Source organism: Juglans microcarpa x Juglans regia, chromosome 7S (genome assembly GCF_004785595.1).
Source record: "Juglans microcarpa x Juglans regia isolate MS1-56 chromosome 7S, Jm3101_v1.0, whole genome shotgun sequence".
Taxonomy (NCBI): Eukaryota; Viridiplantae; Streptophyta; class Magnoliopsida; order Fagales; family Juglandaceae; genus Juglans; species Juglans microcarpa x Juglans regia.
This window is the reverse complement of record NC_054607.1, coordinates 20,413,825-20,478,807: the sequence shown is the minus strand read 5'-3', so window position 1 is coordinate 20,478,807 and position 64,983 is coordinate 20,413,825. Positions and strand designations below refer to the sequence as shown.

The 64,983-nt window shown below is 35.4% G+C and overlaps 2 protein-coding genes across 5 annotated transcripts; both read left to right on the top strand.

The window, feature by feature from the left end:
• Positions 1 to 26,037: 26,037 nt before the first annotated feature.
• On the top strand, positions 26,038 to 29,988 carry LOC121241667 (pentatricopeptide repeat-containing protein At2g22410, mitochondrial). 4 transcript variants are annotated; one of them, XM_041139535.1, is made up of 3 exons: positions 26,038 to 28,235; positions 29,303 to 29,439; positions 29,580 to 29,988. In XM_041139535.1, the coding sequence occupies exon 1, from the start codon at positions 26,156 to 26,158 to the stop codon at positions 28,181 to 28,183; it is 2,028 nt and encodes a 675-aa protein (XP_040995469.1). In that variant the 5' UTR covers positions 26,038 to 26,155; the 3' UTR covers positions 28,184 to 28,235; positions 29,303 to 29,439; positions 29,580 to 29,988. The 4 variants fall into 4 exon arrangements, with proteins under 4 accessions (XP_040995469.1, XP_040995471.1, XP_040995470.1 ...); XM_041139537.1 differs by having other exon boundaries at positions 29,178 to 29,439; XM_041139536.1 differs by having other exon boundaries at positions 28,847 to 29,439.
• Positions 29,989 to 31,380: 1,392 nt separating this feature from the next.
• Positions 31,381 to 32,885, top strand: LOC121240931. Its single transcript, XM_041138448.1, has 2 exons — positions 31,381 to 32,801; positions 32,858 to 32,885. The coding sequence occupies exons 1-2, from the start codon at positions 31,381 to 31,383 to the stop codon at positions 32,883 to 32,885; spliced, it is 1,449 nt and encodes a 482-aa protein (XP_040994382.1).
• Positions 32,886 to 64,983: the final 32,098 nt, after the last annotated feature.

The window sequence follows — 64,983 nt, the reverse complement described above, 5'->3', positions numbered from 1 at the left end:
GAAAACCTCGGTCTGAGAGATATCGTTACTAGCAACCAAGATATTATCAACATAAACAAGAACAAAAGTAATGCTGGTAGAGGTGACAAGAGTAAATAAAAAATTATTGGCCCTAGACTGATGAAAATCTGCATCAAGAAGCACATATATTAGTTTAAAAAATCAATTACGGGAGGCTTGTTTGAGGCCATAGAGAGATTTTTAGAACCGACAGACACGTGTCTCCCCTTTTATGCAATATCATGGAGGTGGTGTTATGTAAACTTCTTCATCAAGGTCGCCGTGTATGAAGGCATTGTTGACGTCGAGTTGCTGAATGACCCAATTTTTGGCGACGACTGCCAATAAGCAACAAACAGTGGCCATTTTGGCAACCAGTGCAAATGTTTCATGATAGTCAATGCCTTCAACCTAAGTGTAACCCTTGGCAACCAGCCGAGGCTTGTACCTTTCAATGGAGCCATCTACCTTGAGCTTAGTTTTGAAAACTCATTTACAACCAATGGGATTTTTATCAAGGGGAAGTGTCTCAAGAGTCCAAGTGGAGTTATCCTCCAAAGGACGAATTTTAGCAGACATTACTTCACACCAATGAGAGTGGCGGAAGCATCAGAATAACAGGAGCGATCAACACAACTGGTAAGAGTAGTTAAAAAAGTGAGATGAGATGAAGAAAAACGAGAATATGAAAGAAAAGCAGACAGAGGGTGAGAAGTACCTAAGGCCTGTGTAGTAGGTGAAGATGTTATGGGCTCTGTGTGGAGTGTAAGACAAACATAGTCATGAAGATAGGTGGGCCGAGTGATGGTTCAGCGGGGACTAGATAGGAGGAGACGAAGGTGAGGAGAGAGGAGGCTAGGGTGAGTCGATAAAAGGAGTTTCTAGAGGTGGAGGAGATGGTATAGGAGTTTCAGGGATAGGTAGTGGAAGGACAAGATGAGAAGAAGAGGAAGTAGGAATATGTTGGAAAGGGAAGTGGTGTTAATGGAAGGTGACATCACGAGAATGAAAAATTGAATGAGTGTCGATATTGTAGAGTTTGTAAACTTTATGAGTGCTGGGATAGCCAAGAAAAAAACATTTAGTGGCAATGGGAGAAAATTTGTCACGGTGAGCACTAAGGGTTTATGCATAGCAAAGACACCCGAATACGCGAATATGATCATAACTGGGAGTTTTATTGAAAAGAATTTCAAAATGTGACTTATTCTGAAGAATGCAACTGGGGTATGATTAATGAGATATCAGCAGCGAGGACACAAACTCCCCAAAATTTTAAAGGGCGATGTGCTTGAAAATGAAGACTACGAGCAACATTTAGAAGGTGCCTATGTTTACGTTCTGCAACGCCCTTTTGTTGTGGAGTTTCAACACAGGTACATTCATGAATGATGCCATGATTTTGAAAATAAGTTTGAAATTGATGAGAAATAAATTCTTGACAGGAACAACTTGAGAGAGGGAGAGAGAACAAAGGTTCCCATCCCTTCGACGGGAACAACTTGGCTATTAGGGAGTTGTACGTTGTGCTCGGAAACAATACAACTCAAATCGGCGAAGGCATCACGCTTGTGGCACATATGGTGGCTTGTGCCACTATCCACCACCCAATGGTGGTGCCGATTGAAGGAAAAACTAGAGGAGGAAGGAGAAAGTGTGTTACCGAAGAAGTGGGCTGAAGGATTCGATAAGGTGGTGGAGGATGACGGTGCGAGCAAGGAGTTGGCCATATTGGCAAAGGTAGGGATCGGTTAGGTTGATACCATGTTAAAATTGAGAAATATTCAAACTTTCATTCGCATAACTTGATTTTTACAATGAGGAACGTTATATATATATAGTCACAGAATGCTAATATTGTATGGAAACTTTGTATGTAAGTGAATGATTTTCTAATTACAAAAATTATGGAACTAATTACAAGGATCAGACCTAGTATGGAAACATGTATCAAAGATAAGTAAACTAATTATACAAATTAGACAAATTCTTAGAATTAAGGTGACTAATTTTCTGGAGATAGAAAATCTGAAAAATCTGGCAACTATCAATATATGGCAACTATCAATAGAACATGAGAATCGAGTTCAAAGACAACTACCTAATTGATGGCCAATTATCCAATATATAATGCCCTGTAGAGCTATGTACTTCTTAATTTTTTAGATGGTGTCAAACTAATTTTTGATTTTCTGTCAAGAATTAAAGAGAAATGGTTTAGCATATTATAAAGTAATATAGTACGTTAAATGCAAGGTCTGTGGCCTAATTGACATAACCCACAATCTCCAAAATGGAAGTTTGGAGTTCGAAACCCGACTTCCCGTATAATATATATATATATATATATATATATATATAATACGTTAGATTATAGAACTATTTTTATTATAAAATAAATCTAACATATCATATAAAGTTCTCAGTTTGTAGATTTATTTTTATGAAATTTTTTTGTGGTGTTGTAACATTTTTCATCAAGAAATGACCCGAGCATTATTTGAAGCCATTTTCTAGTATGTTTTTTTTTTTTTTTTCATTTCCTTGAGTTATTGTCATTGAAATCAATTACCATTTGCTGAAGAAAAACCCTTTATAAGGTACATGAAACCTAATTAACAATAGAAAATAACTATTACATGATCCTTCCGAAATGTCTCGGATAATATGATATTTTTCCAATAGCAATAAGTCATATAATTAAAAATCTTATCGAAGAACAGTAGTGAGACTCTCAACGGCGGCCATGTTCCGGCGAAGAGATTATAAGACAAAGTGGATGTGCTGTGGGTATTGATTTCGAAAGGGCATCGACAGGGGGGACAATCAGAGGATCTGAGTACTTAAAAGAGATCTTTGTAATTGTTACCAGTGAATTAGCAATTGGAAATTATCAGACAAAGAGTAAGAAATAGGCCGCTTAATTTATAATTCAGGTCCTCTAGCTATATAAAAGCGAGAACACCTGCGCATTTGCGCTTTGCAGTAGATAGCTAGACACATTCAATGAAATTTTATGGCAAATTAGTCTTTACAAAAAGTGGACCACCTTTCTCTGCAAAACAGTAATAGCTAGCTCAGAGATGCATGAGTCCTCCCAACTTACTGTTGGCAACATCCAGAGATCATTAATTAATATTGACCATGCATATAACTATATATATATATATATAATATATTAGAGAAAAAATTGTCAAGTTTGGAGTGTAGGTATGAATAGTAATTGATGTATAGTAAATTTCTATATATATTGATTATTGCCCAATGATGTAAGTATCCCATGTTTGTTTGAAAAACTTGAAATCAGTAGGAAAAAAATTCTAACATGGAAGGAGAACAATTTCAAAGGACCAAGTTACCTAAGTGTAAGACAACTAGTTTTCTTATACGACTGAATTAAATTTATAAACCGATAGTGAAGATGTATCTTAATTATGTGCTTCGTTTTCTTGTATATTAACTTTTATTCAAAAATTTATAATTGTAGCAACATATTTTGAAGAGAAATATTTTGGCAACAAAAGAATTTCATAAAAGTAAACTTACAAATTATTAATGTGACTTGATGTAATACTTTGAATTATAAAATTATTTTTATTATAAATTAGATATAATGTATCACATGAAATCATGTCAAATTATAAATTTACTTTATTTATAATGATAGCACTTCTCAATTTTGAATCGGTACTTGCAGGATGTACTACCATGTAATATTTTAATAATATTTTAACTTTATAATATTTTTATTCAATTTTTTCTCTTTTATTTTCTAAAACTTCATAAATAATTTTACTATTGTTTAGAGGTATTTCATCTCACCGAGTCCTCCAAAAATCTGTTCATGATGGTTTTGTTCTTTGTTGTTTGGACTCAAGTGAAATTAAGGTTAAGTTACTGACCAACGGGCGGTAAAAATATAAAATTAAAGACGCAAGGCGAGAGGGGAGACAGGAGAAATGGACTTGGTAGTAGTCCCATCCATCGATCATGTCGGACAGAGAAGACACAGGTCGTTTCGGAGAGTTCCGGGCTTTGAATATTATAACACCAAAATTTCAGGAAACACACGATAATCGATGCCCAACGACAAACAACTCTGGAGTCGGGAGAAGGGTTTCTGACGTCCTTTTCAATATTGTCTCATCATCCAGGTGGACACGACAAACTACCACCTTATTTTCCAATGAACCTCGGGATTAATAATTCATGTTTTTATGCGTATATAATATTATGAGCGCACAATATATATGGGTTCATAACCATATTTTAACTAGAATTATTTTATTATCAAATAATTATTTATAATGCATCATTCACATCATTTATAATAAGATTTTGTCTGTAAATTTTAAATTTTAAATTTTATCTTTTAAATAAAATTATATCATGTAAATAATTTAAGTACGTTATACACACCAACTTATAAATAAAAATTTTCTTTGACTAAATAAGTAAAATAAATCTCAAATTTACATAATCTATTTAGAAAACATATTATCAAGTTGAATTATTAAATAAGTATTTTGGAAAAATAGATTGATTTGATATATTTTCATATTTTTCAAACACAATTACATGTGAAAATATATTTTATGAGCATAAGTTATATGGAGTTATACCCAATCATATTATTTATATTATCATAAAATAAATTTGACAATCAATATCCATAATTAACAAGCATAATCCAAATTCTTAGTATATTCAAACATGGGAATATTTGCCATGCTGGTTACTTGATCTTGACTTACAACTGACTGATATATTGATCATTTCTAATTGGATCAACTCGTTTTGATCAGAACTTAATAACATTAAACCCTTATTATTTAATTTCATATGATTTCATATAAGATTCACTGTTCATGTTAAACACTGCTAACCCTAGTTATGCTAGCTTCGTGGCCTGTTTTACAAGAAAATTAGAGAAAAGACTTTTTTTAAACTAACTAATCCACTATGAAAATATAAATCAAAGTATTAAATTCACATAGTTTAAAATAAGCTATCTAGAAATAATGAAAACCTAAAATACATTCAAGCTAGTTATTTGAAATTACATTGACTAATTTGCTTCACATGGGGTCATGGATGAGGAAGAGAGAAAGCATTAATGATGGGTAAAGTTTAAGCAAAATCTAGGACCCTTAATTGGAAGATGACATTGAGAAGAGAGATGTAGGGTTTAGTGGGAATTAATGACATTATTTCATGTGTCATCGAGTATTAATGACATTGTTTGTGTTAGGTCCTTGGAACAGGTAGATCTCATTATATAGCTAGATCTCGTAGTTTTTTCTCTTTTTATTTATTTTCACAATGCTCATGCAGGTACCAGCTTCTGCCCACCTTACTGATCTTACTCTAAGAGAACCATGTGAACGGAGGTAGAAGGGAAGGAAGTTCTCATAAAGAGACACACATGACTAACTTGAGTTGAGCGGTAGATTGAAGAGTACTGAATTAAGTAGACTGCCCTCTCTCTAGAAAACTCATAGACGATGCATTAATTACTAGTCACATGCAAAATTTGCTTTGATTGTTTTTTTTTTTTTTTTTTTTTTTTTTTTTTTTTTTTTTAAGTGAGAAGAGAGATGTAGGGTTTTCAAAATTCGGATTCATCCAAATACTAGCCCGGGTCATAATTCGGGTTAATTAGGCAGCATGACACATCCATGTCCAGGTCGGATATACTCAGATAACCGAACCAAGATCCAAATAATCAACAATGTTAATAAAGGTTAGGAACTTCATGAGTACATTATAGGTGCATGAAAATTGTATTCCTTTATTTGTTAATTTCTCTAAATGAATATAAGAAAAGAGACTTAAAAGGTACTGTTCAACAATATGTACGAAAAAGTCTATTTGAGATTAAAATAAACTCATGTTTAGGTGCTTATAATTCCAAGAGAGCACGAGTGTGTCTTCTGTGAGATCTTCGAGCTTCCCTGTCCATGGATGTTTTGTCTTGACATTTCCAAACATTTACCTCTATGTCCGTAAACCAGCGTCTGAGTACGTTACGACAAGTTTTTTCTTATACATCTTCCATTTTAAATGTTTTGGGATTGGTAGCTGTCGATCATAAGCTTATGTACTGGACCTATGGCGATCGATCATAAGCTTATGTAATGATCAGTCTTTCAATATTTATTGAGTTATGAGGAAATCGATAGAGGCCGTACATTAATATATACACACACACAACTTAATTTACTGCATGCATGTACAAGTTTTTAATAATCATTATTGGTAATGCTACTTGTCCCACATTTGACAACCTTAATAGGAAAAAAAACATCTTGCTTGTTACTTTTCTCAACCATATCTGAAGACATTAATAAAAAAAAATTACTTTGAAAAAATTAAATTTTGAAGTTAAAAATTTTGTAATTGAAGGCAGTTAAAAGAAATTTTGAATAAATAAAATTAAACTGTCACAAGACTCATATATAGCTTGAGTAAATGGGTCTTTTCCACGTTTTCATTCAAAAATTTTTGTTAAAAATATACTGCTATTTTTAATTTCCAATAATAACTTTGACAAGAATTTTGTAGGAAAACATGATTAAGGGAGTTTTATAAGGGATAGAAGAGAAGTGTTACATCCATAAAAAAAATCATATAAAAATAAACTCACAAACTAATATAGTTTGATGGTGTAGCTTCACAATCAATATACCATACCAAACTCTATCTATCAGTTTATAAGTTTATTTTTATATGGTCTCTTTGTAACAAATGTATTTCTTTTTTGCTATTCTCAATTATGTTAGAATATAAAGTATAGATCCATATTTATAAAAAAAATATATATGTATTGAGATGAGATAAATTAAATATATTAATCATTATGAAAATCGATAATTTCATATCAAAATGATTTGGTAATTATGAAAATCAAAAGAAGATAATGAAAATCAAATATAAATTTTTAATTTGATATTTTCTCCCACACGAATGATTCATTCTCAAAATTCTTTTGTTTGTATTTATACGCGCGATTGTTCTTTCTAAGATCAGGTAATATTTTAAAACCAGCATAGAAAGATTGCAGATCATAGCAAGTCTCTTTAGGGAGACAATGATAATTAATTGTAGCCTGCAAAAGGTGAAAGAATCCACTTGACCAAGAAACATAGAGAGAAAAAGCAGCGAAGAAAAAACCAAAACCGAGAGAAAGATCAGATCAAAAGCAGGGGAAAAGGTTAAAAACTTCAAAAGAAACAAATACACTTGCATGCATGAGCTAGCATACACTACATACAGTACAGAGGAAACGTACGTACATGTGGGGTGACACGTGGGGAGCTATGACTTCGACACGTCAAGGAATGTTGGATGGAGTGGGCTGGAAAAAGGTCACGATGGGAAGAACAAGCAATGGCTAGAATGAGAGCTCAGTACAATGATCAAAGTTAGAGCCACTGTTCTCATAAAGAGATGACGTCAACAGTTAAAAACTTTCCTAGTTCTCTCTCTGTCTTTCACACGTACGTATGTACAGAAGTTGTCACTCTCTTTTCTGCTGCTTCTTCTTCAGAAGGTCTGGACTCTGAAAGGGATATATAAATAGACATATAGCTAAATATAATAAATATTACAGGGATGTAGATATATAGGTTTATTATTTATTATTTTGAAGCAATTGACAAAGACAAGACACGGGTTTTAAATCTTTTATGGAAGTTAAAAAAAAAATGGGTTAATTATAAAATTAATATTTGAATTTTCATCTTTTTTCAATTTTTAATTTTGATAAAACTGATATTTGAATTTTAAAAAACTCATAATTTAATATTTTCGTTAATTTTACTGTTTGATAACTAATTATGTCCTGATTGACAATGCATCTGTACTTCATATGTTAATGATTGATCAAACCGCATGAGAATATTAATAACATGCATCAATCAATCAAAATTTAGCACGTGATTTAAAAGAATAATTATTACACTACACATCTTATGAAATAAAAAAATTGTCAAGTATGAGGTATGGAGGTGAATAGTAATAGATGCATAACAAAATCCAATTTAAAAATCCTTTATCAAGCCAATTTCTAGTTATATATTCTCCATAAAAAAGAAAATAAACTACAAGCCAGTGATCTAAAAACCTTTTTTTAAAATCCTTTCTCAAAGTACAAAAAGAATAAAACCCAATTAACCTCAAATTAATCTAAAAACCAAAAGGGAAATAAAACTACCTGAGATATAAAGTTTTACGGCGATTGATAATAATCAGCGCAAAAATTAAGTTGGGAATTTCGCCGCAATAAATCTTTTTCATCATATTCTGTATCCGCATGGGCCGGACGCAAAAGTTACGTTAAAAAAGTCTTTTGCGACGAAACTTAAAAGATGTTGTAAATAGCTTGAAATTACTAACCTTGTCTGTACAGAATTAAATCTGCACAATGAAATGATGATCATGCATGGGAAGCATCCATTATTGGCCATAAAGCTTCACAAAATAGAAAGCCACATTATATATGATCAGGCCCATCTTAAACCTAAATTGGGTTTACAACGAAAATGAATGGGCCGAGTACTGAGCTAATTCAATGAATCCAGAAATTCAGCTTGTTGAATTAAACGATTCATAACAAGTTTTAATATGATATATTAGTGTGAATAACAAAATATATAATTAAATTGAAGCATTTAAAAATAATATATTTATAAAGAAGTTTAAAATATGAATTTACTACAACTTTGTGAGGACAATTTGAATGATTTGAACAGTAGGTACAAGAGGTACGTAGAATGATATTCTTGGGAGGGGGAATTACGTACTAGGTGTAGAGTGTATCGTTGGGAAGCCTACTGTTATGGACTCATCAATGCCTTATCTCTCAGCAAAGACAAATAGGATGATATTAAAATGATTGTGAGCTCAAAGCATGCACTTGTTTTTATAAAGAAATGAGTGCTTGCCATATATAATATATGGGCAAAGGATACCCAATTGCCATGATTATCTTTATAATCTACAAGGTCATGATTATTTTGCCTCTTGAGAGCTAGCAGGTGTTTAAAAGACGATATAAGGGATAAGAGGATGAAGAAGCTGAGGAAATAATGGCATTGGGGATGATAAATGGATAACATTGAAGGTGATAATAATGCTGAGGGGTATCGGCTGGGTATGGGGAGAGAGTGGGAGGTCAAATGCATGAGTGAAGAAGATGACAATTTTTGGGCAAATTCTGTTGCAATGTTGGATAGTACTTGCATACTTTCGAAGCAGTAAAGCTAGGTCTCTCTCTCTCTCTCTGGGCAAGTTTAACTACTTTATAGAGCTTAAAGAAATACAAAGTTGCTTATAGTTTACAACATTACAACATAATAAATTAATAGGGAGGGTCCTTGTCACTATGGAAATTCAGTAGGCTAGGGGGGGATAATGGAGAGGGGTATGCTTCCATAGAGATTTATGGAGGCTACCCATTGCTCTATGTTGTGCGCGCATCAATTTTGGGATCGATGAATTTTCTTCATTGTCCAAGCTTCCAAGGAGTGTAAGAGATGAAGCATATCTGCTGCAATATTCTCTATTTCCCAATCTGAGTTTGGAAGGTCCAGTGAAAGCACATCAACTACCTGTTGGGAATCACCTTCAATATAGATTTTTTTCAAACTCCTACGATGAGCTTCTTGAATACCCTCAAGTGCTGCTGAGGCTTCTCCCACATTTGGATTTGTGTTACATATGAAATTAGTCATCACAGATATGGGTTTATTTTTATCTTCAGTTCTACAAATTGTTGCTATGACACTCCCTTGTTGTCTTACTGCAACTTCAAATTGTAATAGGTGGAAGCCTTTCGTGCTCGTTTGGAAGTTGTTGTGAGGAATCCAAGCTCTTGCTTCTCATGTTGTTTTGTGTTCTAGTAAGAGGTTTTTGATAGTTTTGATAAGACTACAAGGTGAGGGGACAATAGCTTTGTAGATGACCTTGTTTCTTAGATACCATATGTTGTCCATGGCTAGTGCAGCAAAAATTTGAAATTCTTGGGATTCATCTACAAGTATTGAGAGTGTAGTTGCAGGGTTGAGAATGATCTTGATCCATTCATATGGGGTGGCATGCAAATTTTTCAATGTCAATGGGCCATTTTGATTGCCTCCAAAGGATCCGAGAGAAAAAAACAATTTAGAAACAGATGATTAGTGGTTTCAACTTCAGTTTTACAGAGTGAGCAAAGAAAGTGTTCCTCATCCAGATTGACAAAGTTTTTCAACAAAACTTTTGTGAGAAGGATGTTGTGAGTGACTTTCCAAATGAGGAGCTTGAGTTTGTCCTGAATTTTGAGTTTCCACAACTTTTTCTAGTTAATGTCAAGGGTAGAGAAGAATGAGTGATTTTTCATTCTAGCATAGGATGATTTAACTAAAAACCTTCTCGAGTAATGGTGAGTCCATCTTGTCATTGATAGAGGAGGAAGTTGAATCTAGATAATGGAATTCTTGAGATTTTTGTTGCTGATTGTGGAGTGAAAAGAGTTTGCAAAAATATTGTATTCCATCTTATAGGTTCCTCTAGAATGAGCTCTACAACTCTCAAGTTTGGCTGAATGAGATTATTGTGAGGGTTAGGTTCAGGTATATGGGAGGGGATGGAGGGGATCCAAGGATCACTCCAAGCATGAGTGGAGGTACCATTATTGATTTGAAAACAGATTCCAGTTTTGATGAACTCTCTTTGTTTTAGAAGACATTTCCAAAACCATGAGTTAGTCACTTTTTGTTTTACCTCAAACGAACTGAAATTTTTCAAGTATTTGTGGGATATGAAAGACTTCTAGAGACTATTTGACTCATTTAATAGTAGCATGTAAATTTTGAGCTGAGAGCTTGATTGAAAGTGAAGCAAGTTTTGAGTCCCAATCTACCAAGGGATTTAGGCATATAGATGGAGCTCCAAGATTTGGGAGTGAAACTTTTTGAATTGTTTTTATCGTGGCCCCACCAGAATTTTCTGAAAATACCATCAATGTGTGAAGCAATTGTTTTTGGCATTCTGAGAGTGGTCGTGGTGTAAAATGGAATGAAGGTTGCTACTATTCTAATAAGAGAGGTTCTGCTGGCTTGAGAAAGAAGTTTAGTTTTCGAACCCTGAAGTTTATTTTCAATCCTTTCAATGGAGTCCTTGTAAATGTTTTTTTGGGAAGGCTCAATAAAGAGAGGAAGTTCGAGGTATCTAAGTTTTGAGGGATAGCTTTTGAAGTTTGAAAGATCTTTAATCTCTCTTTTGGTGCTGATTGGAATATTGTTGCTGAAGTGGATGGATGATTTGTTGAGGCTTATTTTTTGGCCAGTTTATGTATTTGTTTAAACATTGAGCAAAGGAGGTAGCAGTGGAATTTGAGGCTTTACCAAAAAGGATTAAATCATCTACAAAGAGGATACGGGACAGGGTGGTTCCTCCTCTAGAGATGCTGATTCCATCAAGTCTGTGAAGGTTTTCTTCTCTCAGCATTAAATGACATAACACCTCACTTCCAATAATGAAAAGAAAGGGTGACAGGGGGCCACCTTGTCTAAGACCTCTAGAGGGATTTATATGACCAGTTGGGGGAGCCATTGGGAATGATGGAATAAATAACAATTGAGATGCATTCTTTTATCCATCCTATCTAGGTTTGGCTAAACCCAAGACTGTTGAAGATATTGAGAATGAAAGATCCATGTAGTCAAAGGCATTCTCCATGTCAATTTTAATGGCCATGAACCCATTTTTTCCTTTTTTCTTTTTGAGAGGATGGCAAACTTCTTGGGCAAGGATTGTGTTGTCTTGTATTAGTCTTAGGAGGATTGTTCTTAGTCTGTTTGCAAGAATCTTTCCAATGATTTTGTAGTTTACATTTGCAAGATTGATTGGGCGAAAGTGTTGTATAGAGTTTGGTGATTCAACTTTCGGGACAAGGGTAATGTTGGTATGGTTCATTTCTTTGAGGAGTTTTCCCTGAGTGAAAAAATTGGTGATAGCTGCAATGAGATCCTCTTTTTTTTTTTTTTTATCACATCCCAGTATGATTTGTAGAACAAACCAGTAAATCCATCAGGTCCAGGGGCTTTTGATGAAGGGGTTTGCTTTATGGTCCTGATGATCTCATCTTCGAAAGGAATGTTGTAGAGAAAATCATTTTCTTCTTGAGAGATTTTGTGAGGAAATAGGTCTCTAGGTCAAGGGGTGGTTCAGGATTTGTGGAATTGTAGATGTTTATGAAATGATCCTTGAATTTTTAGGAAATAATCTCAGGATCAGAGGTCCATTCTCTATCACCAGTTTTAAGAGTTTCAATGGACCTTCTTTTGTGTTTGACTGTGATGGAAGCAAAGAAGTATTTGGTATTTAGGTTTGGAGTGGTCAGCCAATTAGTTCTAGACTTTTGGCGCCAAAGAGCTTCTTCTCTAAGAAGTTGTTCATTGAGATTTTCTTTGAGATTATTTTCCAAGATGATAGAGTCAGGAATGGGGGGTCATTTGCTTGTATGATGTGAATGGAATATGTCAAGTTTCTTATGTTAGTCTGAATGTGACCAAAAGATTTTTGTTCCAGCATCTCAAGGCAATTTTTGTGGCATTTAGTTTCTTGACCAAGATTTTACCAAATACTTGAGAATTCCAAGCATTTTGGATTATTTCTACACAAGAGGGATCTCTAGTCCAAAATCCCACAAATTTGAAGGATTTTTTATTATTTCCTGGTCTAGAGGTGACTAAAATGAATGATCAGAGGTTGTTCTTATTAAGTTCATGACAAAGGCATCAGGGAATAGAGAATTCCATTGCAGTGATGGCTCTATCTAGCCTTTCCCTAATATTGCTAGACTCATATCTATTGTTTGACCATGTATGTTTAGGACCAGAAGCTTTAAGGTCAATAAAACCATTATTTTCAATAAAAAGTTTGAGGACACTCGGATTGGAAGGGCTAGCAAAATGTTTGCCACCAAACTTTTCATTTTGACTGAGAATGGAGATAAGTCCCCAATGATGACATTTGGGCTTGGAAAGGTGCCCCAAGTTCATGACAAAAGTTTGGGCAATACCCCAAGTTCAAAAGCCAAGGGCAATGACATGGATCCAAGTACACTAATAGGGACATTATATTACTAGTAATATTTACAACCTCTACATCTAAACCAGTATGCCAGACAAACAAAAGACCTCTCCACTTTCCAGATGGGGGCATATGAACAAAAAGGAAAAAGCCTAGCCTATTCACAATATTAGCAGTTTTACTACAAGCCAGCAGTGTTTCTGAAAGAAATATAGCATAAGGATTGTGATTCCTGATTAATGACCTGAGAGACCTAAGTGCACGGGGATGGGCTAAACGCCGGCAGTTCCATGATATCAGCTTCATGGGGTGCTGTAGAATATATGGAGAGAATATGTGTCTGTTCTTCTTTGCACGCTTTTTATTCTTTTTATTCTTCTTCGTTGCTGGAGTGTTCTGGTTATGAGAGGCATGAAATTTTGTCAAGTGACCTTTGTCGAGATTTAGGGAGTTGCTTGAGTCCATTGAGAAAGACATGTCATTGTCAGCATCCACTGAGATGATGGTTCAAAGAAGATATTTTTTCTGAAGAGGGGTTGGTGCTTTGCTCTCGTAAGGGAGTGATTTCCTCATTCCTAGGGTATGAAGATTTGGTTCCTGTTGTGGTTTGTTCTCAGGGTGGGGATATGGAATGATTGGGATGGGTTCTTCATTGTGGGCTTGGGTTTGGGAAGGGTGGGTTGGGCTTGGGGTGAGGTCTTGAGGAGATGATTGGGATGATTTGGTTTGATGTAGAGGATTAAAGGAAATTTTGGGCTCACCAATAAGGAAATTTCGGGGTTGTTTGATTGATGGTTGATTGGGCCTTGGTTGGAATGGAATTGTGCAATGATCTATTTGAAAACTGATGGAGTGGGGGAATCAGAAGATATTATATGTGGGAGCGGACCGATTGGTCTTTTTCATGGGGATCAAGTGGCTACAGTGACAGAAGGATAGGGGACATTAAATGAGAGGCCACATGTTTTACAGGGGAGATGTTTCTAAAGGGTTTAGGATGGACAGAAAGGGGTTTGGATTGGAAAACCTGAGGTAACTTTTGGCTTCCCATTAATGGTATTGAATACAAAAGCTGGGATGCCGGATGTGTGACAAATGTTCCATTAGATTCACTTGAGGGGGAGAGAGGGTCTATTGGAGACTTTTCCTGTAGATTGCATGAGGCTGAGAAGGAGGTTAGTGCCAAGAATGCACCGCAACCAACTTCTGCATGGAATTTTTTTGGTTTAACGAAATGAATTTCTTCTCCATTTGCATGCTCAACCAATTTTCCTTTGCCATTGGACAAGACTTATGATGGGCCACTGCTTTAGATTGAGGGAGGGGGGGATGATTCTCTAATGTGGATAGGAGGGGGAGACAGTGTTCTTGCTTGGACCAAATGTTTGTGTGTTTCAATAGGGGAAGTATTCTCTACCATTTTTGGAAACTATCTAGGATCATGCCCCTCTGCACGAAGCTTGTGACTGAATTTTGGCTCAATGATTTTTCCATAGTTGAGAGGACAGGATTGTTGGATGTGGCCAAGACTACCACAGATGTAACAAAATTTAGATAGTCTCTCATACCTGAACGAGACTTTTGATGGTGGCATGTGGAGCCTAGGAAGAGTGAAGCCGTCTATCAAAGGTCTAGTTATGTCTACTTCAACCTTAATACGGAGGAATCTTTTGATTGCCATTGAAAGAATAGTGTTTTGGTCTATTTCCAGTGAAGTACCCAGAACTTTCCCAATTTTGATGGCATTTTCTAGTGTCATTAGCTCTAGTGGGAGACCATAGATTTGAATCCAGAAAGCAATGCACTTCAAATCAACTTCCTGCAAACTTTGACCGGGATTCCACTCTTTCAGTACCATATGGAAACCTTTGACATTCTATGGCCGCTGATTATAAACTCTATCTTTGTCTTGGGAGTTTTGGAAAGTAAAGAGGAAGGTGTTTGAGTCAAGGTCTTCTATGGTGAGGCCAGTGACAAAACTCCATACAACTTCTATAGTTGAGTGAAATGTGTTCGTTGAGGGGCTTTGTAGAAATGAGCTTCCCCACTAGTGTACAATTTGTGATTTTTTGAGCTTCCTCAGTTGCGGGTTTAAGGATAAGGTCATCCTAGGATAGGGCTTTGGTTTGTGAAATGAGTTTTTCTATTTCTAGTGTGTTTTAAGTCATGGTTCTTTTTCAAGTGTAGACGCGGAGGAGTAGTTATGATTAGTGACGAGTGGTAATAGTGAGTGTTTTGAGGGAGGGGAGAAAGCTACTGGGGGAGGAAACAGGACTCATATCTTGAGAGAGACTGGCTTTTTTTTTTTTTTTTAGTTTAGATAAAAATTATAAGCTAGGTCTCTCTTATTCATGAGACTGTGTACGTAACTACATGTAATTTTTAAGTTAATTATTTAAGGTGTGCAAAATTTGCGTAATGCTTTTTAAGTAACATTGGGTCTAGGACCGTGAAAAAAGTAAATGTTTTTAAGGAGTAAAACTATATACAGTTTTAAAATATGCAAGACTCGTACAATTATTTTGAAAAAATAAGTGGAATATACCATGAAGAAGTAGATTCTTTAACGTAACTCTCATGAATATCCAAAACATACATACTTTAAAACCGTGAAAAATTTTCCTTTTTTAAATGAATCCCAAATATGCCCCCACATTATTTTGAATTTACATATCCTAAAACTATATCTAACATTAGTTACAACACTAGCATTGCTTTCTCTATATGCATATGCAAAATCACATATTTTGGAGATTGATTTTGCCATTCAAGAAAAACTCCCCCATTAGATCATGCCTCTTTGAGCCAAATAATAAAAAAGTATTATTATTTAGTTTTTCCTAAAATTATTATTATTTATATATTTTGCAATTACAGAGAAATATTGAAGAAGACAGTGAAGGTAGAGTTTTTGAATGTTTAAACAAAGATTCCAAGAAAGGGAAAAAATAAGAAGAAGATAAACCTACCGTTCAAGATATTAGAGAAGAGGAGAGAAAGTAATCGTGTTGATAAAATAAAATAAGATTTTTCATTGGTGTTGAGACAGAGAGGGAGGATGAGAGAGATAAAAGTAATAAAATAAGATTTAGGGAGTGAATAGTGCATCTTCAAGTTTGTAGAAATACTATTCATAGCTATGCAAATTTTTGGATATGCATAATTCAATGTAGTCTAATATAAGGACATATTATGCAAATATGTAGATGCATATGTATAATCCAATGCTAGTGCTCTTAGAGCATTCACATTCGATGTTGCAAACGTCATTTTCCCTTATAATTTAGGGGGAAAGTTTAGGATTTTCACCCCAAACCCTCCTCCGACCGAATCCCTAAAATGAGGATCTTAAAATGGGAATCCCTAAAATGTGATTTTCATTGGTTCCCTGTCGTTGGTCCTGCTTCTCCTTCTCTTCAACCTTTGGGTGCCTTTGTCGTTTTCGCCCCTCCCTTGCACCGCAGCCACTATCGACGACAACCTCTCCATCGGTTCATCACTGTAAGTCTTCCTCATCCCTTCTCTGTTTCCTCCATTGCTGGATTCCCCCATTCTCTCTCACACACACTGATCTGTTCAGCTTCCTCCATGACTGGAATTTCGTCCATTTGGGATCCTCCATGACTGTTTGCATCGAGCTTCTCTATCGTATTTCACTGATTTGGGATCCTCCATGGCTGGATTTTCGAATCCAACACTTTTACTCAAAACCCTACCATATGCTTTGGGTTTTCAGATCTGTTTGTGCTTGTGTTTTTCTCGGATTTTTGTTGCAATGTATACATACATGTGCTAAGATTACCATTTTCTATGCTTCGATTTGGGGCTATTTTCCATTGATCTGTGAATTGCAATTTAAGGGAAAAAACCCTAGATTTTTTTGAGCAATTTATTTATACATGTGTTGAGATTGCCATTTTCTATGCTTAGATTTAGGGCTAGTTTTCACCAATTTGTGAATTGCAATTTAGGGAAAAAAAAACCCTAGATTTTTTTGACCAATTTATTTATACATGTGCTGATATTGCCATTTTCTATACTTAGATTTGGCGCTATTTTGTATTGCTATGTGAATTACATTTTAGGGAAAAATAACCTTATCGTTGTCAAGACTATGCAGTTGTATTGCTTGTGCTGTTGGATTACTCTATGCTGTTTCAATGCTATGTGATGTTGGATTGCTTTGTACTGTTTCATTGCTTTATGCTATTTCATTACTCTATGTCGTTTCATTGCTCTATGTTGTTTCATTGCACTATGATGTTGAATTGCAATTGAGTGTGGATAAATACATTACAATGCAGTTTTTTTTTTTTTTTTTTTTTTTTTTTATAAGTAAGCATAATATGATCAAGATACACATTACAATCACATTAATATATTACAATCACATTAGTACTTCTATGTACGTGTATGTCTTGGCTTCTATCTTCATTTCCTTTAACTCTGAACATTAATATTGAATGTTTTTGAATTATGCCTTACTTAGTTGTACTTGATATTTGTGTGGGTTTTTTTTTTTTTTCATCTATTGTTGTTCATATTCTCTTATGCTACTTGAGTTGTGGCTGAAGAATTAAAATCATGAAGTAGTTGAATTTCTTTGTCATCTAATGGTTAATTGTTGATAACTTTATACCAGGAAATTAGCAATGGTCTGGACTCTGACTTCAAGCCTGTGTTTAACTGTACTGTGTAGTGTTATTACCAAAACTGTTTTGATACTGTATTTGCATATTTTATGCTGATTTCCATGTCGTTTATCACCTTTATATTTCTTTTCATTTTGAATTCCACTATTGTTGGGTCATTTGCAGTGTTTGGTACTGATCAATAATTATTTTTTGGGAGAGGGGGGCTGCATGTCTACTATAAGATTGTGATGATGGTGTTAGTGGGGGATAATTCACAAGTGTTAGTGGGGCTTGATCGATATGACAGGGTAATCCTCACCCAAATGGACATATTATATTTTGTGATTGTGACGCCCCGACTCCCACGTACAAAAACAAGAGAATTGTGACGTCAGGATGATGACAACACGGGTCACGCATCCCAACGAAATGTGCTCAAGTATGTGCAACATGCAAAAATGCACAATAAAAATTGTAGCGGATAATATAAATAAGTCATCTAAGTACCAGAAATTTAAATACAAATATTCAAAACAAATTACCTTTAAAGAGTAATACAGTCATCCCAAATATATTACAAAGGCAACACATAAATTGATAAAAAATGAAACTCGATAAACAGGAGCAATCCCAGATCACTCCACCAACGGAGCCAAGCTAAGGCTCGTCATCCTCATCTGTATCAAAATCTGCGTTACCACAAAATGGTACCACAGGTAAGTATAAACTAAACAACTCTCGAGATAAAAACATATTAATGCAACCAACATGCATTCATACGACAAAATCCACTTAGCCATAAAATATCATTTTTCCCAAAAAATGATTTTTTCCAACACACGCCAAAATCTCATTTTGGCCCAAAAACATAGTTTGTTATTTTCCTAGAAAATGATTCACACAAAACAAACCATTTATCGGACACTGTAGGCAGGAATCGCAGGCGGAACTCTATCACCGTCTCTGCTTACCACCATTCCTACCGCGTGCACCGTAGGCGGGAATCACAGGCGGGACACAACCACCATCCTTGCTTACCACCATCCCTACCTAGTGCACCGTAGGCGGGAATTACAGGCGGGACTCTACCACCATCCCTGCTTACCACCGTCCCTACAGTCTCTTTTCCTTTTTCTCAAACCAGTCAATTTAGTCGTTTCAAACACACTCAAATCATTTCATATGAAAATCTAATTTTCAAATAAACACATGAAAATCCAGTTTTCAATAAATACATGAACATGAATGTATGTACACGAAAACCCAGTTTCATTTACAAACATGATCATGCGTGCAATATGCCATGTACATGAACAATGCCATAACAATAACCAACAATGCAAACCAAACACACAACAACTCCGTCCACAATCCATCCGACTCCCGAACTCCTCGGACTCAGTCCGGCATAACCAACCAGTTCACATATAAAATGTGTTAGTGCAAAAATACATTTAAATCACAAAGTTCTTTAGGAAAATACTTACAGTACTATATAATAATTTCCGAAGGATTACGAAGCTGCAAGAAGTGGCGGCTCAGCAACGTAACAGTGTAAAATACACTGTGGCCATGGGTCTCAAAAACCCACTTTTCAACGGAGACAAACTAAGACCCGAAATTGATAGGGCAGGGCCTAGAGAGGTTTGTGAAGCTAGTGGTGGTGGTGGTTTGCCGTGGGTGGCGGCGCAAATGGTGGTTTTAGGCCAAAAATATCCAAATCGGAAATGGGGTTGGATGTACTTCACCGGTGACAGATCGGAGCTGGGGTTGGGTCCATTGGGTTGCTAGGAGGTCAAGGATGAATTGGTGAAGAAATGGTGGCCGGAGGTGGCGCGAAGGCTGCGCGCGAACGAAGAGAACGTCGCGGCTTGGTGTTACGCGTGGAGGAGAACGACGGAACGAGAGGAGCTGGAATTTGGGAGGTGGGGTCGCTGGCCGATGGAGAATCTAACGGAAGGGGTGGTGTCGCCGGACGGAGGCGCACGGCTGCGGACTGGGCAAGCGACGGAAAGCACGGGGAGAGAGAGGGAAGACGTCGTGCGGGAAGGGGAAGAGCAGAGGAAGAAAAGAAAGAAAAGAAAGAAAAAGAGAGAGAGAAAAAGAAAAGTTGGGAAAAGAAATGAGGTCCAGTCCTCACATCTTGAGTCACAAAAATGATTCAACGAAAACGATTTTAAAACAGCAAATCAATTAAAATAATTTAAACGTAATAATACAATGAAAATAAAATAATTAAATCCCACAATTAATTAATTTAAAATAAAGAACAATTTAAATGCATTACAATAATAAATATTAAGAAAAGATATCAAATTTAATTTTCAAAATTTTAAAAATCATAACATAAACCCACTAAAAATCTACCAATTTTAAAATAAGAGAATAAATTTTTGAATAAATAAAAATAATCATTCAGTAAAAATACACTAAAATACGGGGTGTTACAGTGATAGTTTTCAAAAAAGGCAACTGGGGTTTGGGTAAGGTTTTGCAGCCATTCGATATTGGACTCATGGCTTACACATGCTGTAAATAGAAAAAACCATTCTAAGCCCTATGGAACACACATTCGATATACAGCACTGGATGGGAATGCTCTTATTTAGCATGATGCTTTTTGTGATTTTGCATGGTGTTTGGATTTGCTTTGATTCTTTGTGGATTTTGTCAATTAAATTTATTTGTGTTATATTGTGATATAGAAGTAATGTTGCTCGATTTTCTTTGTTGGATTAAACTCCCTCGACTGTGGTGATGACAAAACCTCATGGGGATACAGGAAATTTAGTACATACCTCCATGGCTAGGTAACCCGGACGGCCAACAAGTAGTGGCAACTGGTTGTTGTAGCTATTCGAGGATGCCAAATTTCCTAGATCTTACCATTCGGATCCTGAGCCGGCTAGCGAAGTCACTTTCTCCATTTGTTTTGTTTGGTATGATATTGGTTATGTATCCCTTAGCTGTGATGATCACACAGTTGAGTTAATGGTTTGGGTATGTTTGAGGGTCTCACAAGAGAAAGTTGAGTGTCAAGAATGGGAATGCTCACTGTTTGTTTACAAACTTGAAGCAAAACCAAAGATAACATCATCCAATGCCTGGGTCAAGTAGTAACACTAGTAAAATCTCACGCTTAGCAAACTATCGTCAGTATAAATACCCAGTATGTTATTGTTATATTAAAGCATCACGACAAACTGCTCATACTGAGGATAATGAAAGCTACCAATTTTTCAGTTAAGTAAACTATGAGGTAATTTTGCAAATTATTGATGGTCTGATTTTTATGAATTATTGTGGTACATGGGTCATTTAAAAATTTCAATATTTGTCAACTGTGTAGACTGGGCAAGCTTGCAGGTTTTTCTGTTAGTATGATCCTGAAATACCAGCATATGACCAAAAGACAATTCACTGATTAAAAACTGAACTTCATAAGGTACAAACTTCAATGGATATCCAAAACGTTAGACATTAAATAGAAATTGATTTAGAGAGGCGTTAGAGAAAACTCGAGAAAACGAGTTTGATTATTGTGATTTCGATGTCGTGGTTATTTGTTTTAACAATTTATTTTAGAAAATTTTGAGCAATCCATGTAATAAACTTTTTGGATTTGGTGTATAGGCATTTTCAGCGTATGTAATTATAACATTGTTTCATTCATGGCACATGCAATTTGTGTTTTGGGGCTACTGTGAATGGACAAGAGTAGTACTTGTATGGTGATATTTATTATTTATACCATTGCAATTCTTGTAATTTATTTATCATTTACAAATATAATAGCATTTGAAAAGGTGAATATTAATTATTTTTAAATTTGTAATACTTTTGTTACTATTCTCATACCAGGATAAAAAATAAGTTTCATGTTCAATAATTAAATTTATGTAGAAGCTGATATTGCTTAACCTAAGAAAAAAACAAAAGAGGTAGTAGTTAACTGTTAAGATTGTAAATGGAAGCGAGAGCAAACATTAATAAAGAAAGAATAGAGAAGAATATTTTAATAGAATAGAGAATTTATAAGGAATGAGATATAGGAGGTTTTTGAAATATTAGTAAAATTTAGGATAAAATTTGTAGAATGGTGTATTTGAGTTAAAATTTATGAAACTTTATAGGGAATGAGATGTTAATGCTCTTAGATTTACAAGTGCATGTAGTCATATTGCTGGTTCCTATGTTTTGCTTCTGAATGAGGAAGCCTAATTTCGGGTTGGGGTCTTTTAAGGCTGTGCATCTGGACTGGATAAAAATTCGGTCCGGTCTGAAAACTGAATATCCGGCAGATCTGGGCGGTTAACCACCTGGATTATTACTATGTGGTTAAATAAATTTGTAACTGCCCCGATCCAGACACGGATCCGGTTTGGCCATGCAGTTACCCGTGATCGCACTATTTAAACAAAATTATGATTAGGTCAAGCTGAAATGTCCCAGACTCCCAACCTCCAGGTGATATCCTCACTCTCTCCCTTGCTCTCTTTGGCCAAAACCCTAAGCCATTTTCTCCCGCTCTTCAGTCTCGATCATCTCTCCTTCTCTTTAGAGTCATTAGCACAGACCCATCATGGCACGGTGTCCAGGTTCGTCAACGACCAACTCATAAAGATGAAGCTTGGAGGGGTTCACGACTACAAGGGTTCTTAGAATAGCGCTAAGATCGACAACCTTGAATGCTTTGCCGTCCTAGTGCACAACAAGAAAGAGTTTGTCTTCTCCTATTTCTTTTCCCCATCTTATTTGATTTCTTTATCTCGGCCCTCTAATTTCTTGTCTAGATTTTGTTTGTGCTGTTAGATTTAGTGGGTATTTCCTCTGTTTCCCACTTTGGGTATATCTAAGTTTATGTCTTTGTAGATTTGAGTTTTTATGCTTATAGATCTAATTTTCTATGTTTATAAATTTGCTGCTTTTTTTTTTTTTTTTTAAATCTTCCAGCAAAAACGTATGTTTGTATATCTACAAGCTTGCAACATTATTAGTCTCTCTTAAATGTCGTGACATTCGATCGGTATGGTCATCTCTCTTTTATTGTTTGCTTAATGAGAATATATATATATACATATATATATATATATATATATATAAATGAGCAGAAAAATTAAATATCGGGATGTTGTTTTGGATGAGTGCTGGATGGATTTTCATTTTCATTTTCATTTTTCATTGTTTGGTTATAGGAAATGAAGGAAGACATTTAACCAAAAATGGGTTTTCGTTTTCTTTTTTAAGTTTCTGTTTGCCTTCATATCATTGTTTTAAATATCGTACCGTACTGGCCTATACGGTCAGTATATGCCGTACAGACCACTGGTCTGGTACATGTATTACATATATTTTGTACCAGGCCAAATATCGGCCATACCAGTTGATATTTCGGCCCGTACTGGCCTGTATCTTGGCCTTTAATTTTTTCTTCTTTTTCTTTTTCATTTTTTCAAACTACAAGTTCATTTTTGACCCACAATTCAGACTATGTTATTTATAATTTTTATATATGTATTTATATATAATTTATTCATATATCAACTATCCTGAAACGGTACACGAAACAATACCGGTATTGAAATATTTCGTTCCAATGTCTTGACCGATACGGCATCTGGTACGATATTGAAAACTTTGCTTCATATCCTAGATAAGCGTTCATCAAGAGTTTTTGAAGTTGCTATTATTTTTTATCTCTCTATGTTGTGGGGGTGTTTGTGTGTTAAATTTGGGCAAAAAAAAATAAATAAAATTGTAAGGTATGTTGTTGTTGTTGCAGTTAAACAGAGTTACTCATAACATATTTGACAAAAGGTTGAAGAGAAAAACTAACTAATCCAAGTTTGTCAATGTCTAAAATATCAACCTAATGCATCGTTATTGATAAAATTTGAAAGGGTTTTCATAACATTTTTTGCTGTGTTATTTTTTTACCTAATCTTTTAATTAACAGTTAGCCCATATTCCAAGGCTGAAATGGCAACTGGGAAGGTACTTTCTTTTTGTATTTATTGTGAAAAATGAGATGAAAACAAAAAAAGGATGGGTCACTTTTTTTTTTTTTTTTTTGAAAGTCTTTTCGTTTGGTTACTCAACATATCTTAACTCATCTCAACTCATCATTACAACTTTTTCAAATTTCAATACAAAATATAATAAACAATTCAACTTTTTCAAATCTCAAAATAATAACACTATTAAAAAATAATATTCTAACAATATTTTATGATCTCAATTCAACTCAACTCAACTCAGTTCAACATCCAAACGCAGCAAACCAAGGCATTAATAGCAAAAACACAAAAACCAACACAAAACTACTTTCAACAAGAAATTTGATACTGCGTTCTTTATATTTGTTATTTTATTCATGTTTAATGAGTAGTATATGTATCTAGCTTGTTGATGAGGGTTTAAGTAGTTTTGTCAAGCTACCAAAACTTATGTCCTATTAATATATCTGCATGCTGGTAATTATTTGTCATGTTTTCTGCTATTATATCGCTGGAGGAAATATCAAAATAAAATGTGAATACAATAAAAATATAATATATAATAAGTTCTTAATGGATTACATTGTAAAAAAAAAAATTAGAAAAAACTATTAATATTTGTGAACGTTGGGTCTTGCTATTCTTAAATATTCTCATATTATTTTATTAATTTTACTACTATTCACTTGAAATAATTTCAATATCTAATAAGAACACTAGTAGTGGAGTCAATTTAGGCCTCGTTTATTTTTAGGAAATATCTCATCATCTCATCTCACCTCATCATTATAATTTTCTTAAATCTCTACACAAAATAAAATAAACAATTCAATTTTTTCAAATTTCAAAACAAAAATAATATTAAAAAAATATATTCTAATAATATTTTATTTAACTTTTTAATTTTAATATCAACTCATCTCATCTTATTTATGAAAAAAACGAACCTTTAGCCAAATTTTGACTAAAGTTTAATTAGGTTACACAATAATTCACTATAACTGACTCAATAAATGAACAATAATTATAACCTAAGATATATTCACTGATCAAATCTGGCCAGCCTCTTGGACTAATTAAATATTATTTTATTCATAAATAATTTATCTTCCCGCTGCCTGCTGTTCTCCCGCACAAAGAAGAAATGAAAAGCTCCGGTTTTCATCCTAAACAATTCATCTAATATCTTGGAAGTTGGACGGCTTAATGAAGTCTCCAATTTTGATAAAGTCAAGAAATGAAAAGCAATTGCAAACTTTTGAACTAATACAACTCCGGTTGGGATGATAAGAGTTTCGGTTGTGAATAAATGATGTTGGAAAATATGATGGTTGAAAAAATATATCAATTGAAAGAATATGATTGTTGTAAAAAAAAAAAAAAAAGATTGTTAGAAAATTATATCCGTTAAAAATAAGAGTCCTGCTAGCGTGCTGCACACAATTATTTTTTTATTTCTATCTTTATTATTTTTTTAATATATTTAAATATTTTTAAAAAATAAAGAAAAAAATATATCAATATATTAAAAATTACTTTCTTTAATCATTAAGTTGAAAAAATTAAATACATGAGCGGTCAAAATGAGAGATAAACTCAGACAGCATACTAGCATTTTCTTAAAAATAACATGAACGTTAGAAAATTAATATGTATTTTTTTAATAATGAATAAATATTTAAATTAGAATTAGAATTAAAATAAATAAAAATGTTAAAATTAATATTTTAATATAATAATGACAAATTTAAAGAGTTTATTATTTGATGTTATTGAAAAATGACTAACTAAATTTATAAAAATAAATTCTCAAACCAAAATTTCCTCAAAGTTGGTTGATTCCACTACTAATCAATGTTTTGAATACCGTACCGGACAGCGTACCGGTCAAGGTACTGGAACGAAATATTTCGGTACCGGTACCGTTTCGGGATAGCGTTTCGGGATAGTCGATCTATAAATAAATTATATATATAAATATATATAAAAATTATATTCTAAAATAATAGTCTATATATAAATAAATTATATACAAATACATATATATATAAATTATAAATAGTCTAGTCTGAATTGAGGGTTAAAAAATAAGTTTGTAGTTTGAAAAAACGAAAAAAAAAAAAAAAAACACAGGCCGAAATATCGGCCGGTACCTGCCGAAATATAGGCCGGTACAGGCCGAAATTGAGGCCGGTATGACCGGTACCGGCCGGTACGGCCGGTATTTTGGCTGGTACGGAACAGGTATAGTACCGGTACCGGCCGGACGGCCGAAACGAAAAATTTCAACCGTACCGGCCGGTACGGTACGAAATTTAAATCTTTGCTACTAATTCCATGAGAGCCTTAAATTCTTCTTTCAATTATTTCGACTTGATCAACGTTGGGAAAAAATCATAATCTTTTTTCCCGCCGCACGCAAACACAAATGTATGCACTCAAACCCTGATGAACCTCATTCACTCTGTAAGTGCTAACCCCGCCCTGCTCAGATCTCTGCGTTGCTTCCTGAACCCGCTCTCATGCTCTCTTCTCTCTACTTCTCTTCTCCACTCTCGCTCCCTTTCACCCCTCAAAGAAAGACCCACCAACTGGAACACAACCCACACTTTTGTTCGAACGAACCCGCTCCTCTCCCTCTTAGAACAATGCCAATCCTTGTCCCAGTTGAAGCAAATCCAATCCCAAATGATCCTCACTGGCTTATTTTCGGATGGGTTCGCCCTTAGCCGGCTCATCGCCTTTTGCGCGATCTCCGAACAGCGAAATCTTGAATATTGCACCAAGATTTTGTACAATGCGCGAGACCCAAATGTTTTTTCGTGGAACGTTGCTATTAGAGGGTATTCGGAAAGCGAAAGCCCTGAAGAAGCGGTTGTGCTGTACAAGGAAATGTTGCGCAATGAAGGGTCGAGACCGGATAATTATACTTACCCTTTGTTGCTTAAAGTTTGTGCTAGTTTATCCTTGCAATTGATGGGAGGTCAGATTATCAGTCATGTATTAAAGTTGGGTTTTGCTTTGGATATATACGTGTACAATTCGGTGATTCATATGTTAGTTTCATGTGGAGAATTGGGTACAGCACGTAAGGTGTTTGATGAAGGCTGTGTTAGAGATTTGGTTTCTTGGAACTCCTTGATTAATGGCTATGTTAGAAGTGGGTTGGCAGGTGAGGCATTAAGTCTCTATCGAGAAATGGAGGTTGAAAGAGTGAAGCCGGATGAGGTTACGATGATTGGGGTGGTTTCTTCATGTTCCCAGCTAGCAGATCTGAATTGTGGGAGAGAATTTCATCGGTATATTGAAAAAAATGGGTTGAATTTTACACTTCAACTTTCTAATGCGCTCATGGATATGTATATGAAATGTGGGAGTCTTGAGGAGGCACAAGCAATATTTGATAGCATGACGAAGAGAACAATTGTCTCTTGGACTACTATGATCGTGGGCTATGCCAAAACTGGGTTTCTGGATATTGCGCGGAAGTTTTTCTATGACATGCCAGAAAAGGATGTTGTTCCATGGAATGCAATAATTGGTGGTTATGTTCAGGCCAAGCGCAGCAAGGAAGCTTTGACTTTGTTTCATGAAATGCAGGCTAGTAATATCAAGCCTGATGAGGTGACCATGGTTAACTGTTTATCTGCATGCTCACAACTTGGAGCGCTTGACGTTGGGATCTGGATTCACCATTACATAGAAAAACACAATCTCTTTTTGAATGTTGCCTTGGGAACTGCGCTAGTTGACATGTATGCCAAGTGTGGGAACATCAAAAAGGCTCTCGAGGTTTTCCAGGAGATGCCACAGAGAAACTCACTGACTTGGACAGCCATTATCTGCGGTTTAGCTCTTCATGGGAGTGCACATGATGCTCTCTCTTTCTTTTTGGAAATGATTGACATTGGGTTGGTTCCAGATGAGATCACCTTTCTTGGGGTCTTATCTGCTTGTTGTCATGGAGGTTTGGTTGAAGAGGGTCGGAAGTATTTTGATCAAATGAGCTCCATATTCAATGTTTTTCCCAAGCTCAAACACTACTCCTGCATGGTGGACCTTCTAGGTCGGGCTGGTTTTCTAGAAGAGGCAGAACAGCTTATTAAATGCATGCCAATGGAGGCAGACGCAGTTGTTTGGGGTGCATTGTTCTTTGCTTGTCACATGCATGGAAATGTTACAATGGGAGAACGGGCAGCTTCGAAGCTTCTTGAGTTGGATCCCGATGACAGTGGAATTTATGTTTTGCTTGCAAATATGTATGGAGAAGCAAATAAGTTTGAAGAGGCTAGGAAGGTGAGGAAGATGATGATAAGGAGAGGAGTAGAGAAGACTCCAGGTTGTAGCTCGATTGAGGTGAATGGCATTGCCTATGAATTTATTGTTCGGGATAAATCACACCCTCAATCTGAACAGATTTATGAATGTTTAGTTCACTTAACAAGACAATCGGAGCTAGTTGGATGCATATCGTGAAACAGTAATTCCTCTGTAGTGCCGAAGTTGGCAAGCAAATCTGAATTAGCAGGTCAGTTCTCCTCTCTTATTGTATGCCTTTCATCAAACCAAAATTATCTTGACGAGAGATCTATAAGAGTTATGTATTGGTATTTAAAGTTTGATTTTTATGATTCATTAAGTTCTCATTTAATGTGAGACAAATATGTGTCTGCTGCATATTCCTGTTTTCAATTTTGCTGGATCTTTATTTTTTCTCTATTTTTTTGTCTTCCACTTTTCTGTGTGGTGGGTGGAGGGAAGGGGGTGCTGAGACTTCTACGACATTGCAACTCTTATGTGACCAATTAAATGATCAGGACTTTGGTTTCTCTTTGCCTTTCCTCATCCGATTCGACAATGTCAATCAACCATGACTTCTGATGTTGTTATATACTGCTGTAAGGAAGCAGATGAGTAGTTGCTAGTAAAGGCTGTTTATGGGATGCAGGACTCATCATAATTTTGTTGGACCTAGCCTGGATTGTTGGGATTTAGAGAGTTTGGTGTTTAGAGGCAGCATGCTTGTATTATTCAGTGATTTTGTGGCTTAGATTAAACACCATCCTCTTCCCTCCAATATATTCCTCCAAAAATGGTATCTATATTCTATAAGCTCTGGTTTGGTTGGTGTTGCGACAGGATAGAAATGTTGGGAAGGTTGTGGAAGGGGATGAGATATGGAAAAGGTTTGACCTTGGCTACTTGAATGAAGAACTACCCTTTTTAACCTAAGGGTCATTTCTATTGAATGATTGGCATTCGCTAATCTTTGAGCTTAATTGTAGCAACTTTACGAGCACGATTCAATTGTTAATTAGCCCTTGCACCAAAGTTTGCACTATGTCGATAGTGAGCTCCATCTCAGTTACATTCTTTTTCCAAGTGCTAAACTCACTGGGAGGCTTTGCAAGGCCTACTTTTTAGTCAGATGCCTTTTATATTTGGCAAGTGTTGTGTTGCTTGATTGCAGCTGTCTGTGAACGTCATATGCTAAGTTACCACATTTCCTGTTTTAACTGATATAAGGGTAATATAAGAGTAATTGTGACATTGTCCAAGACTTTTCAGAGAAAGGCTTGTGGTTTTTTGTAACAGCAATGCTGCATCCTAAACAGTTCCTGCTCTGATTTTTTGGCTCAAAGGTTGTGATATAAAACCCGAAAGGTTGTTGCTTTTCTGCCCCTAGAAGGGATGAGATGTATCCCAGGGTTATTTGTCAAACTCCAGCACAGGTTCTCCATATCCTCTATCATTTCTTTCCTTTTTTTATTTCTTTCTGAGCCATATCTTTTATCGTTCGGGTTCATTTTGCTCCCTCCTTTTTGTCCATGTAAATGGGGCTCATTGTTGTCTCTGCATGCATTCACGACAGGTATTGAACATAGAATGTCAGATATAATTTTTAAGAAGCTGGAATTTCACAAAAGATCAGGATCAAATCAAATCTTATGTTGTGGCATTTGAATGGAAGGCGGCCAGGTTCGTCATTTAAGTTGTACGGAAGATCCAAAGAAATTGGACGTCTATTGAAAAATGGTTTGCTGGTGTTATAGCACCTGGTAAACTGCCTGGTAGTCGACACAAAGTTGCAGATTGGGGTGGTGAGCAATCCAACGGTTTGATTCATATCTGCAACAGGATGAGGTTCAAATCAGTTGGCGTTGCAGGTCTTTTACCAGGGGTTCTTCAGGGTTTTCTCTTCTGGAAATGTACATTTTCTTTTTTGATCCTGTCCTGAATATTGCAGGTTGGTATTAATTATTGGAAGATGCATTTTGGTATTCCGCTGTCTTTTTTATTTTGTATTTATTTGTAGAGTATAAATTTGAGTTAATGTCAAATTTCCATGTTTCTCACGAGGTGCACACATAACAAGGCCCCCAGACCAAATTGTATTTTCTCGATTGAAATCATGATGATTTTCATTTATAAGCAGAATAAAACATTTTTGCGCCTGACCTTTCAGTGACTTGATTGGCATAAACCCTAGCCTCCAAAATGGAGGTCTTTGAATTCAAAACCCCTTTTAACAAATGTATTAAAAAAAAAAAAAAAAAAATCAGCAGAGTTCAACAAAAAGTATTGAAATGCAGTCAAATTTATTAGGTTTTATTCCATAAATAAAAATCTAATTTAAGTTGTTGAGAACCATAATCTCAATTTTATCACAAATAATATTCTCTTAGTCCAATGTAAATAGCTTTTATTCTTCCACCTGATACTTCAATTCAGAGTGTAGAAGCTGTATCCTAATGTCAAAAGTGTGCAGGAGATTCCAACCATTGTATAGAACTTCTGACAATATCACGAATCAATAATTATTGAATGTTGAAGGCCTTTTGGCACAGCTCTTCAACAATGATGGACCAGCGGAGTCCTTCGCGTTGTACATACAATGCAGGCCAGCGGGGAAGAAAGGAACTCGTAAAATGTATAAATTTCACGCAATCTTTTTAAAATAATAATAATAAAAAAATCTTACTTTTTGTGATGAATTACATTTTTTTTTTAAATGTAATGCGTGATGTTTGTATATTTTATAATTATATCTAATATTATTTGAGAGAAAGGAATGCACAGACTAACACCCGTTACAACTCTACTGCACGTGCATAAGTTTTAGATTAAGTTTGGATAATAAGTTGAGATGAGATCAGTAGAGATGAAATTTAAAAATTAAATAAAATTTTATTTTTTAATATTATTTTTATTTTAAAATTTAAAAAAATTAAATTATTTATTATATTTTACGTGAAAATTTATAAAATTTATATCAACCACTTCCAATGTATATCAACCACTTCGATACCCAGGCCATATCAGTTTTACGTACGCTTCGAAAATTTTGCATGCATTTCCTCTTTAGACTTTACAATTGTCACAAGATCAACAAGAATTACGTACGATGAGGCCGACCCAGATGACGGCCGGATTACCATGATCTTCCGGTAGTCACGATGCAATATTCTTCTGAAGAACTCGACAGAAGATTGAGACACGTCGAAGACTCCATTTCCCAGAATCCGGGCTGCGTTCTTTCCCACACCACCCGAAGCCGTATTCACTCCGAACTTGCTTCTCGATTCGACGACCAACATTGCTCCTATCACCCCAAACTCCAACACCTGGACAGAGCTTCCAATTCCACCTCCATAGCCGTATTGCTTGCCCCGATGTCCCCCTGCCTCGCCCTCTTATACGCCACCGCGCTCTTCCAAATTGCCGAGCATATAGCCACCGCTTTAGAGTACAAAGCCGTCATCAAGGAATGCTTGCGCGGGTTAATGATAAGCATACCCAGGGAACCCGTTGAAGATATCGAAGCCTTGGAAATTGATATTGCGAGACTGCAGCTCGCATCTCTCGTTGAGGCATCCGCGGACAGGATCCTTTCTCTTGGGAATTGTAACTGGCCGGGAAAAAAGAGCGAGTTGGAGGTTCTAGAACGGAAAAAGAAGGAGATCTTTGAGGGGTTCTCGGTAAAACGACAGCCCCGCGGGGCTCTCAAGAATGTCCTGCCTGGCGTAGAAATGAGGGCTCGAGTTAGGACTTACTGGGAAAACACCGCGAGTCATGAAAAACGAATGGATTTCTTTAATATAGGAATCCAAGAACTTGAAGCTCATTTGGACAAGAATAACTTGAAAACAGCGAAGCAAGTCTTGAAGGAAGCCATAGAACTCGCTAAGGAGACGAAGAAATGGAAGTTTTGGCTGTGTTGTTGCTGCGGAGCGAGGTCTTGGGATGATAAATCGAACCTGAAGCACATTGCCAATGCGCATTGTGGAGGTCTGTCAGAGTATGAACGAGGCCTTTCGCCGCAAGGACTTCCTAGAGAGTTCGTTCAAATGGTAGAATCCGGGGATTGGGGACCCGTGAATTTTCGTTCAGCCAAGAAGATTGTGAGAAATCTGTCGTCTACTTCATACGTCATAGGCAAGGAAGTATTTTGTCAAGATAAGAAGCGCATTGAAATCCTTAACAGAATTCGTTCTTGCCTGCAACTGTTTATTGGCATTGATTGTTTTGCCCCATATCATCTCCAAATGTTGCAAACTTTTACAGCAAAAATGCTGCAAAAACGCTTTAGGACATCGATACCTAAGGAACATGTGGTGCACCAGACGCTCCAGTCTATATTACTTCTGGAAGCCTCAGAGCTTCAAGAGGTTTTCCGATGGTTAACAAATCTGGGTAGTGCTTGCGCATTGCGTTGTCTTTCTGAGAATTCTTGGAAAATAGTTAGCGTGCAAGAGAGGACTGATTTCTGCTCTAGCCTCCTTTTGGAGCGATTCTTGGGAGGAGATATTTATGCTGAAAGGACATCTTCTGTAGAAGAGGTTGATGCTGATGCTTTTGTACGTTGGTTATGCAAGGAAGGTCCTGCAATTGAGGATCATTTAAAGGCATGGACTAATCTGAAAGAAACTGCAAAAAGTTCAGGAATGGAGTTCTTCAAGATCCTTGGGACCGAACTTCAGCGTCTGCGGAGGCTGTGCTGGGAAAAAAGCGATATGTTGCTGAAAGAAGAAGCAATTCTGAATGTTCAGATAATCTGTGGTGAAGAAGTTGAGAAAAGGGAACGAAATCCAGGGTACGTCTCACAGAGTTTAGACAGCCTCTTGTTTTGTTGGAAAACTGAACTTTTAGGTCAGGAGGGCGATTCAGAGAGCGATAGAACTAGGGCTGAAATTTGTACCATAGTTAGCATTCTGGAGGAAGCAGACACGGACGCAACCATAATAATGGCAATCAATGAGCACAGAATTAATCTGGCTTTAGAGGTGGGTATGCCCATTTTAGATGGTAAACTATTTCATTGATGTTAGGTGTTCTTGTAGCCTTCTGGCCTCTCACTCTGTTTAGTGTGGCAGCTTTGCAAACAAGATGCTTTAATTCTGGCGACTAATGCCGCCATTAGGAACACGGAGCAGAAACTTGGGATGGTATCTGCCTTTGACTACGGGTCGATTCTGGTTATCCTATTGAAGTCATTCTTGCAGGTTTGCATTGGCTTCTCTGGATGTTCTCTTGAATTTTCTTACCTTCTTGTTGGCCTGCATGCTTATTTATGTTTTCTGCTAAATCTCTCTTTATAGGCACGCATACTGGGAACTGGTTGATAAAGATGCTGCGGAGAGGTATAATGCTGCAATTCAAGGGCTTGTTTTGAAGTTGAGATTAGCATCATGCTTGCATTCTCATGAAGCTTTCCCCTTTTTTCTTTTTCGGCTAATGATGAGCTTTCACCTGTGTTGTGCTTCAGTTTCTGTCCTGCTGTCAACGGTGGTGGAAATGCTTCCAATCCTTGAGAATGGTGTTCCCGTAAGCAATGCTGAATTGGAGCAAAGAACTCAATAAGAGGAATTTTGAACAACCCGGAAGAGAGGATGTGTGTGTCCCAAGCTGTCCAGACAGTTCACTTGTGACATTCCCCAAACCTCATGAAAATGCTAGTTCAAATGAGCAGCAGCCACTACTTCTCATAGGCAAATACATAGGATTTTAAGTAGAGGAGAGATTTTTATGCATAGCTATTTTTCCATGATGAGAGTTCTTCATCATCTTGCCTACTATTATGTTGCATAAGAAAGAAGAAAGGGGGGCGCATGGGGTTCAATGACAAACAAAATGCTGTATAGTTGGTGAAATTGATACTCGAAATAAAAGGGAAAATTTGTTCTGGTTTTGGAAATTCTCTACTTCCAATTGACTTCTTTACCAGAACACACACATTCGAACAGAATGACTATTTTTCAGTCTCTATATTCACCGTTTCGCTTTTACCTTTCGGCGTCTCCTTAGTGCAAATTTCACTTTTTTTCCTTTTTCTTTCAAACATTTTTTAAATATATTTAAACATTTTTTAAAAAAAGAAAAATCAAGAGTACACTAATAGTCACTTCATTAACTATTAAAAAAAAAATTAAAAAATAATATGAAATGCATGCACTGTCAAATTGAGAGGACAAACACAAATCACAGTATCATTTAAAAAAAACAAAAAATTGTTCGATTCCCAGAGATTTGCTGACAAAATGAAAAAGAAGAACAAAGACTAATAAAAGTGAAACGAGAGGCTTAATTAAGAGGAAGAGATTTGTCTAGTGGGTTGGAGCTAGGGAGGTGTGATTGGTGGGTCAGGCGCAGGACCAGGACCAGGCTTGGGCCAGCAAATAACCTGATTGCGTTAAGGGTGGACCATGATATATGGTTCCTTATGTTGGGCCGTTCATGTTTTCAAGATATTGGCTAACGTAAGATATTCTGTTGGTTGAATTGTAGTTGTCACTACTAGTTCTATTGGTATTTCTTTCGTTTATGAAATGCTTTAACCAATTTTTTTTTTTATAAAGATAAATAAATAAATTGACGTGATTTGATATGGTAGGTTATATTGTAAAATTACTTTTATTATAAAATATATCTAATGTATTATATGAAGTAACACTAGTTTGTGAATTTACTTTTATGAAATCTTTTTGTCGCTGAAGTACAAATGAGAGAGTGAAGTCATGGGTTCTAAGCTCAATATAAATCAAAATTGAGAGTTAAGAGTATATCTTGGGAATCCCTAGTACTTCTTTTGAACTTTCAATATAGATGAAAGGTTGCTTGCATGGTTGTAGATAGACATGGCTTAAAAATGATTTCTTTGTTTGTTTGTTTTATTTTTTTGGTGTTTTAGAGTTTGTGGTTTGTATAATTATTTCATTTGACTTGAATGAGCTTGCTTTACTCCCAAGTCAAATAGGAGTACTACTACTGATGCAATGATATATAGTTTCTGTTTGATTAAAAAAGAAAATCTTTTATAAAAGAATCATCGTAGTTTTAACTCATATAGAAACTACTGGTGCACCGTAATGTGCGGGAGAAATTATTAATTTTAATTTTATTATATTTTTTAAGTCTTATTTCATACTTGATATGTAGTAGAGTTGTTTGAATGTGACCTTAATTTTTCATTACTAACTATAATAAATTATTAGACAAAAAGGAAAGAAGATGAGACATGAAGGGTCTATACTATATATTAAAATTTCAATTAATTTATTTAGTATTATTGCCATGATCTTTCAAATGATTTTAAACCTAAATGATTTAATTTATGGTCATTAAATATATATATATATATATATATATATATAACCAAGACAGCGGAAAGAAGGAAAAGCCGAAGCTGACTGAAGAAGAAGAGAAGGAAGGGGATGGAAGAAACAAGATATATTGCACAATAATTAAATTATGCAAGCACAAAATAAACAGGCGGTTAAACCGGCCATATGCATGTATGCGTATGCAAAATCAGTTGTAATAAACATATAAGTTTTATTGAAATTAACAAGCTTAAAGTAATTACAGGTGCAAGGTAGTGCAGATTTGCACTTACAGAAATTAGGGTAAATAAAGAGACTCAAGAACAGGGTAGAGAGGATCAGAGGTTTTCTCTCGAGTGAGTTCTGGTTTTTGAGTCCTACCTTAGCTCAGAACAAGGTTCTCTTTTTATAGCGTAAGGAGTTCCTGTTTACAATTATTAAAGTAAAACAGTAAATCAATCTGTGAGTGAATAGTAAGAACTATTTAGTCACGGGGCTCATGGTATCATCATTTGTCTTTCCAGCTGTCCTCATGGGCGGCTGCTTTGGGCGCAAGATGACAAATTAGAATTCGGTCGTCTCTGTGTCTTCCAGCTGTCTCTGTGGGCGACTGCTTTAGTCATAGAGTAACAATTATCTCAAAGAGGACTATGATCGGTCTTCTTTGAACTCAAGTAGTAGTCAATCATCTTCCAGCTTTGGAATGCCTTCTGAATCATGACCAAATATATTACTGTACGAAACCTCTGAGGATGCTTCTGAATTCTCATCATTTTCAGAACTATCACTTGTAGACTTAGACAGTTGTTGCTCCAACAATTTTATTAAATCTTTTTTACCAAGTCTGTTGAGGATATTATCTTTAGCAGACTTAGAAGATTTCTTTGAGGATGAGCTGGTAGCTTTTCCTTTTGATGAAGCAGTTGGTGAATTAGGGGCCCGAACTATCAGGGGATATTCGGGGACTGGTGAACCAGATTTGATTGCTGGGAATTCCTTCTTGTCTTGTAGATCAGGGGCGACTTGAGGAAAATCTTTAATCATCTGGTTGATTACTTTTTCAGTATATCCAAACCTATCCCACCATTTTGTGAAATAAGCTCGGTCAATTATATCAGCATTTTTCTCATAAGTCCATTTAAAGATCCACTGTAGTTTGTAGTTCTTGCAAAAATGGAGCTCATAAGGAAACATTTGTGAATGCCGGTTCAGTTTTGTACCAGCAACTTGTTGATAAAATGTAAAAGCTCTGACGAGCTGCTCAGGGAGATTCTATTGAATTAATCCGAATTGGTCCCACCATTGGAGAAACCAGTAAGGAAAAGTTCCTTTGAATCTTGTATCAAAATTGATGAACCATGAATGGCTCATATCTGGTACCTGAAAGAACATAAAACGTTTCCAGGCAGTTATGTAATCAAAATAATTATAGTTCAGTGCAGAGTCTGAGAGTCTTTTGGGAGTCCATGGGTTTGTTCCCCATTCGGCCTCGGTCATGACTCGGAGTATATAAGCATTGTGGTAAATTAATTTGGTGGAATCATTCTTATCATAAATGGGTTTTATGACAAGAGAGTTGGTGAGAATCAAGATACTGGAATAATACTGGAGATTTTTGGAGGAATCTTCAGGTATCCAGTGGAAATTAGGGGGGAAATAGGAAGATGCTATTTTGAATGGATCTGTTGAATTAGAACGGTTAGGTTCTATATGAAACAGATGAGTAATAAATGGCTTCTTCAAGTATTCAGATTTTCCTTTTGGGAAGAAAAACTGAGGAGTAATCAAAGTAGGTCCTTTCGATGTAATTGCTTTTGCATATGGATCGAAAGGTGTAGAAACCGTAGACGCGAAGGTCGCCGGTTGCACAATTTTACCAAGAGGTGTGAACCTATTGGCAATATCCAGTGCTGTTGAGGAGACACTGGGCACAATGGAGGATCCAGACTCATTCTTGATGAGTTTTATACTGTGTATTGGAGGTGGGGGGTTCACTCTCTGTTTCTCTTTTCCTTTCTTCTTGCTTACGCTCATGGTTGGGTGTCTGCAAGAACTCTTTGGTAAGAAAATCAGGGATAGAATTATCAGTGCCTTTGATATATTCAATATCAAAATAAAAAACACTTAAAATACCTTGCCATCGTGCAAAAATATGTTTTGATGCAATGTTTTGAACATCTTGTTCTAAGACAAATTTAGTACTCATGCAATCAATACGAAGTAAAAATTTCTTGTTTAACAAATCAGATTGAAATTTAGAAATACATAGTACTATAGATAAAATCTCCTGTTTAATAGTACTATATTTTTCTTGTGCAGGATTCCAGGTTCCAGAATAGAAGCGAACAATTTGTTCAGAAGAACCTGGTGAAACAGATTGTTTCAGAATGCCACCATAACCAATGTTTGAGGCATCTGTTTCAACGATTTTAAATGAATCAGAAGTGGGGATACTAAGGCACGGAAGAGTCTTGACATGTGCTTTGATTTTTCTCACTATTTTAGTATGGATTTCTGTCCAAGGAGGAGGATTTGAGAGAAGTCGTTTGAACAAGGGACGACATTGTTTCCTCATATCCTTGTAGAAATCAGCAACATAATTAAGAGATGCTAAAAATCTCTGTAATTGATTTTTGTCAAGAATGACATCAGGGAATTTGTCGGCAAAATTAATGGCTCTTTGGATAAGCCTGATTTTCCCTTCAGAAATATCATAACCAAGGAATCTAATCTTGGTTTGGAATAGTTTGATCTTCTTCGTAGAGACGACAAGACCATTGATTCTAATGATGTCTAGAAACGAATTCAAATGTTTCCAGTGTTCATCAATAGATTTAGAAAAAACAAGGACATCATCTATATAGATGATGGTAAAAGCAGAGAACGAGTTGAAAATGTCGTTCATGATATGTTGGAATTCACTAGGGGCATTTTTGAGACCGAATGGCATCACATTCCATTCGTAATGACCGAAGGGAGTTACAAAGGCTGTCTTATACCGGTCTGACTCGGCTATCTGGATTTGCCAAAACCCAGATTTGAGGTCAAATTTAGAAAAGACTACAGCATCACTCAACCTATAAATTAAGTCATTTTTGTTGGGAATAGGGTACCTAATCCACTGTAAGACTTTGTTCAAAGGTTTGTAATTAATGACTAGACGAGGGGTGCCTCTTTCTAGTTCAGTTTTTTTTCCGGACATAAAAGGCTGGACAAGACCAAGGGGACTTGCTTTTCCTAATTATGCCTTTCTTCTAGATCTGCAATTTCCTTTTTGCAGAATTCTAAAGTCTGACTATTCATCTGAATTGGTCTGGCTTTAGTGGTGATTGTGTTTTCATCAAAATTTTTGATATAGGGTAAAGAAACGATGTGTTTCTTCCTATGCCAAAAAGCATTTGGTAAATCAGAACAAACATCGAAAAGAAGACGCTTGTTGAAATCATCAATTTTTGAAAGTAAAATTGGCGAAGATAATTGTTCAGAAATCTTTTTGTATCTTATTTCCTGTTGGAGGAAATTCAGATGCTTTTGTTTTGCAACAATCAAATATTTCAAACCTTTATTTTGATCAATCTCTTGTCGAGATGCAAATTTGAATTTGACTTTTTGACCAAAAGGATCGGTAGTAATACCATCTTTTTCAGTCAAAAAAGGATATAAAGCAGAAATAAATGGAATGCCTAAAATCACTTTGTCAGACATGTTTTTGACTAAAACAGAAGGGATTTTAAAGCAAACATTGTTTTGACAAACATGAGCGTTGTTAAGCTCATATGTAATTTTCATTTGAGATCCATTTGCAGAAAATAATCTCTCAGAAGATTTTTCAAAATATTTACTAGGAATGAGTCCTTCCTGAATACAATTCAGGTCTGATCCGGAATCAATCATAGCAACAACAGAAAACTGAAAATCATGAGCGACCACAATGGTAACCCTTGAAAACCATTTTGGAGGAATGGTATGATGGATTAAACAAATCTGGTTGTCAGCAGCTAACTCATGTTGACTAGAACCAGAATCATTCTTTTGCTCATTGTCAGAAGGAATATCCTGATCAAGTTGTTTATCAATTTTAAACACTAAAAATTCTTGTTTTAAAATCTCATTTTCAGACTTAAGGTTGTTTACCTCAGATCTGAGTTCAACGATTTCTTTTTTAACAAGATTTATTTCGTGTTGTAAATCATTTGTAGAAATTTCCTTGGATTTTTTCTTTTGAAATCTTTCCAAGGTTTCTTGAAAACTAATCCTTTGCTTAGGGGGTTCTGGTTCTTGGCGAACCATAACCTTTCTTAACTTAAGAAGATATTCTTCTTTAAGCTCAGGATTTGTTATTTGAGAAATCAAGGTTAGCAATAGATTTTCTTGTTCTTCAGATTTGGTCAAGGCATGAATTGTTTTTCCCTTAGTCTGGCAACAAGTATCATTACAATTGCAACCTAGCTTAGGACCAGTAGAATCTGGAGATTCAGTTTCTGAATGATATTCTGAATCACTAGTACTGAATTCAAGGATATCAGATGATGAAGATGAAGCTATTTCTAGGAGTCGAAATAGTTCTTCTTTATCATTGTTATCAATATTCAACTAATTAAGTTTCTTTTTCAATTTTTTATCTTTTTTGGCTTTTTGAGGGCATTTATCAGCAAAATGTCCTGGATTACCACAAATAAAATATTTTCCTTGAGAAAAATCTTTAGATTTCTTTTTCTTAGAAAATGACTTAGAAAATGGTTTTTTGTAAGTTTTCTTATAAAATTCATCGTGGGGTTTTCTCCTGATACCACCATGAGGTTTAGAAAACTTGTGCTTTCTTTTTGAGGGAGCTATAGCAGGAAGTCCAAATTATTCACAAAATGTTCCCATTTCGTATTTGGCTTTCTTGCTATTTCTCATCTGCTCTCGGAGCATTCTTTGATCATTACATATACTAATACCAAGTTTCTTTATTACTGCACAAATATCACCATAGGTGTATGCATCGTAATTAAGAGACTCAGCAATAGTAAGTTCATCCTTCACTTTGTAAGCAAACAAGCGAGGTAAACCATTAATAAATTTCTCCTTCCAGTAAGACTTCTGCCTATCATTACGAAGCATTACTTTGGAAATAAAAATATCTTGGTACCATCTGTAATCAAACATCTGATGACATCTAAGATTATTTAACTGGTCGCTGATGCGGCTGGTTATATCAGATGGTGTGCCAATAAAATGCTTTAAAATTGTGTAAATCAAAGTATTAATTCCATCAGATTGGGCAGATCCAATGGATTCATAAAAAATAGGTAACCCTTCATCATTACACTTAACAGCGTTTTGAATGGTTTCCTTGGCATCTCTAGTTAGGTGTTTATCCCACCAGTTTCTTAAAACACCGGAAAATCCTTGTGTTAAAATCTTAACAATATCAGGTTGTCTGATATTGTTGTTCACATAAGCATTTGCTACAAGGGACATTTTACTCACGGTATTCATGATCTCTTGTTGAGAGAAACCATCAATATTCCATTCGTAAATCTTGTCAGCAGAATAAGAAGATTGGTTTTGAAAAACTTTTTCTTCAAACTGTAAATCAGGAGGAGTAGGCCTGGAATACCAGTTCTTCGTTAGACTCATAGGTTGGAGTCTTTTTGAAGAGAATCTGGCGATTTCAGGTTTTAAAACTATATCTTGGAAATTCTTTTCAAGTAAATCAAAATCCTTTTCTTCAGAAGAATGATCGTTAGAAGACTCATCTGTAGTTTCAATTAGAACTTCTTCTTCTATTTCTTTGTTGGACAAAGCACTAGTAGAAGGCTGTTCTCTTTTCAGATCATTAAGCATTTGATCGATCTTATCTAAAGTCTCTGCCTGAGGATTTTTAAAATCGATTTTGGCTCGACTTTTAGGTAAGATAATCAAAGGTTTTTCAATTATTTTCTTTGGTTGATCTGTATTCAAAACCAACGGAATAGGATCAGGTTTTTCAACCTTTTCTTCAATCCGATCTGACTGTTGTCCGATCGTATGAAGAGCAAGATTCACAAAGTTATTTTAAGAAATAACCTTTTTTGTTTCTTTGAGAATCTTGTCCTTCTCAGGATCTCTGGAAACAGTTTCCGAGATTTTGAAAGGTGAAACAGATATCTCAACCACTTTGTGGGTGATGAGAACAGTCTCCAAAGGCGGATGGCTAGACTGGACTACTATTTTGCCTTCTTCCTTGACAAAATCAGTTTTAACAACATTCAAAGTATTGTTAGAAACATAAATATTTTCAACAAAATCAAAGAAAAGAATATGCTTTTGCTGCTTATTCATTTCTTCTTTCCATTTCCTTTTAACACGTTGTTTTTCTTTTTCAGAATACTTTGTATGATAGGCTTTTCGCTTAGCACTATTTTTTGAAAGTTTGTATTCTTCAAAAAGATAAACAAGATCAAACACAAATGGTTTATTCAACACAGTTAAACTGTGATGAATTTGTGGTGCAACAGGTGCTACCATATCTGAAGCTGTAGGTGATAAAGATGAGTCATCTTCTTTATCAGCTTCATTATGAATAGGCTGGTCTTTAGAGGATCCAGCATCCTGTGTAGAGTAAAAAGCAGAAGTAACTTGAGAGGACGTAGAGAGTCCTTTCAGTTTTAAAACAGGATTAACAGGTTGGGCTGTTTTAACAGAATCTTCCAGAAATTGTTTGAGATTTTGATCTCTTCTTACTGGAATTTCTGACCCTGCAAATGAAGAACTAGATCCAGCAAAAGAATTTCTTCTTAGCCCTGGAGATCTAGTCTGATCAAAACTAATTTTAATGGTTCCATACAAATACTGTTGAATGTTACTTGGGTAACTGTCAACAAGGTTTCGAGGAATTGGAGGAGCCTCTTCTTCCAAAATCCATTCTTTGGGAAGAATTATATCTTTCCAAAAAATCATTTTTGGAGTTGAAACATCCGTATCTGGGGTCGAACTCTAGATCAGAAGAGTTTTTCCCTGGATGGGTTTTGCAATAGCTTTTGGATTTAAACTCGTTTTAAAAGACGATAATAAATCCTGTAAATCAAAGTAAGGGGTTTGCTTCCCTCAAGCATATCATATCCAGAAGTTAAAATGTTTAAAGTTAAACATTTTGAAATATGTCCATCGTCAATAGTAAGAGTTAAATCCGAATAACAATTAAAATGGACTGGTCCATCTGTTAAAGAAGATTGGATCATTCCGAGAATACTTGTTTCAAAATTATTGAATCTGGCATCCCTTAAACAAAATAATACGGATGCATTGATGCCTCTCCTTGTTAAAGGTTTGGCAGCAATTTGGACAGATCCAATATGAATATATTTAAAACCTTGCTGTAAGAATTTTGTCATCTGTTCTTTTGGGAAGAGATAACATTTTTCTTGGTTTTTTGAAATAGCATAGGTTTGTTCAACAGTACGTACACAAAATTGTGTGTGTAATGATATTTCAAACCAATTGATTCGATAGATCGTGCTAACATCAAGTTTTGGAATCTTCCATGATCCCAGCACAGGCGACTCTGTTGCTTCAAAAGTACAGTCTTCCTCATTAACTATGTCAGGCGGCATAGCCGATCTGGAACTAATTGTTGAACTGGATCTATTCATCCAACTCATTTTGTCCTAGGACAACACCGACCGTCGCATCTCAGGGGTCTGCGAACTTACCACTCTCGGCCCTCGGGTTTGAACCTATAGCTGCCCTACACTCGCCTCCCTGGCTTACAAAACGGGACTTTCACCTCTGGGTTCCTGACCTACTTGTCGAAAGATGATCCTGAACCAACTAAAGTAGAAATTCTGGGTGGGGGTTGTCAGAAAACAAAATAAGTTTAACAAAGAAGAAATAATTCACAACAATTAGACACCAGAGATTGGCTCTGATACCAAGACAGCGTGGTATTGTTAATATATATATAGGAAAGGCTGATATAGCCTAACAAGAACAAAAGCTTCTGTTTCAAAATTAATTACATGATATACTAATTGCATGTTCTAGATTAAATATAGGAAAAAAGAAGATCGCAAAGAGTTATATAAAAAAGTAGATCTAAATCTACAAACTAGGCCCACAAAATATGAATGAATTTCTCGAAAAGTATTAAATGTTCAATAAATGCGTACTATGAGCACCGCTTTATGCGTCTACTCTCTGAGATTAATCTAAATCTATAGATGAGAATTTAGACAAAAGTCATATGGAGTTGATGTATCATAAATACATGAGGAGATTGTAGCAAATATTCTTCGAATGATGATGATGATGATCATCATCTATTCAACATTAATTACCTTTTCTCCTGGCTTTTAATTATGATCATCATCTACTGATCATGAGCTAGAGAGTCTATACAACTTGTTGACTTGTGAGTGAATCAATACGTAATTAAGAGTGATTACCGGCCGGATCGAGTCTTTATATACGACATGGAAATCAAGCAAATTAGGACCTAATTAAATTAAGCAGTGAAGTTCCCGCCTGGTGTAGGTCCAAGCATAGCTAGCTAGCTAGCTAGGCTAGGCTATGATATTCTTTGATAATTCCCTCAAGTTGTGTGTTTATTTTTCTTGAGAAATTCGTCTTTTTTGGGTTTGGCTGCTTCATTGGCTATCATTCGAGTAGTCTTCCAAACTCATCATGACAAAGTTCACATATAATTGAGTTGAAAGCCGACGTTTTTGAAATACATTTTGGTAAGTTAGCTCATGCTGCCTTTGTATTTTGGAAATCTAATTTGGTAGTAACTATATATAAGAAAAATGAATATTTATGATAAATTATTTAAGATGGGAATAAATTTATTTTAATAAAAAATAGTCATTATTGTAAGAAATAATTGACTATAAATAAGAATTTCTTGTAATGAATGTAGGAATATAGTTGCAATTATAAAAAAGAAAAAAGAAAAGAAAAGAAAAAGTTTTTTGTGACCTTTGGGATTGTAAGTAATTTAATAATAATGAACCTCATTTTTTTTTTAAAAGTATATACTAATTTATACAATCCATAACTATATTTAGCTAATACAATCTCTCTCACAAAAAACTCCATAGTTTTTTAAATTTTAGCAATTAACTCATTGAATTTATAACCTTTGCAATTACTTGGAATGAACTGCCACGTCAAACACGAGGTCATGTACTCGTTATGGACTGTGCTTGTATTCCTTACACACACACACGGATCGGTTCCGGGTGCGTTAGCTTCGGAGTGCATTTAATATAATGATTTAAATAAAAATAAAATAAAAAAGTTTGTAGTTTATTTGTCTTGAAAAAGAAAATACAAGGTTAAAGAAAGATAAAAAATAAGATTAAAAAAAAAATCTAAACGTCAACAAAATATAAGCATTGGTCTACATCCATATTGAATTATCTGTTTACTTTCTATATACTAATAAAATATTATTAATTTTTTATTTAAAAAAATTGAAACAAAAAGAAAGGAAAATGAGTACACTGTTAAAACAAAAAGGACATGAAAAATAAACGTTAATTCATGTGCACCGCGGGGCTATTAAAGTTCTTTTGATAAGACATGATCATTCATTAAATTTTACAAGAGAGCTACACACCAAATGATTAAGGGTCTTAAGGACCTTTTGGTAAAATATGATCATTCATTAAATTCTACAAGGAAGCTACACGTCAAATGATAAAGGATTTTAAGGGTCTTTTAGTAAAACAAGACTTAACGGACTTAATAGAAAAATAATAAAAGTTAACGGAAAAATAACAAAAATTGTTATTCATAATTAGATAGTCATTTATTATAATAGAGTAGATTAGATGCAAATCAGCCATGTATAATTGCATAAATTTGGTTGTTTTAAGGTTTTTACATACCTTGGGTCGGGTATTGGACCCTGGCCAAGATATAATATTATATTGAATGTAATCGTGATTTTTGAATGAGGGTTTTAAATAATATTATAATTTTGTTTTAAAAAATATGGCAACCAATCAAAATTTGACATGTAATAATTAATAAATTTGCCTCAAAGGTGGGTGAAACATGAATAAATATACAATTAATGTGATGAAATGATGAATTGGTGGGTGCAACATCTGTCGTGCAAGTTATTATTAGCTTACAATTGCAGCCTAATTTCACTCTGATCGATCTCCACTACTCATACAGCTCGATCGGATTAAACTAAAAATCATGCAAGAAATTAAGAAAAACAGAAAAATTAATTAACCTAAGATGATTCTAAATTTCTTCGAAATAATTATTACATGTACGTAGAACTATTACTACTGCAGATCAATCATTTTCCAAGTATGTATATATATATATATATATATATATATATATATATATATAACTTGTGATTACTTCTTCTAAGGAATATAGACTTTATGTAGAGTGTGGATTTAAACGAGGAGGCTAAGACTAAACAAAAGCGGAAAACGCTAAACAAACTCTTAAGATAATTCAAAGAGATTGTATATAGCACAATAATCATAAGAGTAAGAATAATTCTATATATAATTGTGAAGTGTGTAAATAAGAGAAATGTTGAGATTTTATCATTTCAATCAGACTGGCTGATCATCATGTGATGTTGTATCTCAAATTAATTTAATTTTCGTTTGAATGGTTGGTTAATTATGACATTTTTAAAATTAATGTGTCAAGACAAGAAGTACGTAGTATATATGATCTTGCCGTATAATTATTAATTAAGAAGATAATTAATTATCTCTGTATGTTTTCTTTTAGAGAAATATTCTAGTCACAAAGGAATTACATAAAATTAATCTTATAAATTTGATGCGGTTCGTCAAATTATAAAATTATTTTTATTGTAAAATAGATTTAACAGATCAGATAAAATCACGTCAATTTGTAAAATTATTTTATATAATTATTTTTATAGATGAAGCAGTACTATTTCTTTTATGGATATATCTCCAATATTGGGTACAGGTTAAGATTGTCAACGAAGGAAGAAGACATGTTACCTGAACTGATAAGGTATCTAGGAACGCGTGAGCTCATCATCATGTACAGCTAGCAAGGGTTGATTTCAAATTACTTTTGAACGCATATTTAATTAGGTTAAGTTATCGTGGTGATTTTGGGTTGAATCCTAGTTATAAGCATTTTTTTAATTACTTGCATGAAGTGATCATGATTTCTTTTTTTAAATATATATATCATGTACTATGCAAGTAGTTCATGTATTGATTACAATGAATAATGTCATAAATACTACTAGTTTTATCATGTAGGCTTTACAAATTGATGTTAAAATAATAATAATAAAAAGTAATAAGTGAAACTAAGATCTTATTACATTCACCGTTCACGTTAACTTTGTAAACGTTTTAATTTTAATATGTCTAGCATTTTCTATTTCCTTTTTTAGGCAACGTCTAAGAAGACATCATCAAGAGCATGTCAAATGGGGGGCTGTAAAATGATGGGTTTTTTACTATATATCCTTTAGATCTTTCGCTAGGGAAAATTAGTTGGATAGTTAACCTGCCATACACGAGGTCATGTTGGGATGGGATGGGCAAGATCAAACGGATTTGAAGATGCCGATTTCACTGGTGCAGAGACAGTCATGAGTGTTAGGAATTTGGACCTACCAAATTCACCCCCAAGATCTATTTTTTGGTGAAATATGAAGAAAACCAGATAAATAATAACAACACAAGAATTTACGTGGAAACTCTCAAAAACAGGAGAAAAACCACCAGACCCAGAGAAGAAAATACACTATGTGAAAAATTATTACAATCACACAATTTTTCTCCTCACCTAAATGACACCCACAAAACTTTCCCACTAGTAAAACTTTAACTCTCACCTCTTTCCTTTTTACAAGAAAAAGCTAATAGAGGACTTTTTTTAGAGTCACAAGTTACTAATTAAGCTTATGACTTGGTTTAATTAACTAAGAGGTCAAGCACTCTATTTATAGGCCATGAGGCCTGCTCCTCAATTCTCTCCCACCGATGTGGGACTCCAAAGGAGCAAACCCAACAATCTCCACCTTGCGACTTTGGCTGGTCCCACAGCCACGCTCCACTCAATGAAGATCTTCATAGCTTCTGCTATCATGCTCCACCATAAAAGCATACCCACTCAGAATAAACCAATTCCAAACATTTCAATTTCGGCCCATGTCGAAAATAACCTTGCTAAAAATTATGGTGCAACTTCCACGTTTGGCTTTCCTGGAAGTTCATCAGCCATCGACATAAATTTCCACCACACACTCTGCATTAATGCCAAACAAATGCCTGCGTGCAAACTTGTGGACCCACTAACATTAACACATCATCTATCATGGCAACTTTGGGAATTAGCGGCATGCCACGAGGATGTACATGCCCCTTTAACAGACATCGTCTTCCATGGAGAGAGACACAACGTTAGTTTCATTACCAGTATCTCCATTTACTGACTTGGAGCCACTTGCTGAACCTGCTCCTGCTCTTGGACAATTTTTCTTGACGTGTCCAGATTTTCCACACCCCCAGCAGACTACTTTCATCTTCATGGAGTTCTTCCTCTTCCCATTACCAGCTACTACCAATGCTAAGTTTCCAGGTGAACCATTTCTTCCACCATCTACTCTTCTCTCTTCAGAAAAGAGTTTACTGGTAACCTCTGAAAAAATTATTTTCTCCTTTCCATGTATCAAAATAGGCTTCATATGCTCATAAGAAGATGGAAGAGACCAGATAAGCCTCAAGACTTGATCCTCATAATCAATTTTAACTCCAATAGATTCTAGCTCAGAGACAATGCCATTGAGAACACTTAAATGATCTGAAATAGTCGTACTTTCACTCTTCTACAGTGTATGAAACTGCTCCTTCAGGTACACCCGATTTGAGACGCCCTTTGTTTGATACAACTCTTCGAGCTATTCCCAGAGTTCTTTTGCCGTAGATATTCCATGAATATTTGCAAGAACATTCTTGGCCAAGCACAGACGTATCGCACTTGCTGCTCTCAAATCCAGATCCTCCCAATCTTCATCGCTCATTACAGATCTGCTATTTGTTTCATCAGTCACGCTAGTATCACTACTGACTTCAGGGATTGGTCTGCCCTTCAACGCCTTGTGTAATCCTGATTGAATCAAAATATCCTTGACTTGAATTTGCCATAAGCCAAAATTGATTCTCCCATCAAATTTCTCCACCTCATATCTGATAGAATTTGAAGCCTTACTTCCTGACATTGCCTCGATGAATTTTACCGTAGAAATGAATGGTACTTACTAAGTAAGTTCCCAGGAAAGATTATTCTTTCCTAGACAGAACTTCAAGGTTCCCAGGAAAGATTGGAGGGTCGCACTGGACTACTTAAATACCAATCTCCTAGACAGAACCTCCTTAGACTGTACGTATCCACACTACCACACCAAAGCTCCACCTACCAAAAAAGAACCTAGTGGCTCTGATACCACTTGTTAGGAATTTGAACCTACCAAATTCACCCACATGATCCACTTTTTGGTGAAATATGAAGAAAACCAGATAAATAATAACAACACAAGAATTTACGTGGAAACTCCCAAAAACAGGAGAAAAACCACCAGACCCAGAGAAAAAAATACAATATGCGAAAAATTATTACAATTACACAATTTTTCTCCTCACCCAAATGACACCCACAAAACTTTCCCACTAGTAAAACTTTAACTCTCACCTCTTTCCTTTTTACAAGAAAAAGCTAATAGAGGATTTTTCTTATAGTCACAAGTTACTAATTAAGCTTATGACTTGGTGTAATTAAATAAGAGGTCAAGCACCCTATTTATAGGCCATGAGGCCTGCTCCTCAATTGTCTCCCACCAATGTGAGACTCCAAAAGAGCAAACCCAACAATGAGTCACTAAAGACTTTAAGGTCTAACGAGAGGTGAAGTCCATGCGTGAGCATCGTGATCATGTGCCTGTCATTTTGCATTGGCTTCACTTCGTACCAGTAGAATGCCAAATGAGAGCTACAATGGTGGAGTGTGTATAGATCGAGCTTGAGGATTAGTAACCAAAATACCTGAAGAAAACCGATGGACAAAGTGGCAATATATAAAGTAAAATAGAAAGGGTTCCTCCGGCCTCCTTCACGGAAGAAAACTCGAGGCATGTTTAATTTGAGTAATGAAATGAGATTAGAATTACGTGAATAATAGTAAAATAGTTTGTATATAGACATAATAAAATAGTTTGAGTTAATATATTTTATTAGATTTCGAGAAATGAGAGATAAAAAGTTGAATAAAAATATTACAAAGTTAAAATATTGTTAGAATATAAATTTTGTTTTGAAATTTGAAAAATATGCATTATTTTTTATATTTTATTTAAAAGTTTGAGAAGTTATAATAACTAGATAATGATTAAATGAAAAAGTTAAATATTTGAAATTGAAAGGTGTTTGTATTTGAGTAATTGATGTTTGATCGGAAAGAAATTATTGATAAACTTTGATATGAATAAAGAGAAATGCTTTAAACATAAAAAAAAAAAAAAAAAAATTATGTATATTATATTAAATTACGTTAATTTACAAATTTTCTTTTGTGAGTTTTTTGCAGTGATAGAAATTCTCTTAAGGCCATCGTAACCCACAGAAAAATTATAAATATTGCACCGACGCTTGGAAGAAGGAAAACTTATAATATATTCACAAAAAATGCTACCTAACACGCGCATATACGTTGAGTTTAATCATGAACTGCCAAATCGCAGTAGTCGTATTTTGGAACAAAAATAAATTGAAACATTGCTGGCTGGAAGCTTCCAACACTGGTCTCTTTATTTCGATTGAAGTGTTGACTTATCTAAAGTATTTATAGATGATGAGAGTAAATTTATAGATAAAATTGATACAAATAATTGATCGGTTTTATATTCACATTATACAGTATTTTACAATTAATTTATAGATAAAATTGATACAAATAATTGATCGGTTTTATATTCACATTATACAGTATTTTACAATTATGCCATCAAAGAGAAATGAGTTTGCATTTCATCTCTACTTATTCCTAGCTCTCCGTCTGACTCATCATTAGAGACTGATTTTACGGAACAAGGTAAATAGCTAATACTCATTTTTTTAAATTAAGATATATGATAATTGCTACAAGGTAAATAACTAATATTATTTTATAGAGATAACAGTACAATCTCGTCATGGACGAGACACTACTAGAGGCATGACGTTGGAGAAATATCGTAAACTAGGTAAGATTAAGGTTAACATTTCTGACGAACATATTTGAGGTGAGAGACAACAAGTAGCTTGGCTTGCATCGCATATGGGTCCTCTTACACAGACTTATGCATCTTTGGCTACGAGTTCATAGCATAAAGTCTCGCAAGATGTGAAAGAGCTTATAAAGAAGCGTTGTTTAGTACGTAATATTTTAATAATAATTTTTTATTGATATTATTTAATATTCTAAATGATAATATCTTTGTGTATATACTTTTTCAAAGATAATTTCGAACTAAATTTTGATCGGAGAGAGGAGCGTAGGATTGTCGAAGAGTTGATGTATAATGCATTCCGCAAGTATAAGGCGACGTGTCACGAGCATTACAAGAAGTACGAGAACAAGGAAGATGCATGCCAGCATCATTTTTAGGATGTCCGACCTGAAGAATGGGGAAACATTTGCGACATATTGGGGGATCCATCATATAAGGTAAATTAAATGAATTCTTTATATGTCATATTTGTAATTTTAACTTACAACTTCTATGCAGGAGCGAAGTTCTATAAACAAAACGAATAGATTGAAATTAAAGATTCATCATCATGCAGGCTCAAAATCTTTCCATCGCCTCTCTAAGAAATTGGTAATGTACTTTTTTTTATTATTCTATGTAGTTTGTTTTTAATATAGACTTTATATCTTAACAATGACTCTTGTAAAAAAGAAATGTCCCGAATTCTAGTTTTATTCTCTCTCTAAAACTCAAAAGCCAGACCCTCTCTCTCTAAAACTCAAAAGCCAGACCCTCTCTCTCTAAAACTCTCTCGTCCGACCACAGCTGGGGGGAGGGGAGCTTCGGCTCCCTCTTCCCCTCCCTCTCCTCCCTCTCTACCGTCGTCTCCGACGGGTTTTGTGTATTTTTTTGTTTTTTCAAGTTTTCGGCCGAATAAGGGGAGGGTAGTCGATCTGAACTTCTCCGATGACCATTTTCCTACATGTGCACTACCGGTAGAACCCTCACCCGCCGATCTTGCAGTCGTCCATTTTGGGTGCCATTCGGAGCGGCACGTCGCACCCACGCGCGGATCTCAGAGAACGCGTGGTACTCTCGAGCTACCGCGTATCACACTGCGTCGGTGCCATGTGCGGCAGCTTAGGGCCCAGTTCACTGGCACTGCTTCGACCGGCCGATTGGCTCCTCCCTAGAGTGACGTGTGTCATTCACGCGCCACCACCGATTCCCTTTACTGCTTTTCAGTTTCTGCATGTTTGGTGGTTGTTTTGTTGTTTCTGTTTCTGTGTTTCCGACTTAATGTCGGTGTGTTTTTTTGTTGGTACTTGTTGTTTTTGTTTGTAAGAAATATAAAGTGAAATAGGCTATTGGACCTATGTCTATAGCATTGTGGGTTCCTCCCTCCTCCGGTCAGGAGGATGGGTGTTTTTCTATAATTCTCCCCCTTTTGGTGGATGGAGTTTGGATGCTGGTTTTTTAATCTTTGTTTTATACAGAGATTAATACTCTCTTTTGAGAGTTTTATGAAGTTCAGACAATGTCCGTCACATAATATTTGTGTACGGAGAAGCTTACAATAGGAGTTTAGTTTGGCTTGTACCTTGAGTCACAGATGTAACTTCCTTATAAATGAATGAAATGATGTCTATTTCCTATCAAAAAAAAAAAAAAACAATGGCTCTTGTAGAAATAGTCAGACAACAATTATGATCTGACAAGATTATATACTGCATCACACTAATACTAATGGAGAGTGGACTCATCCAGATGCTTGTGAGAATTATATAAGTATTATAATTTATTTTAATTAATCGTATTTAAATTATTATGTCAATATTAATTTTATATATTCTGTGTAGGATAAAATGGTTGTTCTCTGTGCTGGAGCTACATTGATCACAATTCATCAACAAGTGATGTTGAAATTTTTATACAAGTTTTAGATCAACGTTCGGGCTACTTGAGGGGTTTGTGTAGCCGTGTAAAGCTTTAAGGCTTTTCATCAACATCAAGCACTACTGTCATTGCGTTAGAGAATGCAAATTTTAGGATCGAAGAATTGATGGCAAAACAGCAAGAGTTAGACGCTCAATTGACAAAATAAACAGACATGAAGATGCACATAAAACAACAAGAAGATCAACAAAGATGCAACTTCAAATGCAAGAACAACAAAGACAGATGCAATTTCAAATGCTGATACTTATGCAACAATTCAGACCTCCTAACAATTGAATTTCATTAGAAGTATTTTTGCATATTGAACAATTATATATCATATACAAATAATTTTATTAGTATTATTAGTATTTTATTTATTTAGTTCTGACTTATTAGATTAGTTTTATTTATATTGAACAATTTGTAATGTATTTTTGAAATATAAATATCTATTTGGTTTTAACTATTGTCTAAGAAAATAATAACCCTTCGAACTCACATCAAACGTTCAAACATATATAAATCGGACACAACCGTTCGAACATGGAAAGTTAGAGTTTGAATGGTATAAAAATTGCACGCCGTTCGAACAGGCAATTCACTATTTGTGTTCGATCATCAATTTTTTTATTCGAACGTTTCTTCATATGTATTTGGTTGAATGGAGTGGTATCGATTGACCGGCCATGAAATACCCGTTCGAACAATTCCTCATTATTTGAACGTTATTTACGACGTTCAAATGGATTTTTTAGACGAATTTAAATCGTCCAAAAAAAAAAAATCCGTTCGAGCGCGATCAAACGGTCCAGCTTAATTTTGTCCCAAAAAATATCTTTTGGGACGAATTTGTGATTTTTGTCCCAAAATACTTTTTGGGACAGATTTATAGGGACGAACTTGGGACATTTTTTTTTCATCTCAAAATATATTTTGAGACGAAATGCCAATATTTTAGGACGGAAATTTTCATTCCAAAAAACTTTATTTGTTGTAGTGTATGAAGTCAACGTAAACTTCATAACTAAATAAATGCTTGTAACTTGATGTAAGATAATTTGCTTTTGCAAGAAATTAATATAACACATGCATTTTTCATAAAAAATTCTAAGCGTAGCTTTGAAACCACCATGCCCAAATTGACAATAAATCCATTAATGCAAGTTGAGGTACTTGAACGCCTTGAGTGAGAGATAAAAAATAGACACAAAGTAAATAAACTCTACAATATTTATTAATGTGATTGTAGATTATTCAAGTAGTAGTATTAAATGTTTAATAAATATTATAAAACTCACTTTTAAATAAAGAAGAATGCTTTAAACATAAAAAAAATTATGTATATTATTTCAAATCACGTCTATTTATAAATTTTCTTTTGTTAGATTTTCGTAGTAATAGCTATTCTCTTAAGCCATCGTAATCCACAGAAAAATTATAAATATTGCACCGACGCTTGGAAGAAGGAAAACTTATAATATATTCACAAAAAAATGCTACCTAACACGCGCATATACGTTGAGTTTAATCATGAACTGCCAAATCGCAGTAGTCGTATTTTGGAACAAAAATATATATATTGGAACATTGCTGGCAGGCAGCTTCCAACACTGGTCTCTTTATTGCTAGCTAGCTCGCTCGCTCGTAGTTTGACTTTTGTGCCTCTCATACCCCTCGATATTGATCTCATTCCTCCTCTCTTCCCTGATCATAGAGTACTTGATCAGTTTTGGATAGATCAACAACGTGCTTCTAAATTCTAAATTATATTACCAAAACAAAACAGAAAGGCAATTTTCCAGCCGTAGTACAGCACCTTACCTACTCTTCCATTACTAATTAGTTCATAAGAACACGTTTAAGTCTTTACACACAAGATCGATCACGTCATATGGACAGAACTATATAAATTAATAAGATGTATCAATTTGACTCCTTGAAGTTTTCCAATTATTGTGAGATTTGGGATATATATTAATATTTAAAGCATAAATACAGCCTGTTTTTGGGGAATAAACAATTCTATCGTTTTCAGGAATGATTGTAGAGCTTACTATATAAAGGGTTTAGCATTCTTTGCTACAATGCAAGCAGTCTCCGGACACATTTTTCAGCATTAGAGGTGATCAATTGCTAGTGCAATGGGTACCTCAAGCCACCTCCTGGGGCAGTGGCCTCGACTGCTTTCTGCTCTGGTTTTTTGCCTCATAGCCACTAGTGTGGCTGCCACTCATGAGCCTTATGTTTATGCTTCTCCACCACCACCGCATCATAAACACTTACCACCATTGCCACCAAAGCATGGAGGTCACCCACCGTATTTCTACAAGTCGCCTCCTCCCCCACCGCCGTCTCCATCACCCCCACCTCCATATGTTTACAACTCTCCACCTCCACCTCCCCATCTCCCTCTCCTCCACCCCCGTATGTCTATAAATCACCACCACCTCCATCTCCATCACCCCCACCTCCATATGTATATAAATCTCCACCACCACCCTCACCGTCTCCTCCACCTCCTTATATTTATAAATCGCCTCCACCTCCCTTACCATCACCTCCTCCGCCCTACGTATATAAATCTCCACCACCACCCTCACCATCTCCTCCACCTCCTTATATTTACAAATCGCCACCCCCTCCATCACCATCACCACCTCCTCCATATGCATATAACTCTCCACCACCTCCCTCACCGTCTCCTCCACCTCCTTACATTTACAAATCACCACCACCACCATCTCCATCACCTCCTCCTCCATATGCCTACAAGTCGCCACCACCACCATCACCTTCACCTCCTCCTCCATATATCTATAAATCTCCACCACCACCCTCATCGTCTCCTCCACCACCTTACATTTATAAATCTCCACCCCCTCCATCACCATCACCTCCTCCTCCATATGTATATAAATCTCCACCACCTCCCTCACCATGTCCTCCACCTCCTTACATTTACAAATCGCCACCACCTCCCTCACCATCACCTCCTCTCCCTTATGTCTATAAATCTCCACCACCACCACCACCGTCACCTTCTCCTCCCCCTCCTTACATCTATAAATCACCACCACCACCATCTCCATCACCTCTACCTCCATATGTTTACAAGTCACCACCACCCCCATCACCATCACCTCCACCTCCGTATATGTACAAATCACCACCACCCCCATCGCGAATCCCACATCCTCCATACTACTACAAGTCTCCTCCACCTCCAACCCACTGGCGACATCCTCCATACTTCCATAAGTTACCTTATCCACCGTCCAAGTCTCTTCCTCCAGCATCTCACTGGCCACATCCACCATACCTACATAAATCACCTCCTCCACCATCCAAGTCTTCCCCAATCCCATATTATTACAAATCACCATCACCGCCAAAGGGCTATTAAATTTCAATCAAACCCCTGAATAAATTTGAATTTTTACACGAATAATCACTTTCCAGCTTGGATTTTATTTATGGTATATTCAGCATTTTAATTTTTTGTTTGTTGTTTTTATTGAACAAGATCAGTCCTTATGTGCGCGCAATAAGGGCCCGAAGCGATATCCTTTGTGATCCATATATAAGCATGAAGAACCAGTGTAATTTTCTTCCATTATAAGCAATATTGTAAGCGCGCGCGGAATGTGGTCAAGTCCTGAAAGGATCAATTCTATATAATGTATCGATCTCATTGCTATTTTGCATGCATCGCAATAAATCTAATTATTCCTTATATTGTTGTTACAGAGCACGTCGAAATTAATATTCTGTTTTCCTTTCAAAGCGTACGCGTTTGTGTACGTACGTAGGTCGAATCCAGTACCAAGCACATTAATATTACTGATCATCCTAGAAGTGGTATATATTTAGAAGAAGTAGGCCATTTGTTATTTTCATCAAGGCGGACGAGTACATGATATATATATCTATCACGCTAGTAAGAAAGACGGGTCGTGATCTGTATTATATGTACTAGCCTATAACCCGCACAATGTGCGGCCTTTTATTTTTTTAATTTTAATTTATTATTTTGGACCAAATGAAAGATGATGGATTGAGATATTTACCTTCAAAACGTCTTTTAAAGCGGTTCACTCTTAGTAGGGCTTGGGTAGAGATTAATAAATTGGTCTCAGAACCCTTTTTTTTTTTTTTTTTTCTTTTCTTTTTTTTAACCGCATTTGCACTGTGGTTGTTGTTTTCGAGTATCTTGTTGGGGAACCTCCACCCCCTCTAACATGTATCATCTTTTATTTTAATGAAGTTTGCTTAAAAAAAAAAAAAGAGATCTTTAAATATTTATATTTATATGGTTTTATCTTTAATGTCCATAAAAATTACATAAAGCCTCCTGTATAATTTAGATTTTAGTTAATTACCTAATATATACATACATACATATATATATATATATATATATATATATATATAAATTGTTAATGGCCAGACGTAGACTATTAAGTCTAAAACCATAGAACAGATCAATTGTGCTAACTAAAATTATAGTGGAAGTAATGAATAAAACGATATGATAAATTACTGTTACCAAATATATAAGTAAATTAGAATCTTAAACACATATCATTAGATTTTATTTTTTATTTTTTTTTTATTATTTTATTTTTTGCAAACAAAACAATATCTAGCAAACTAATTACTACAACTGTAGGCATGAAGACTTGATCCATCAAAACATTGATTTACTGCTTTGTTTAAAACCTACATGCTACATGATGTAGCATATATGTATCTAAACTCATTGAAACCCATTTATAATATATATATATGCTAATATACAAATATATTGAACGCAATAAAATACAAAAAGATTTCAAATCCACACTCAACATGACCCAGTATTGATGTAAGGATGTACAGAGTCTATTCAATGATCAGTAATCGGTGAATTATACAAAACCAAGTTACAGTACTTATCTAACGTGGCACTCAATCGAAAATTTTCTCATAGCTATTTGATATGGCAAAACCGAACGTAAAACAATGCTGTCAAGTTTAAAAAAAAAGAATGACATATTTTGATGGCTTTGCAGGCTCTGTCCATTTGGAGTTCAAACTCAAGGCACCATTTCAAATATGAATACCACTTCAGAATGAGATGCCATCTAACAATATTGTTTCAAACTCAGGCGGCAAACACAAATCTTTATTACACATGGTTGCCAATTCGTGAAGAAAGCAATTGGAAAAAAAAAAATACTGGAACAACCTTAGAAAATGGCCTCACACCGTCAAATCATCTATCTTCCTAGCTATTTACCTCATAAAAATAAAACAAATTCAAGTAGAACAAAATTATGGAAATTTGATCATAGATACATTAGCAATTGAAATAAAACTTACTCTTTAGCGAGTAGAAAGAAAACCCAAAAAAGAAATTGGTGAGAGAAAATTCCATTAAAATGCTAAAATGATTTTTATAGAGTCCAAAAAGAAATGAAATGAATGAAAAACGGCACTTACTTGTACTTTTACGGTGTACTGGTGTGCCTTCTGTGAAAAAATATGACAGAGATGATCGACCGAGTGCGAGAAAGACAGAGTGCACGGAAAAGAAAATACAAACCGTCAGCCCGGTATGAGAAAGGGACGGAAATGGTGTTTATATGTAGTTACAGTGGACAAACTTTGCATAGAAATATTTATATTGGATCAAAACTGCTTATTGGTTCGAATGGTCATAGAAGCGCAGCTTCGTGTTTGACTCTCCGATTTGCACCATTGCAACTCTTTGGCCATTTGTTTTGCTGGTTCGAAAGGTTTGTTGCTGAAAGTTTAAAACCGATCGGCACAATGCATATAAAATTAGCCAAACTGGCCTGCCATGAAAGTTACGTACCCTGGAAAGAACTTGGATTTTGGACCGTACACTTCACCGTTGGGATCGAAAAAATTGCCAGCAGACACTCCCTTCATTCCTATTCAGAGAAAGTCACCAAGATAGAAAGAGAGATGTTTGAATTGAGAAGTGTCTTGCTTTCCACGGGTCTTGATGTGTTTGAAGGTGTTTCTTTCTCTAGTAGATGCCATTATTGCTGTTCTTGCATTTTATCAGATTTGTTATATTTTCATATATTTATTTATTTGGGATTTTGCGTTTTGTTCTTGCGTTTACGAATCTGACTGTTTTGTGTGTTCTTTTATTTGCACCATTAATGCACCGCTTGGCAATTTGTTTTGAAGCCTGTGGACAAACTTTACATATAAATATTGTATTGAATCAAAACGGTTTGCTATTCGAAGGATTTGTTGCTGAAAGTTTACATAAGGTATGTTAAGCCTATTTCATTGCACGGTAACAGTAATTTATCATATCGTTTTATTCATTACTTCCACTAGAATTTTAGTTTACACAAGTCTGTTCTATGGTTTTAGACTTTATACTCTACGTCTGGCCATTAACAATTTATATATATATATATATATATATATATATATATATTAGGTAATTAACTAAAATTTAAATTATACAGGAGGCTTTATGTAATTTTTATGGAAATTAAAGATAAAACCATCCAAATATAAATATTTAAAGATCTTTTTTTTTTTTTGTTTATTTCCTAAGCAAACTTCATTAAAATAAAAGATGATACATGTTAAAGGGGGTGGGGTTCCCCAACAAGATATCCCAAAACAGCAACCACAGCAAATGTGGTGAAAAAAAAAAAAAAAAAAGTTTTGAGACCAATTTCTTGGTCTCTACCCAAGCCCTACTAAGAGGAAACTATCTTAAAAGATATTTTGAAGGTAAAGATCCCGAACTATCATCTTTCATTTGGTCAAAAATAATAAATTAAAATTAAAAAAATAAAAGCACGCACATTGTGCGGGTTATAGGCTAGTATAAATACTCGTCCTGTTCATCGTGTGTAATATCTCGTATTTTAGTATATTATTTTTAGTGAAGGTTTATTTTAATTAATTTAAATATTATTTTTCTTGTTTTAAAATTTATTGGATTTTTCGTTGGATTTATTTTATAATTCTTAAGTTGTGAAATTTATTTTGATGTGCTTTCTTGAAATTAATTAATATTTGCGTTTAAATTACTCTTTGCTTTAATGTATAATTTTATGGTTGCACTATAATTAGTATTATTTTATTTTCCAATTTTTTTTCCCCCACGCATGTCACTGCCATGCACGTCTTCCCCTTTTCAATCTTCAGGGTTTTCTTATCACTCATATAAATATACATTTTGCATCTTATACCATTGAAAACTGCCCTATATCGTCGCTGCAACCAGCCTCCAGAACCACCCAGCCCCTCCTAGTCCAACGCCTAACCCTCCCCTGTAAACGACCATCATCAAGGCTCAAAACCTCACCGCGCGCCACCACCTCCTTCACGGCCTTAACTGCTGCCACCAGCATCCACCTAATCAACAACAAACCGAGCACACCTCCTCCTTCCCACAACCTAGCCGTGGAGGGTGCACCCTTGCACAAACCGTAAGTCAAGTCACCGTGTGTTAGCCCCACCGCCCAACCCGTTGGCAAACTGTGAACCCTATGTAGTTCTGCCGCTGCCTCTGCATTACGATCCCACTTAGCGCCGTCCCTGCACCACCACCGTTGCACCCCTTCTCAGCCACCGTGGTACAACTCCCACTGTCCAGCCACCCTACCTCCTCCTCGGTCAAACAAACACTGAAGAAACCTCTGTTTTAGTCCCCGAAAACAGAGCAAATTTCTTTTCTGCTTGGCGATGTTCGACGCAAACCAACCGAACGACGCTGCCGCCAACCTCTTCCACGTCATCGCCACCACATAAAGAGTATCGTTGGGCGCTGCACTCCATCCAAGTTCGTCGCTCTCCTCTCGGTAAGCTACCCCCGAACTCAACTCTCCTCTCCGTTCGCTCTCCCTCATCTCTCGCTTTCTCTCTCTCAGTGTTATTTCACATCGCCGACCACCAAGTACCTCCCTAATTCGCTATCGCGAGCTTCCCTTTGGTGAGCAAGGATCCGCCGCACGTCTCCCTTCCCTCACGGTAAGCTTTCAAACTAGGATAGTTTTCACCTGTAAAGCATTACATAGGAAGAAGAATAATTTTGATATTTTATTACAATTTTGCCCCTTAGTATGATGTTTTCTGATATGTGGTTTCGTGGTTTTAGTTTTAATGGGTTTATGTTTTAATGGGCTTGGTTTAATTGGTCGTGATTTAATGATTGGGCTTGGTTTTTATTATACATAAAGAAAAAAATGATTATATTGTTAATTTGAACTATTTAGTTTTCAATTGAACTCATTTTTTTTTTTTTTTTTTTTAAGTTGGCCTTATTTTATGGGATTTTTCAATAGCCATAGTATTCTATTAATCTATAATATGTTATGGGTACTTTAGTATTTTAAAAACACCAGTATTCTTTTATCATAATATTTATTCGATTACTCTCTTCGGTATGGATTCGTTTAAATGGATATTGATGAAATTAGAAAGTGATGATATTTAGAGTTAAGAGAATTTCAAGTATTGAGGAATTAAAATAGGTACTTCAGGTGTAATATGAGATTTATTTGTTCACTCGAGATTTATTTAAGTTACATGAATTTTTATAGGTGACGAGTGACAATTGTTCAGTACTGTTGTAGAGAATTTCTGAATAAGCTAAGAAGTCCAAGTAAGCAGGGTTCCTATGCTAGACTTTGCATTAAAATAAAATGAGCTAAGGTCCTTTTTGGAAAATATGCGTGTTTTGTTATAAAAAGAAATCTGAAATTATTTCAGTTATTTGTTCTGAATTACACATGAAATTCTGTATAAAGATAAAGTATTTTCTGGCATGACTAGTATAGACATGAGCTTATTTTTGACATTCTGTTATTGAACTGAGAAAAATGAGTGAATATGAAAATTTGATAAATTTCGCATGTGACGTGAAGATGTTCTGGATTTGTTTTGGAAAATGTGAAATGATCTGAATATCAGTACTCTGTTTTGATATGATGTTGCATCTAAAAAACCTTTGGCTTGACTTCCTGATTCTATTCTGATTCTGATTCTGATTCTGATATGGTGATTCTGATTCTGTTTTGCTCTGATATGCGGCCCTGTCACGGGATACAATGGTGACCTCTGGCCCTGTCAAAGGAGATAATAGTGACCTCTGGCCCGCCACGGGATATAATAGTGGTTTTCTGTTCTGAGTGCAATCACTTTGATAACATGGTGATTTATGTTTTGCTTGGATTTCCGCAAGATGCACAACCCTACCACGGGGGTTAAACATGGTCTCTGATCTGATATAATGCTCTGATATGATATGATATGATAAGATGATGATGTTCAGTCATGTTCTGCCAAATGAGTCTTTGAATATGAAACGTTGGTTTCTGAATATAAAATGTTTGAAAAATCACTCTGATTTTCTGATAATATGTATTTTTGAGATTTGCATATTGATACTGAAATGTTTTGTTTCTGCATTCTGAATTCTGTGAAAATGCTCATGTTTACACACTAGTATATGTCATCTGCTTACTGAGTTGTTGATAACTCACCCTTATCTCCATATATTTTTCAGATGATTTTGAATAGTTCAGCTAAGGATCAGGATTGGAGCATCGGTGAGATGATTATTTAAGCATAGTGGATTACTCATAGAAGATTTCTGAGAATCAACGAATTTTATTAAGAGATTTTTGTAGTATTCTGATGACTTTATATTTTTGGAGTCTATAAATGTATTGAAGAATTGTGAGTTTTAAGTTATAGGGAGTAACTCTTTGATCCCTGCGAGACTGGGGCATTACATCGTGGATCGTGAGATCTTGTAATTAAGTAGCAGACTGATCATCATCAAGTTAATTTTTTGTGTATGATATCTTTTTATTATCTCTCTCTCTCTCTCTAGATATGTATCTATGATCTGGTCTGATGTCCATCCACTACAATAAACTTGAGCTATTTGGATGATTTTTCTTTAGAACGAAATGAAAATCGTCTACAAAATTAAGATCTAGGATGAAACTTTGATTTCATTCCAAAAAAATATTGAAACATGCAGACCGTTCGAACAATATACTTAGGGACGATAAATTCTGTCCCCAATAAAACAACTATTCGAGGATGGAAAAAAATTGACGGGTTAAGCGCGGGAAACTGATTTACCATTCGAATAACCCTCTACACCATTCGAACATATAGATCACCAATTTTTGAACGGTGTATAGGGTTCGAATGGTCAGTTAACGTTTGAATTGTAATATTGTGTTCAAACGGTGACACTAATTTAATAAAATATTTAATCAATTAAAGAAATAATAATAGTAATCGACAATTAATTTATAAAAAAAGATATAATGCATAATTAATTAAACTTACAAAACATCAAATATTGTCCATACCAAAAATAAAACAAAATACAAATAAAAGATATAAAATACTATGTCCCCAACTCTTTTGAGGATGTCAAATATTGCTTTACCTCCGCCATTCATTTCCTTATTGATATATATGTATATATATATATATATATATATATAGTTAGATCTATCCAATGGCAAACTTTGGTACACAAATTATTAAATTCTTTGCTTGCACATGTTTTTATTCGATCTAAAGCACCTTATATAAATACATGATATAATCCGGCAAGGGAGGTGCCTGATTTAACTAGATTGATATCGTCGGTTATTAATGAAGAGGATTGTGTCCGACTTTGTGGGATCCCTTCGTTGGTTGAAGTGAAAGAGGCCCTATCATCTATTCCTATTAATAGTTCCCCGGGCCCAGATGATTTTGGCACAGGTTTTTTTATGAGTTACTGGGAGGTGGTTAAAGTTGAGGTCTTAGAAGCTATTTCAGAATTTTTTCTATCCAAACGCCTTCCAAGATTTTATTCGCCTTCTTTTATTGTGCTTATCCCGAAGGTAGATGTGCCTTCGGGGTTTGATAAATTTAGGCCAATAAGCCTTTGTTCAGTCTTCTATAAAATTTGTTCAAAAATTATTGTGAATCGTATGACAGGTCTTCTTCCCAAAATGATTTCTCTAGAGCAAGGAGCGTTTATATTTGGGCGGAGTATTTTTGAGAATATTAGTCTTACCCAGGAAATGGTTCACTCATTGAAGAGGACGACACACGGTGGTAATATAATGATTAAAGTTGATATAGCTAAAGAATATGATCAGGTGGAGTGGAACTTTTTGATTGCGTTATTGAGGTGTTTTGGCTTTCCTTCTTCTTTTTGTGAACTTATTCGTGCTTGTATTTCGAATGTGTGGTATTCTGTGATGCTTAATGGAACAACGAAAGGTTTCTTTCAAGGGAGGCGGGGTTTGCGCCAAGGGGATCCCCTTTCGCCTTATCTCTTTATTATCCTTCAAGAAGTGCTTTCTAGACTTTTGAAACAAAGCTTTGTTGAAAAAAAGATTGGAAAATTTTTCCAATCAAGAGGGACTCCTCATATTTCTCACCTTATGTACGCTGATGATATTGTTATTTTTCTGAATGGAGGAAAGAAATCGGTGAAGGAACTGTTGTTGGTTTTTGAAAAGTATGAAAATTGGTCAAGTCAGCAACTTAGTAAAGAAAAGACGGCCATATTTTATTCTCCAAAAATTTCGTTAGTAAGAAAGAGAGCTCTTAAAAGGCTGACAGGGTTCTCCGAAGGCTTGTTTCCTTTTAAATATCTTGGGGTTCCGATTGTATTGGGGCGTCTTAAGCATGAGCATCTAGAGGAGATGATTAACAAAGTCTGGAACAAAATTAGTGGTTGGAAAATGAAATTATTATCAACGGGTGGCTGTTTAATTTTACTTCGCCATGTGTTGTCTAGTATGGCTTTACATATATTTGCAGTATTGCAGGTTCCCCAATCTATTATTAAAGAACTAAACAGAATGTTAAGCACATTTTTTTGGGGAGAGATTAATGGTAAAAGGAAAACAAAGTGGGTGGCATGGGAGAGTAGTTGTAAGCCAATAGAGGAGGGTGGTCTTGGTTTGCGGAATTTGGGAAATATACAAAAAGCTTTGCACATGAGGTTTGCATGGAATCTTTTGAAAGGAGAATCCCTGTGGGCTAGTTTCTTTAAAGGAAAATATGTGGGATCTTCGATTTGGTGTCTTATTGATATGAGAAAGGAACGAGGTTTTAGAAAATGATTGTCAAAAGAATTCCGAGTGTTCTTAATAATGCTAAGTAGAGAGTTAGAGATGGTAATATTTTATTTTGGTATGACAAATGGAGAGATGGGGGTCCTCTAATTGATGAGTTCCAGATAGTGGGTAATCCGATGTTGAAAGTTAAAGAGTGTAAGTTGTCCAATAGTTGGGATGTGGAGTTTTTGAGAACGTTGGTTGGTCAGGATAATGTGGAGGATATTGTTGAGGCTTTGGCTGGGTGTAAGGGAGGCTCTGATGTCTTGATCTGGATGAAGAATGACAGTGGGAATTTTTCTACTAAATCCGCTTGGGATTACATTAGAGTACAAGGATCTAGTATGGAGTGGCATCCTTGGGTGTGGCATAAGTTACTTCCACTTA

Excerpts from the sequence above, each read along its gene's own strand:
- LOC121241667 (XM_041139535.1), top strand. The coding sequence starts at position 26,156 with ATGAACCTCATTCACTCTGTAAGTGCTAACCCCGCCCTGCTCAGATCT.
- LOC121240931 (XM_041138448.1), top strand. The coding sequence starts at position 31,381 with ATGTCCCCCTGCCTCGCCCTCTTATACGCCACCGCGCTCTTCCAAATT. Across the intron at positions 32,802-32,857 it reads AAAAGGGAACGAAATCCAGG|GTCAGGAGGGCGATTCAGAG; the intron begins GTACGTCTCACA and ends CTGAACTTTTAG.